This window comes from Bubalus bubalis, chromosome 6 (assembly GCF_019923935.1).
Source record: "Bubalus bubalis isolate 160015118507 breed Murrah chromosome 6, NDDB_SH_1, whole genome shotgun sequence".
NCBI lineage: Eukaryota > Metazoa > Chordata > Mammalia > Artiodactyla > Bovidae > Bubalus > Bubalus bubalis.
Window position 1 is genome coordinate 5,982,635 of NC_059162.1, and position 72,089 is coordinate 6,054,723.

The window sequence follows — 72,089 nt, forward strand, 5'->3', positions numbered from 1 at the left end:
CACATGAAAGTGTGAGGTGCTAAGAAAGCGAAAATAGGTATTACTCGTGGATGAAGTTCAAATGAGAACTGGCAAGAGAAAAGGCATGGGAGTCTAGAGTACAAAAGGTCTTGAAATTCATGCAAATTTCTCCTCTAAGTGACAGGTCCCAAAACTTTCTCAGTTCAAGAAGCTCTTAGTGTATCCGAAATTCTTTTACTATGCCCCTTGGTGAAAACAAACAAACAAAAAAACAAAACCCAAAAGCTGAAAAGTTCCATTATCAAGTAGTTAGGTTCAAATAACTTAATAGGTATTTATGCCCTAGCAATGTTCATTTAAACAAAACAAAACTGAAAGAGTATTTTCTTCTGCTGGATAGCAATTAACAGTGTGCATGCCAATTCGGAACTGTACAAATCAGATTGGATATTGGCACTCTCATTTCTGATTCCATAATGATTTTCATGTGATACTTGATTTGTATTACAGCAAACCAGTGAATGCCAAAACCCAAAACCCAGCTTCATAAAGAGGTATCATTGAAAGGAATTTAGTGTGATCTAACATTGAAACTGTGAACTAACTTGAGCTAGCAGTTTGCATTGGTGTCCAACAGATAGCAACGATCACTCTATTTCCTTTGCAAACTTAAAAAATTGAGTTTACTATGATACCCAAGCACAATTTGAAAATCTAAAAGCTTTTGTAAAAATAATTGACATAATCTAATTAGCGTGTTTGAAGTGAAGTGAAGTCGCTCGGTCATGTCCGACTCTTTGCAACCCCATGGACTGTAGCCTACCAGGCTCCTCCCTCCATGGGATACTCCAGGCAAGAGTATTGGAATGGGTTGCCATTTCCTTCTCCAGAGGATCTTCCCGACCCAGGGAGCGAACCTGGCTCTCCTGCATTCCAGGCAGACGCTTTAACGTCTGAGCCACCAGGGAAGCAATTAGCGTGTTTAGAATAACCAAGTGCCTTTGAAGAGGTGGATTAGAGATTGTAAACCTAGTAAAAAAGATTACTGCAAGTACACCAGCTAAGAAATGAAGATGATATAAATTGCAACGTGGGCAAAGATGTGAGAAGAGGAGACTTGGGTACATCAATCCGTAGTTCTTGCTAACTAAATGGATATAAGGAGTGAGTACTGGCATAAGAGAAAGTTGGCTAAGTTCCTTTTCCATAACATACTTTTGAGTATTTTGATAATCATATTTGAATTTAATTGGTTCCACCTGAAATCCTATATTCTATTTTATGCACAAAAAACATTACATCACTCTGAAAAGGTCCGTTAGGCTTCACCAGAATGCCACAAGGTTAAAAATATCTAGTCACCTCTCAGTATCCACAGGGGACTTGCCCCAGGACTGGGGGTCTCAGATTGTGTCTGCTGATGCTCCAAGGGCCATAGTGGTTCTCCGTATCCACAGTTCTGCATCCATGGATTCAACCAACTGTGGATCATTTATTCAAAAGTTCTACTGAAACAAATCCACGTAAAAGTAGACCCTTGCAGTTCACAGCAGTGTTGTCAGGGTATACTGTATTGGCTATTGAATACCCAAGTCTGAAATTCAGGAAAAATATGACAAATGTTAACAATGTACATAATGCAGTAAAAGTTGCATGGATGTTTAATTCATGATTGAAGTGGTGGGTGTAGATGAAAGTTTTCAAGGAGGGGTACAGAGGCTGAGAAGAGAAGGAGGGTCAAGGGCAGACGCCTAGAGAATACAAACATTCTAGGGAAGAACAGAGAATGAGACCCTCATGGGCAAATATCTAAAAGGAACAGACAATTAAGAGAACTAAGAAAGCAGTGTTACTGAGACACAGGGGAAAAGGTATTGGACAGGTAGAATGTAAGGAAGATAAAGATTAAAATGGTCCAGGGAATTTTGATAACTAGTAAAATTATTTTAGAAAGTTCAGTGAACCAGTATGAATAGAAATAACAACACCATTATGGGCAGGGAAAGAAATAAAGGTACGTATAAATTAGGTTTTCTAGAAATTTGGTTGTGGGGGAAGAAAGAGAATAAGAGCTAAAGGTGGAGACAGGTCTTGGTGAGTTAAACATTTTTAAAACATAAAATGAGAGACATGGTCATGTTTACACCTGGTGCCCAGCCCCATAAATAGACCTTTCCATGGGCTGAACTTTTTTTTTTTAAAGCAAGAAAGGGACAGGGCAATAGCTCAATTTTGTGCCCCACCTATTCCTCCATTGGACACCTAGCCCCTAGCCCTTTCCACTCTTCCTACGGCTTTTCCTCTTACTGAAAGCCTACTCTCTACTTACTGTAGTATTTTATATTTCTGTCAAAGAGAAAAATAACTGGAACTCTGCTGCTGCTGCTAAGTCGCTTCAGTCGTGTCCGACTCTGTGCAACCCCATAGATGGCAGCCCACCAGGCTCTGCCGTCCCTGGGATCTCCAGGCAAGAACACTGGAGTGGGTTGCCATTTCCTTCTCCAATGCATGAAAGTGAAAAGTGAAAGTGAAGTCGCTCAGTCGTGTCCAACTCTTCACAATCCCATGGACTGCAGCCTACCAGGCTCCTCCGTCCATGGGATTTTCCAGGCAAGAGTACTGGAGTGGACTGCCATTGCCTTCTCCGAACTGGAACTCTAAATACCATTAATTAATATGTATTGTCTACCACGGCACTGTTCTAAGCAGTTTGCACATTTTATTTTCCTCATAAAAATGTCATAGCATAAGACCACCACTCTCATATTTCATCTTTCAAATAATTACATTAGAAAGTATGGTATAGTGAAAACATTCCAGATCTCAGTATTATACAAAGCACAGTTCAAGTTTTGGCTCAACTATTTACTCTTTCAGGACCTTCATAGTTACTTCACCCATCAAGTAGTTATAAAAATGTCTACCTAGAGCTGCCTGAGTGAAGATCAAATGAGATCCCACAATGCTTAGTGCAAAGTCAGGGCTCAGTAATACTATACCTCTGTATGTTGACAAACAAAGCGAGAACAGCCATGAAAATAACAGGGGAAAAAAAATTTCAAATGCAATTGTTTATTTCAACCACTACTTACAACAAGGAGCAGAGACATGAATACCTGCACAATTTAAGTTCATGGAAGTCTAGAATAAATGTATTATCTTACAAAATAATAATCTATGAGAGTATATAAAAAATGACCGAGCCAACATTATTTAGTACTTTTGATACTTTCATTAACTTCAACTTAACTATTCCCCTTTCAGAATATAAAATTAAAAGTTGACAAGCTTTTTATAAAAAGATGTGTAATTCTGTTAATCAGGTTGGGTTCTGAACATTTTCTTCTTCAGTTCAGCTGTTTTCGCATCTATTTTAGCTTGGCAGTCCTCTGTTGCCTTTTCAATGCCTTCGTGGTATTTCTCCAAAGCAGCTTTCAAGCTGAGAAATATTTCCTAAGTAGAAAATGAAACACAATAAGGATTATTCCATGCAATGACCAAAACTAAAAGTGAGTTATTAGAATTCCAACAGTCTCATTCGTATTTATTCATAATATTTTAAAGCCTACATTACCTTATGCACACGCACATACAGACATGCATGTGCCTGCTCTTATTAAGCCACCAGATGCACCAAAAAGTCAGCTACTTAGAAAGAACAAAGCGCAGACATTAACAATGGCTTGAATTCTAAGACATTAAGGACATATTTTTAATAACCAAAGAAAAGTTTTTACTTTGGAGCTTTTCATGTTTACCAGGCAAATACCTAGATTTCTGTAAACAGCTATAACCTCTGCATTTGACTCTGATCATCATTTAAATTACATGTAAACAGGTTTAATAAGTAATCTACAGAACTGAAATATATACCAATATCTTTGTTTTAATAAACTGATCGGGCAGTCCTACTATAAGCAATAACGTTTTCATATAAACCTATATGGATACGTTAAGAATTAAGAAAAAACTACAAAACAATTTTTATAGACTGAATAAAATAATAAACCAATTAGTCTGCATGCATTATCTTTTATCTCATGCTTAGCAAATGCAATTTTGATCCATTTATTATTGATTTTTCTTACACAAAACAATTCTCAAATCTTGATACAAGAAAAAGTAGTATTCTGAAAGATTATAAAAGGTGTTCTACCACTGAAATAAAACAGCAGGCCTTTTCCAAAAGCAATAAATGGGTATAATGGTTATAAATATTCTCAATTTTAACTGCTGCTCCCATTAAACTTTTCTTAAACCCATAGTATAGCTAGTACTTATCTTAAATTCTAGTGTAGATACTATCTGATTTTGAGCAAATTATATAGGTCATAATTAAATATAGTAAGAATTCAAAATGTTTCAAAAAAGAACAACACTATTTCCAGAGACTGCTACCTATACAAGAACTATTGCTGGGAATCTGGGAACTATTGCTCTAGATTAAGTGAATATAAATAGAAGGTGAAGGTAAACACTTTCTTAAAATCTAAACATGGATCATTATTAAATCATAATACAAAAACAGAAGAGTGTACTTAGATTCCCAACATCTAATCAAACATAAAATGACTACAACTATGATGGAATAGAAATCATTAGGGAAATAAATAAAAAAATGTTGACATCTTTATTTCTTAAAGCTTATAGGAAAAATAAGGTGAATTAGTTGCTAGCTTATATAAACACCATTTTTTAAAATTGGCACAATCAGCAGGTACCGATCAATTTAATTTCATGGTTCTATATAGGAATATGCATTTATTCATATTAAAAGAAAGCTGAATAAACTTGGTAGAAAGATATTACTCAGGAGAAATTATTAAAATGAAGTATAGCTAAATAAAGATACATAATCTGTAAATATCTGAACCAACCATTTAGATACACTCAGAGGAACAACTTTATCCTGAGGACAACTATATTCTCAAGGAGGAACCAAATCTGGCAGGTAGACCCACATGAATAAATGAATGAAATATTAAAGCCCAGTTCCACTGCACGTCCATAGAAGCAAACGAACATCTGAAGTTCCAAGCCAATCCTCACAGGATGTTAACAGCAATAGATCAGAGCCCTCACAAAAGCTATGTATTTCAATTTCCAATTAACTCTGTATCCAAGTGGAATTTTATATTAACTTGCATAATAAGTAAGTCTTACTGTGATGGCTTGGCTGAAGTCAAATACTTTTAAACTCAAACTCTAGTTCTACAGTGTCTAACGTGACAACTACTAGGAACATGTGATTATTTAAGTTTACATTTAAACAGTTGCATGCTCCTCAGCTGCACTAGCCACCCTTCAAATGCACTGTAGCTACAATACCTAATGGCTACCATACTCAGTAGTACAGAACATTCCCAGCAGTAACTTCTATGGGACAGGGTTGGTCTAGGTAATTACCTCGCTTTCCAAATCAGAGGTAACAGGATTATATAATATCTCTGGAGTTTTACGGCCAGTATAGCCATTTATCCACCGAGTATGTATTAACTCAACAAGCAACATATCGTGGAGTGCCTCCGACAACAGCACTGTAGGTGGTGCAACAGGACAACGGGGCAGCAGCCATGCTTCTCTACCCTATGAAACATACAACCCACGCTCGTTTGGATACTCAGCCCTTGAAATATAGCTAGTATAAACCAGGAACTAAATTTTAAATTTTATTTCATTTAAATTAATTTAAATGTAAGTGTAAACAGCCACATGTTGCTAGTAGCTATGGACAGCACAGATCAGAATAGACTAATAATGCTATAGTATGTGAGGAGAGAAATCAACGATATCTGAAAGGAGCCACAGAAAGTTATACGGAGAATATATTTTTCATTACACCTTAAAACAATGAAAACGATTAGCTTAGATACAAAACTTTAATAATCCGAGAAGGTAGGGATCATGGCTTCTTTGTTCATACTTCTTCTCTGAATCAAATATAAAGGCTACTACCTAGTAGATCCCTTTCATGGATCATAGCTTTGTCACAGCAAAGAAGCTTAAGTAACTCAAAGACGTTATGAGGCATGCTGTGCAGGACCAACCAAGATGGATGGGTCATAGTGAAGAGTTCTGACAAAATGTAGTCCAATGGAGAAGGAAATAGCAGTCCACTCCAGTATTCTTGCCTGGAGAACACCACGCACAATATGAAAAGGTAAAAAGATACTATGCCAGAAGATGAGTGACCCAGGTTGCAAGGCGCCCAACATGCTACCAAGCAGGAGCGGAGAACAATTACTCATAGCACCAGAATTAGGCAGCTGGGCCAAAGCAGAAACAGTGCTCCCTTATGGATGTGTCTGGTAGTGAAAGTAAAGTCCAAGGCTGTATACTGTCATCCTGCTTATTTAACTTACACGCAGACAACATCAGGTGAAACACTGAGCTGGATGAATCATAAGCTGGAATAAAGACTGCCAGAGGAGAGGGTGAGATGAATGGAAAGAGCAACATGGAAACTTAACATTACCATATGTAAAAGTAGCCAAGGGGAATTTGCTGTATGGCTCAGGAAACTCGAACAGGGGCTCTGTACCAACCTAGAGGGGTGGGATGGGGAGGGAGATGGGAGGGAGCTTCAAAAGGGAGGGAATATATGTATACCTATGGCGGATTCATGTTGAGGTTTGACAGAAAACTGCAAACTTCTGTAAAGCAATTATTCTTCAATAAAAAAAAAATACTGTCGGGAGAAATATCAACAACCTCAGACATGCAGATGATACTACTCTATAAAGAACAATGCTGCACAGGAACCTGGAATGTCAGGTTCATGAATCAAAGTAAATTGGATGTGGTCAAGTAGGAGATGGCAAGAGTGAACATCAACATCTTAGGAATCAGTGAACTAAAAGTGGACAGGAATAGGCAAATTTAATTCAGATGATCATTATATCTACTACTTGGGCAAGAATTCCTTAGCAAAATGGAGTAGTAGCCTTCTTAGTTAACAAAAGAGTCCTAAATGGAGTACTTGGGTACAATCTCAAAAATGACAGAACAATCCTGGTTTGTTCCCAAGGCAAATCATTCAATATCACAGTAACCCAAGTCTATGCTCCAACCACTAATGCAGAAAAAGCTAAAGTTGACTGGTTCCATGAGACCTACAACAATTTCTAGAACTAAAAAAGACATCCCTTTTCAATATAGGGGATTATATTGGAAGTAGGCAACAGCACCCCACTCCAGTACTTTTGCGTAGAAAATCCCATGGACGGAGGAGCCTGGTAGGCTGCAGTCCATGGGGTTGCTACAGTCAGACACGACTGAGCGACTTCACTTTCACTTTTCACTTTCATGCACTGGAGAAAGAAATGGCAACCCACTCCAGGGTTCTTGTCTGGAGCATCCCAGGGATGGGGAAGCCTGGTGGGCTACCATCTATGGGGTCGCACAAAGTTGGACACGACTGAAGTGACTTAGCAGCAGTAGTAGCAGGAAGTCAAGAGATATCCAGAATAACAGGCAAGTTTGGCCTTGAGTACAAAATGAAGCAGGGCAAAGGCTAACAGAGTTTTACCAAAAGAAGGCACTGCTCATAGCAAATACCCTCTTCCAACAACACAAGAGACGACGCTACACATAGACATCACCAGATAGATGGTCAATACCAAAATCAGACTGATTATGTTATTTGCAGCCAAAGATGGAGAAGCTCTATACAGTCAGTAAAAAACCAAACAAAGAAACCCGGAGCTGGCTATGGCTCATTACTGCAAAATTCAGGCTTAAATTGGAGAAAAGTAGGTAAAACCACTAGGCCATTCAGGTATGACCTAAATCAAATCCCTACGATACAGTGGAGGTGAGGAAAGATGCAAGGGATTAAGTCTGGTAGACAGAGTGTCTGAAGAACTATGGACAGAAGTTCGTAACAATGTACAGGAGGCAGTGACCAAAGCCAACTCAAAGAAAAAGAAATGCAAGAAGGAAAAACGGTTGTCTGATGAAGCTCTAAAAATAGCTGAGGAAAGAAGAGAAGAGAAGGGAGAAAGGGAAAAATATACCCAACTGAATACAGAGTTCCAGAGAATAGCAAGAAGAGATAAGAAGGCCTTCTTAAAGAAGCAATGCAAAGAAACATAGGAAAATGATAGAATGGGAAAGACTAGGGAGCTCTTCAGGAACATTTCATGGAAAGATGAGCACAATAAAGGACAGAAATGGTAGGACGCAACAGAAAAAATTAAGAACAGTTGGCAAGAATACACAGAAAACAGAAGGATAATACAAGAAAGATCGTAATGACCCAGGTAACCACAATGGTGCGGTCACTCACCTAGAGCTGGACATCCTACAGTGTGAACTCAAGTGGGCCTTAGGAAGCATTCCTACGAACAAAGCTAGTGGAGATGACAAAATTCCAGCTGAGCAATTTAAACATCCTAAAAATGATGCTGTTAAAATGCTGTACTCAGTATGTCAGCAAATTTGGAAAACTTGGCAATGGTCACAAGACTGGAAAAAGTCAGTTTTCATTACAACTCCAAAGAAGGGCAATGCCGAAGAATGTTCAAACTATTGTACAATTGCGCTTATTTCACATGCTGGCAAGGTTATGCTCAAAATCCTTCAAGTGAGGAGTCTGCAGTATGTGAACAGAGAACTTCCAGATGTACAAACTAGGTTTAGAAAAGGCAGAACATCAGAGATCAAATTGTGACATCTGTTGGATCAGGGAGAAAGTAACAGAGTTTTTCAGAAAAAATACCTACTTCGGCTTCATTTGACTTTGTGGATCACAACAAACTGTTGATAAGTCTTAGAAATGGGAATACAAGATCTCCTTACCTGCCTCCTGAGAAATCTTTCTGCAGGTCAAGAAGCAATAGTTAAAACCAGACACGAAACAACTGACTGGTTCAAAATTACTCAAGTTAAGGTTGTATATTGTCATCTTGCTTACTTAACTTATATGCAGATAACATCATGAAAAATGCTGAACTGAATGAATCACAAGCTGGAATAAAGACTGCCGGGAGAATATCAACAACCTCAGACATGCAGATGATACCACTCTAATGGCAGAAAGTGAAGAGGAACTAAAGAGCCTCTTGACAAGGCAGGAGAATAAAAAAGCTGTCTTGAAAATCAACATCAAAAAAACTAAGATCATGGCATCCGGTCCCATCACTTTATGGCAAATAGAAGGGGAAAGATGGAAGCAGCAACAAATTTTATTTTCTTGGGCTTCAAAATCACTACAAATGGTGAATGCAGCCATGAAATTAAGACACTTGCTCCTTGGAAGAAAGCTATGACAAACTAGACAGCATATTACAAAGATCTGCCTAGTCAAAGCTATGGTTTTTCCCGTGGTCATGTACGGATGTGAGAGGTGGAGTATAAGGAAGGCTAAGTGTTGAAGAACTGATGCATTCAAATTGTGGTGATGGAGAAGACTCTTGAGAGTCCACTGGACTGCAAGGAGATCAAACCAGTCAATTCTAAAGAAAATCAACCCCAAAAATTCATTGGAACGACTGAAGCTGCAGCTCCAACACTTTGGCCACGTGATGCAAAGAGCTGACTCATTGGAAAGGACCCTGATCCTGGGAAAGAGTCAAGGCAAAAGAAGAAGCCAGCAGAAGAAGATAAGATAGTTAGATAGCATCTCCAACTCAGTGGATATGAATTTGAGGAAACTCCAGGAGATATAGGGCTTCCCTGGTCGCTCAGATGGTAAAGAATCCGCCTGCAATGCAGGAGACCCAGGTTTGATCCCTGGGTCAGGAAGATCCCCCGGAGAAGGGAATGACTACCTACTCCAGTACTCGTCTAGAGAATTTCATGGACAGAGGAGCCTGGTGAGCTATAGTCCATAGGGCCGCAAAGAGTCAGACACGATTTAGTGACTGAACAAGAACAATCTTGTAGGTATTTAGACCGTTTGCTGGATGGTTGACTAAATGTAGGAATAACTACAGGAAAACAGGGAATTTGGGTTTTAAACAAGAAAGTGTAGCAATAAGAGTCATATTTTAATAGGAAAAATTCACTATACTTAGGATTCAGGGCAGATTTGATGCAGGAGAATCTTAAGGAATAAATTTAGCAAGTTTTTGCTGCAATTCATGAATATTAGAAAATTACATGATAGAAATATGATTAGAAAACAGTTGTTATGAATAGTTATCAATGAGTTTTTACAAGTCATGACATTAACTTGGTGACTGTTTGGATATCAGGATTACCTAAAGAAAATCCAAAACTGCAACTCTTTGTGATATTTTGAAAATGATGATGCCACTGAAGAATATGAGGAAGCTAAATGAAAAAGAGAGGGAGAGGGAAGGGGAAGGAGACAGAGGCAGAGGGGGAAGGAGAAAGTGAGGGTGAGGAAGAAGAAAGACACTGAAAGATGTTAAATTTCATAAATGTTATTTTGTAATGATAAGCTTATCCACTGAAAATATCCATCAGGCAGCTAAAATAAGGAGTAGAGTTGAGGTGGATAGAATAGGAAAAATAAATTTTTAAAAGCTTTATAAATAAAGATGACAATTGAAGTTAGAAGTGATGAAATGTCTATGGAAAGGAATATTTAATGAAAAAGAAGGATCATTAGGATCCAACAAAATTACGAAAAGAGAAATTGGCAATTTTAACACATCCTTCTTTCATTTTCATGAAAGATGACTATAAAGTAAGCTAAATGGGTATTTTTTGACAAAATGTGTCTCAATGTCATCATAGGACTTAGACACTCTCCCAAGCTATTTTGCAACAAATGGATATGACAATGTCATCTGGGTAAAGTAAAGTTGGAACAACTTACCAAGTTGAACAACTAACTGCATCGAAAGTTTTGCTGCTGCTAAAAATCCAACTTGATATTATGCTCCATTTAACAACAGTATAGTGCTCAGCAGCTGGTGACACCATTACTTGGAAGACTACATTCAGTACTGAACTCTACATATTAAGCAGGATAAAAAAGCAGGAAACAGAGTAGAGGACAGCAAACAGAATGGAAATTAAACTATATAAAGAATGGCTGGGAAACGAGCACTAAGTAACCTGATGAGAAGGCTGAAAAAACCCACGATCTTTATCCTCAAATATCTTAAGCACAATTTTATTAAGTAGAAGAGGGTACAGATTTGTTCCAGAGAGATGATCTCGGTCCACTAGAGTACAGAAATATCAATAACCTCAGATATGCAGATGACACCACCCTTATGGCAGAAAGTGAAGAGGAACTCAAAACCCTCTTGATGAAAGTGAAAGAGGAGAGTGAAAAAGTTGGCTTAAAGCTCAACATTCAGAAAACGAAGATCATGGCATCTGGTCCCATCACTTCATGGGAAATAGATGGGGAAACAGTGTCAGACTTAATTTTTTGGGGCTCCAAAATCACTGCAGATGGTGACTGCAGCCATGAAATTAAAAGATGCTTACTCCTTGGAAGAAAAGTTATGATCAACCTAGATAGCATATTCAAAAGCAGAGACATTACTTTGCCAACAAAGGTCCGTCTAGTCAAGGCTATGGCTTTTCCAGTGGTCATGTACAGATGTGAGAGTTGGACTGTGAAGAAAGCTGAGCACCGAAGAATTGATGCTTTTGAACTGTGGTGTTGAAGAAGACTCTTGAGAGTCCCTTGCAAGGAGATCCAACCAGTCCATTCTGAAGGAGATCAGCCCTGGGATTTCTTTGGAAGGAATGATGCTAAAGCTGAAACTCCAGTACTGTGGCCACCTCATGTGAACAGTTGACTCATTGGAAAGGACTCTGTTGCTGGGAGGGATTGGGGGCAGGAGGAGAAGGAGACGACAGAGGATGAGATGGCTGGATGGCATCACTGACTCGTGGACGTGAGTCTGAGTGAACTCGGGGAGTTGGTGATGGACAGGGAGGTCTGGCGAGCTGCGATTCATGGGGTTGCAAAGAGTCGGACACAACTGAGTGACTGAACTGAACTGAACTGAGAGTACAGAAATGAAAAATTTTAAACTCAAAACAAGAAGTAATAGTTTAATAACTAAGCTGTCCTAGTAGAACAGCTTGCCTGGTGAAGAGCTTTATAATACTGAAACAATGAAGCAGAATACATCAATGGTTCTCAAGAGTTATGCTAAAAAAATTTAGGTTCATGGGCCCCACTGCTGATGGTTCTAATTCAATATATTTGGATGAGGGGCTGCTCATCTTTAATTCTTTTGAATTCTTTATTGTATTCTAATACACTGCTAGTTTTAAGAAACAGCATGCTACAAATATTTATGGAAAGCATACTACAATATAAGGCACCATTCTGGCATGGTTTGGCATGACATACTAAGGTAAAAATTTGATCACTATTGTTAAGAAATTTAAAATATTATTGGTGAGACACATATGTACAAAACTAAAAGGAATTTAAAGCAGGCACAGGCACCTGTTATGACTACAGACAAAAGGTACTTACATTAGTAACTGGTTCATTAATTATATCTGACCAGGTGATAATAAATCTGCTCATACGATTTGGTTAAGAAGTAGGATTAAATAGGTTTTTCTAACCCTCATTCCAGAGATAAACTGAGGGCCAAAGGCTTGGCAAATATCCAGTTGAAGGAAAGTAGTTGGAATGTAAAAGAAAAGTAATTGGAGTGTAAAAAGAAAGAAAAAAATCAGGGCAGACGATGGAAGATAGAGGATGAGTTGGCTGGATGGCATCATGGGAGAGGAAACTCAACTATATTCTTTTTCTTTCTTTCTTTCTTTCCTTCCTTTTAAAGCAGCCCTGAGATACTTCTGTATATATACACTTATATGTGCTACTGCTGCTAAGTTGCTTCAGTCATGTCCGACTCTGTGACCCCATAGACAGCAGCCCACCAGGCTCCCCTGTCCCTGGGATTCTCCAGGTAAGAACACTGGAGTGGGTTGCCATTTCCTTCTCCAGTGCATGAAAGTGAAAACTGAAAGTGAAGTTGCTCAGTCGCGTCCGACTCCTAGCGACCCCATGGACTGCAGCCTACCAGGCTTCTCCGTCCATGGGATTTCCCAGGCAAGAGCACTGGAGTGGGGTGCCATTGCCTTCTCCAACTTATATGTGCACATGCTAACAATCTAATGTTTTGGAGGATAAAGATTCCTGAGAACAGGTGAGGGGATTGTTTACTGTGATTCTTTCTTTTAAGAATCCTTGCAAATTAAATGTGAATGGTGAAAGGTAATGACAGCATGTTTAAATATCTTTCAGGTTTCAGAGGTTGTAGGATATCAATGTAGGCAAGATGAAGCAAAATGAAAAAAAAAAAAAAAGAGGCCAAGGGATTTTACATGATAAAGGGCTATTTTTAGTGACTCCTGGTAGAGCAGTTTGGGACCATCTTGAGAATACGAGACAAACTTTAAAGGCTAAAGAGAGAATGATAATGTGATAAACAGTAGGAATAGACAACTTCTTTGGGTCTCTGGTAGTCAAGGAAAAACAGAAGCAGGGAACATGTGTGGCGCTGTACTGATATTCTGGAAAATAAAAATGTAGAAGACGCCTGTCCACATTAAACTTGAGACTGTCTATGAAACAATAAAATAAATATACTTGAAACAGGCAAAGTAACTTGGTAATTGTGATAAAATTATCATTAAAAAATCTCAAAATACAGGAACAGATCTAAGCTACTTTGTTTCAGGTAACAACTCAAATACATCTAAACTGATCCTAAGAAATACTTTTGAGATTCTTTTACCAGAAAAAAGATACAAACATTTTTTGGAAGACTTGACTTTAAATCACCATCTAAGTTAATTTATCAAAAAAATTCAGAAACTTTATGGAGCACCTACTCTTGCTGCAAAGCACGATTCTAGGTGCTGACAGGGAAAAAAGGTGAGTAAGGAAAAAGTGTGAGGAGACATACATGCAAACTATCCCAGGGTAATGGAAAAGATACTACAAATGGAAAGAAAAGCAACAGGCCTGAGGGGTCAATTTTTACTCTGAAGAACTGACAAAATCTTCAAAATGAGGGTGACATAATTTACATTTTAAACTCATGCGATTATCTGAAATTATTTCTTATGAACATATACTCACCTGAGACTTCAGTTTCTCTCTTTCAGCAGCATCTTTTAGTTGTTGAATTCCAAATTTAATTTTTTGGATTTCTTGATTAATTGTGGTTACTCGCTCATAGACAGCACCTCTTTTTTCTTGAACTTTATTACAGTCTCTAAAGGAAAAGAGATGGGTGAAATTATAATTCCACTTAAGCATTTAAACAGTCAAACATTAAATCTAATTTTGATTCCAAAGAGAGTATTTGTATCAATATTTGGCTGACACACCTACATCTCAAGATTTAAAAGCATGCAGATGAGAATCACAAGGTGCTGCTATAATCAGGAAGAGTAAGCTCTTCCACACAAAGCTGTTATTTAAAAATGAGATTTTTAAGTCACCTCTCCCAGCTGCACTCACTCATGACTGTTGGTGGGAGTGTGAATTAATACAACTTTCCTGCAAGGCAGGTGACAAATGAAAACCAGGTTCTGCCCTTTTTCTTCATCTGCATGAGGAAGAGGAAAGGAAATCTTCAGACCATCCTAATATACCTTTTACAAACTGAAATAGTGTCATCTCATAGACATATCTGGGGCATTTATTCTAAAAACACATTTTTAGAACTGATGGGAAGAAGATTCTACCAATGAAACATCCAAACATACTAGCCAACAACCATGGTGACGAAATTCTTGCAAAGTACTTGGTACTTAAATTAAAAAGTAAGACTTTTTCTCAAAATGTGCTATAATGCTCTAGACTAGCTGAACAATAACATGAACTAGTTGATTTATTCTAATACAACTCTGGATCGCTGGCTCTGAAGTGTACTGAAATAAGCAATAGCACTAGAACCCTTCTAACGAATTATGCAAAGGATTTAGAATTGTGATTATCAGGAAAATAAATTAAAAAAACTAATACCTAAACATCTCTATACATTTAGATGTAGTAGCATTATGAGTCATAACTAACTGCTTTAGTCACCCAAACATGGAATACCTTTTTGAAATTAGAGGAGGTTTGGAATCTTAAGGAAAATAAAATGAATTAGGCTTTTCTAATTACTTTCTAATACATTAAATTGAAAATAAGTTCATACTCAATCACTGTGCGTTTGTACTGCTTGACATCCTCATGCTTCTTATTTATTCTGAACTGTGCTGTGGCAAGTTTTTCCTTCTTTGCAATCATCAGTCTTTTAAAGGAATTTTCTTCAGTCTTCAATTTCTTCAATTCTGACTCATCACTCTCAATTTGGTCCTCCAAGTTCAGGCTCTATATTTTATGAGATATATTTAAAGTCAATACAACAAATTAGAATTTACAAATAAAGGACTGTCTTCGAGGATGAAATTGAAAATACAATTTCAAAATGTGATAAAACTAGAGAAGTGTGTTTATCACGTCATTTTATCAGCAAAGGCCAGAACAGAGGAACATATGAAGATCAGCCAACAGGCTAGGTTTCAGGGGGCGAGGGTCTGAATTAAAGGAGCAGGAAGAAAGAGGAAAGGGTAGACCCCAAAAACAATTCAAAGCAGTAGATCTCAATCTCTTTTTTTCTGACTCTTGATGTGAGAAAAGGGAAGTATGCAATTGGGAAAGAATATCCCAGACAATCTCACTTTCTAGCCCCTTCTTCCCTCAAAAGAGAAATCGTTCATCAAAATCTATGTTAGTGATCCTGGGGACAGTTTGGATTGGGATGATGAAGTGAAAAGGATTTTCAAGTTTCTAGCCTGAGAAACTTTAAAAATGTTGGCATTAGTGGTCCATCATCGCTCAGGGCAGGGTCTGTATCATGAACCTTAAAATCTCTTTATATATCCTAGCTACAGTGTTAGGCAGTAAGTTGGGACTTTATGCTTACTGACTAGAAGATCATTTCCAACTGTCAGAATGAGTTTAAAATTCCATGACTTTTCCCCAAAATATACATGGCAATACGCTATGTTAATTAATTTATTATTCACTTCATCTGAAGGTAACAATGGGTCTATTACTGCTATGTTTAAAAAGAATAGTGTTTTATTTCTGAGCATACATTGCCACATCTATTATACTGTAGGATGATCCTGCTTTTCAGTAAGAAAATAGCAACAGAAAGTAAAAGCAAACCCGAGGGACTATAGTAAACTATTATATAATAAAAAGACATAAAAATTCCACACAATACAAACCTCCTTTAAGATAGTGGTTAATTTTTCTCTATTATCTGCAAGGTCCTGTATTTTCTTTTGATATAACTGTACTTCCAGCTGACATGAAGGCAGGCAGTCAACAGAGTCTCGATAGATTTCATATTTTTCCATTACTTCTTGCTTTGAAAGAAAAAAGAAAAAAACACAGAAACCAGTTTGACACTCTCCTTTATGAAACTGCAGTAATGTCAATTTGTTTGCTCTTAATTTCTGTACTTAATACTGAAAGCTTAAGAGCAAAGAACAATTAGGTTTCTAGGTCAGTAACAAAGCACTATTACTGACATGTGTCTAAGCACATATAATTAGGCTTCCTAATCGTTAAATATCCTTGAACAAAGAAAACATACCATAATTTTACTAAACCACTCATTGAAGTACCTTCCAAAGGTTATTCGTAATGATTTTAAAAGAGTTCATTTCTGCTAATACTCAAATTACTCCCAACTACTCCTGGGCAATTATATTACCAATTACAATCTTCCGATTCATTTGTATAACTATTACTACAAGTAATTATTTCAAAAAGATTAATTCTTCTTCCAAAATTAGGAAATGAGCACATGTTTACCACAAGCACTGCAATAATACCAAGGCTTCTTTCCGAGTCTACCGCTTCTTCCCACTTTATTAACCAGTTGGATTTTGTCTTCAGTGAAATGCTTAATCATAGCACTGCTCATTTTTCCATTAAGCTGTCTTTTTCCTACTAATTTGTAAATACTCTTTTGTGTCTTTGCATATCATGGATATAATCCCTTTACCTATCATATGCGTTATATATATGTTTCACAGGTCTACTTTTTTCTGCAGCTTTTGGATTTTCAATCTTAGTTTTAAAATTCTATCCAAGATAATATTAATGTTCACCTAAAACTGTTAAATTTTCAATCCAATTAGAATTTATCTTTGTAAATGGTACAAGGTACAGACCCAACTTGCTTTTCTTCTAGATGAACATCCAATTGAACCAAAATTGCTTATTAAATAAATAGACCTCAAATACTCAGATCTATTTCTGGGCTCTCACTACTGTTCTATTAATCTTTGTCTATTCTCATGTGATAATTCTCAATTATCAGAAATGACTTAAATAACAAATTCAGAAATAAACCAGAAACTTTTTTTCAATTAATAGTTTTAAAACCTTTCCTCATAAAGGATGCTAAATTGTCTACCCACTTCTCTCCCCTCCTAAATCTACCTCCCACTGTAGCTCATAATCTTTTTTAAACATAAATCATACCATGTTCCAACATCCCCGACTCATAAATTAGCCAATGGTGCACTCCTGCTCTTATGAAAATCCAGCATCCTGAAAAACCTGCCAGTGGCCTATTTGTCCATCATCATCTCATACCATTCTCCTTCTTATACATCATACTTTCTTCCTTGAATATAACTTCCTCTCTACTACTACCTCATACAACTGGCACCTGCTGTTCCCTTTGCCTTGAATGCTCTTCAGAGTATAAATTTACTAAGATAACCTCTGTTCATCCTTCAGATGTAAGCATGAATTTCTACTTCCTTCCCATCTTTACCTCTAACTTTCACAATACTAAACTAGAGTACTCTCATTATGCTTCTTTTGAAGCACCCTATGCTATTTTTTATTTATTTGTTTCTCTTTTTGGTGCTTAAAAAAAAACAACAACACTGTTTTTAGAGCAGTTTTAGGTACACTGCAAAATTAAGCAGAAGGTACAGAATTCCCATATACTTCTTTCCTCCATACATGCATATCCTATACTTTTTCATAGTATATATTACAACTTAAAATTATATAACTGATTATAAAATTAACACCATTCTCCCTTAAGATATAGTGACTAAGTCTTATGAGGACAAATCACTTCTGTTTTTGATCACCCAGGGCAAAAAAAATTTGTTGCATAATTAAAAAAAATGTCTTGAAATTATACTTCTTTTCTTATATCCACTTTAGAGAAGAGCTAAAACTTAGAGACAAGGACAAAAAGTCTAAGAGGGAGAGATATATAGATAATTTGGAAATTAGAAAATTAACACATGATTAAATAAGATTTGTTTAAAAATAAAAGAGGGACAGAAAAGCATTAAAATAAAAAGAAAACTCACTCTGGAATTTTTAAGCTTCTGGACTGTATCTTTCATTTTTTCTTTATAATTCTTAACTTTCTCTGGAGAATCCACAATTTTTGTTTTCAAATTCTCTTGTATTTCTTTCAAAGAAACCACTGACAATTTTAGTTCATTCTGTTGAAAAAATGTTTAAATATATTAGATATTATAATAAAACTAGTGATTTGCCACTGTAATAATGGAAAAGAAAAAAGAAAATGGCTCTATTTTTGTTGTAGTCAGAACAACATATTAAATTCTGACCTTATCACATTCCTGCTTGATGGCTCACATCTGTCTACAGGCCAGAGATCAGGCTCCCTTGTACAACATCACGTAGCTCTCACCCTCCGGTCCAGTGTCATCTTCCACCAGCTTCCTACTATACCCTACAATCTGGTAATTCCAGTCTGCCTTATGTCTGGACAATTACAAGCGATCTCTCTCTGATCTCAGAATACTGCCATCCGATTCCTGTACTGCAAATGAATTTCCATTAACCTTTGAAAATCCTATTCCTACCTACTCTGTATTCTTTCTATAAACAGTATCATCATGTATGTGATAATTATAATTATGTATTTAATATGTGTTTCTGAATTAACTGAGCAACCTGGGGTTGTGAACAGTTATTTTTGCTCTTCCACAACCAAGAAAGTAATAGCACTGAGAAGGTACTCAGTATATGGTTACTGAACTAAAACAAATTTCCTTCTGAATTTCAGACTATCTGGGGAACTGAATGAAGGGTCTCTGAGAACTCTCTTACATAACACAAATTCAATCCTATGAAAACAGAGCAAAATAGCAACAAGTAAGTATATGCATCTATACATGTGCATGTAATAGCACAGAAAAAGGACTGGTAAGGCTGGCTGAGAGAACAGGGTCTTTCATGTGTGTGTGTGTCTCTCTCTCTCTATATATATATATATTTACAACAGGAATGTATTACTGTATCACTTGTATAATTTGTCTAAATTATTAACTAAAAAAATTTTTAAAAGTTCTCACTTTTTCATCAACTAACTCAGAAGCCAAAACTGAATGTCTGAAACAATATATTTGTTATTTTATTATTAGAATTTAGCATACCATGTTATCTACTCTTTTAATACCCTATGAAATTAAAGATCATTTTCCTTACATTAGCACTGACTCTTTATCACTTTTAGTCCCTTCACAAAAATTCCAAAATTTGCTATTATATATAACTACAAAGTGATTTTAGTATAGATTTAAATGGGACAGAGAAATGAATAAAATTGAACCATAGTCAATACTACTCTGATAAAAACATCTGGCAATAAAAAGAGTGATAGAAAAGTAAGGAATATATTATACTAAAGTAAGTTTCAGATAGTTATAAAATATAAATATCAAAATAATAGGGAAATCATAAAAGTACAATGAGAAAATATGGGATTAAAAAACTGAGGAATGAGATAGGCCTTTCTATACATAGAATTAAAACCAAATGTAAAAGGCTATGTCTATCAATTTTACTACATAAAAACATGAACCTTCTAATAAGAAAACATGATGAATTTGAAAGACAAATAGAGTTAAAACCCGTAACTCATGGAGGTTTAAAAAAAAGTGAAATTAAAAAGGAACATAAACAGGTAATTCACAAAGTAAGAAATAATAACAAACCTCTGAATAAGGTGGTCTAAATCACTGAAAATCAAAAAATTCAAAATGAAGATGAGACATTTATTCCTCTATAAGAATGACACAGATTAAAAAGAAAAAAAAAAACATAAAAATATCCAATTTTGACAACAATGCAGAGAAAGGAATACTCTCATATTCTATACTGATTATCTTTTTAGAAGTCAGTTTGGCAACATGGGCTAAATTTAAGTGTAATTCTCTTTAGCCCCAAAACCCTGCATTTAGGAATCTACTAAGATAAAAAGCAGCCTGGTGGGCAAATATACATGTACATATATAGGTGTGTAGCACACATATGCCATTGTTCAATAGCAAAAAAGTTAGAAGCAATGTGAATGTCTATCAATAGGACACAGGATCGACATTAAGGTGCAGTTATCAAAATAATGGGGATCTACATAGATATGATAACTATTTATACTATAAAGTGAAAAAAGGCAGGTTTGAGTCACATAGGGTATAATATCATTTATGTAAAATTACACATATATATGTATATTTGCTTAGAGAAATGTAATCTGTGAATGTATCTGATTGTGTGGTGAATTTGCAGGTGATTTTTACTTTTGTCATGCATTTCTGTGTTTCTGTATTTTTTAAAACAATAGTCATCTATTCTATTGGAAAAAGTTAAATTAGCTTCACTTAAAGGGAAGAAAGAGAGAAACATTTAATAATAATGCACAGTTAAAATACTCCTACACACAAGATTCAAACCTTAAATGCTAGTTAAATGAAAAGACGCTTACCAAACGCTTGGTTTTCTCTGAAATATCTGATTTCTTTTGTGAATTTCCCTCTTGCAGCACTATCTAGGGAAAAAAGCAAACAACTATTTTACAATGATTGAAACAGATTTAAATTTAGTCAATGCTTTTTCACAAAATAGAAGTCAGAAAGTAGAGGAATTAAACAGATTAGACCAGATATTCTCAAACTTTCTCTGTTCATTATGACCCTAAGGCCATAATAAACCTGTAACAGATCGTTTATTGGGTCCTTAAATTCAAATAACTGAGTATTTATGTCCTAACAATTTAGTAGCCCCTTGAAAAAGTAATACATGCGAATTGGAAGAAAAATACTATTTTTATTTTATTCTTAAACAGCTACAACTACTTCCAAATTGGATGGGTATGGTATACTGTAAAACTGAGTACTGTACACATCTTAGAACCATGGGTCACAGGCAATTCTCATTTCCTATTGTATGATAATATTCACACAGCACTTGCCTTTTATTATGGCAAAAGCCAAAAACCCAGGTTCAAAAGATATGAAAGGACGGTAACACGAGTTCATGTTGAAACTGTGAACTGCCTTGAGCTAGATATTCAAGCAGTGTATGACAGATGCTGAATGTTGTTTTCCTTTAAAATTTAAAATATCCTGAAGCACCCTTGAGGGCTTGCTGTAGCACCCAGGGTGCCTCGGTGCACAATTTACAAACATCAGGATTAGATACAGAAAAAAATCTTAATTCTAGTCAACAAGATAGCATATACCCTTGACACCATCAATACTTAAAATTCTGTTGACCTGGACAACAGAAATATATATTCATTGTAAGGTGAACAGTATATCCTATTTGTTTAGTAACTGAAAGTAATGTGCTGTTGGCCCCTCCACATCACATATACAAAAAACTTTTGAAAAAGATTTAAGGTGTCTAACAATAGACAGTTTTTATTTAATTATTTTTTATATATGTAATATATATATAATATATATATTATTATTTATTTAATTGGAGGATAATTACTGTACAGTATTGTGATGGTTTCTGCCATACATCAGTCTGAATCGGCCATAGGTATACATGTGCCCCTCCATCCCAAACCTTCCTCTCATTTCCCTCTCCACCCCATCCCTCCAGGCTGGATACCCGGGCACCGGGTTTGGGTACCCTGCTTAGATACCGTTTTTTGACGAAACTCTTGATTCAGCGATTGCTGCAGCTCCTGAATATCATCTGAAAGCTGCTTGAACTCAGCCTGCTCTTCAACTGGAACAGAACTGAACAGAGCAAAATAAGTTAAAATAAGATGTATCAAGTTCTTAACCTAGAAAGTCCAAAAAAGGTCTCTGCTCTTCAACAACTTAAATGAAAAAAACCTATCTGCTTTCATGTTTCTGAATTCTCATCCTTCCACATGACAATAATTTAAAATCCATGACCTGGACTCTACTATCCAGCAAAAATAAAAATCAGATGAGCTCTTTAAATTTCTGCCACCAATCTATATATGGACTCATCTGCATACACATCTACCCTAACTCCACTCCTAATTTTAGTGCTGATTCCATCTTTCTGTGGCTCTCACTTCCTCACATCTCTCTACTGTATCATGCATTTGTTTTGCTCCACAAATCCTTCCTAAGAGCACTGTCACATGTTCTAGTCTCTTCCATATGAATGCTCTCAACTTTAGGTTTTGATATGTGGTATAGAATTGTTACTTTAATTTTCATTTCCTTGACTGCTATTGAGTTTAATGATTTTTACATATTTTTAATTAGTATTTGCACTTAATACTCTGTAAATTCCTTGCCCACTTTTAAAATTATATTTTCCCATCAGTTTGTAGTTCTTTGTATTTTAGGAATACTACATGGGCATTAGAGATTGAAACACTTTGCTGCAAATGTTGCAAATTTCACTTCCAGTTTGCCATTTCTCTTTTGACTTGGTTTATCATAAATTTTGTGGTTGTTCAGTCATTAAGTCATGTCCAACTCTTTGGGAGCCTCTGGACTGTAGAAAGCCAGGCTCCTCTGTTCTCTCCTGTCTCTAGGAGTTTGCTCAAATTCACATCCATTGAGTCTGTGATGCTAACCATCTCATTCCCTACCATCCCCTTCTTTTGCTTCAATCTTTCCGAGCATCAGTCTTCCAATGAATTGACTCTTTGCATCATGTGACCAAAGTGTTGGAACTTCAGCTTCAGTCATTCCAATGAATATTTGGGGTTGATTTCCTTGACTCATTTGATCTCTTTGCAGTCCAAGGAACTCTCAAGAGTCTTCTCTAGAACCATAATTTGAAAGCATCAATTCTTTGGTGCTCAGCCCTCTTTATGGCCCAACTCTCACATTCATACATGACTACTGGAAAAACACAGCTTTGATTTTACAAACATTTCTCGGCAAAGTAATGTCTTTGCTTTTTAATACTCTGTCTAGTTTGTCATAGCTTTCCTTCTAAGGAACAAACATTTTTTAATTTCATGGCTGCAGTCACCATCCACAGTGATTTTGGAGCCCAAGAAAATAAAGTCTGTCATTGCTTCCACTTTTCCTCTTCTATTTGAAATCAAGTGATGGGGTCAGATGCCATAATGTTTTAAATGTTGAGTTTTAAGCCAGCTTTTTCACTCTCCTCTTTCACCCTTGTCAACAGGCTCTTTAGTTCTTTACTTTCTGCCATTATAGTCGTATTATCTGGATATCTGAGGTTGTTGATATTTGAACACTGTACAAATCTGCCGTCTTAAATTGTATTATTGGCCTCCTACTCCCAGTCTTTTCAGTTTACTGTTGTCTCTAACTTCCCTGGTGGCCCGGACGGTAAAGCGTCTGCCTACAATGCGGGAGACCCGGGTTCAATCCCTGGGTCGGGAAGATCCCCTGGAGAAGGAAATGGGCTATCTCTAAAGGCAATTTATGCTAGAGCAGGCTAAAAACAAAGTTTTTAACTGAAACAGAAAAACCCAAAACATCAACATATTAGAAGGGATTAAAAAATCCTTTTGTTCAAAATCAATATATATAAAGCCAAGAAATTATAACCCTTGAATGATTTCTTCTCCTATCTGACCTTTAAGTTAAAACAAAACAAACCAAACAATAAATCTCCGTTGAAGGAATAAAAATTTTAAAGAATTAACTGATCTGAAGGAAGAAAGAGAATCCTGTCAGTTACTGCTTACACATAAGATAAATACCACTAGATATAATTCAGGAGAGTTAGTTAATGGCTCTAAACATGTCTGGCTAATGCGCTAACAACAAGAAAAGAAATAAAAGAATACACTATGTGTATATTAAGAGTTAAAGGAAGCACACACTAGTTTTTCTTCTTCAAAAAAGGTCAACTTAATTAAACACTCTATTTAGTAAGGAAGATAAAAGAGATGAAGTAGACTGTAGATTGTAAAATACTCTTTACCTTCATTTTGCATTTTGAAATTGCATTTTATTTGTAAATTTCCTACTTACTCAAGTCTCTCCAATTTCATTAATGCCTCCTGGTGTGCAGTATTTAACTGCTGCATTTTGTCCACAGAAGATTTCTATTAAAGCAATTTTAACAATTTAATATTAACATTTTTCAACATAATCAGTGTGTTTAAAAAATATCTACCAGTACTTGCACACTCTACAACTTTTACCATGAGAATTAAGAAATTTAAGAAAGAATTAGGCACCTATGACATATGAGTTAGGAATTTCTTTACTTATTCAACATACAAATGTTGAGTTCTTGTTAACACAGGTAATCATGGTGCTAGGAACCAGGAATAACTCCCAAGAAGACTAACTTGTAGTCCCCGGACTTACATAGTTCAGTCTCTTTAACGAGTCAGAAAAATAAATATATACAACTTGTCATAGGACTGAATATAATGACGTTCAACCCAACTTGGGTAATGTCTGGGAAGAAGTATCACAGAGGGTTCCCAGAAATGATAGAACTCGGAGCCATATCTTAAAAAAAATGAGAAATTAGCCAAGCAAAATTGTGTGTTAGTATGTGTTGGCACACACATCTGCATGCTTTGGAGAGTATTTGATGTTTAGGTGGTATAGGCTGATCATGATTTGTATAAGGAAATATTTATCTATGTAGCTCACTTGTTTAAATACTAATTCTCTGGTGTTACCCAAGTGCTTTTCTAAAAGTATGGTATCCCAAACTGAGGGCAGATGGGAACAAATCACACAGATGACCCAAAATCTTTCCAAATTCTCTAAATTGTTGGTGAAAGGAGTTTAAAGTGATTTACTTGATTCTTATAATGCAATGCTGAGCAAACAGATGAACAGAACAAAACACCTAATTAGGCCATTATTTAGAAAGCAAATATAAACTTCAAATTTCTCAATTATTTAAAGAACATTACACTATCTATTAAACTCTAAAGAAAAAGAATTTGATTATCACTATTGTCTTCCCCTCCATTTCCTAATAAAGGAAAAGGAGTCCCTGGTACAAAATTTAAATAAAAAACCCAGCCTCTCCCTAATGTTACCAAATATAAAAGAAAATCTCATTCTGAGATAAGCTTACTAAATTTGAAATTTCATATAAATATAATATGTAAATTTGATTCTAATGGCCATAAAAAATTAGTTATCTGTATCAATCATTTCAAGACATACTATTGGTGTATAAATGATGTTACTGAACTGGTATATGATCCCCAAAATACATTTGAATCTTACATATTGCCAAAGAAATTCCATATATGTCTCACGGCATGCTTCTCGGAAGTGAATAAAGTTGATAATGCCACTTAAAAACCGAGTTGTCCGTTTTGCCTCTAAAAATAGAAAGCAAGCCTCCTTAAATAAATCTTTGAAACAAGAAAAGTGAAAATTTATTTTCTCCCACCATATATTCTGCTTATAGTATACAGAACAAAAATATTTGTATGCTAATTAACCAAAGTAAGAATATCTGCTCTAACTTAATGATCACAATTATCTAAATTAAAAGAAAAAACCCAAAAAACAAAAAGCATTTTTGGCCATGAGAGAACAGAGACCAGATATACTATCCCATCCTAAACAACCAGAAAAGCAGATTAAAAAGTATAAAATAACAAGCTGTAGACGCTGCTGCTAAGTCGCTTCAGTCGTGTCCGACTCTGTGCGACCCCATAGACGGCAGCCCACCAGGCTCCCCCGTCCCTGGGATTCTCCAGGCAAGAACACTGGAGTGGGTTGCCATTTCCTTCTCCAATGCATGAACGTGAAAACTGAAAGTGAAGTCGCTCAGTCGTGTCCAACTCTTCGCAACCCCATGGACTGCAGCCCACCAGGCTCCTCCGTCCATGGGATTTTCCAGGCAAGAGTACTGGAGTGGGGTGTCATTGCCTTCTCAGTGTAGACACTGAACTATAAGTAATATACAATAGCAATTTCCAAGAAAGGTAAATGAGTTGAACCCTACTAATGCACTAGTCTACCACTTGAGTGAATTTTTAGGCTATATCCTGGGGGAGATCACAAACAGAACTCTTGGGTATTGCTGAGACATGAAAACAGAATTAAGAGTTTGGAGAGAACAAAAATTAGGATTTTTAAAGTTTCAAGAGGCCAAGGAAGCTAGAATATATAAAAACTCTATCTTCTTGACTCAGTCTTCATGAATATGGTCTATAAATACATTCTGTTTCTTCAGGAAGGTTCAGAAAAGCAATAGTATTATAAGGACAGAAAGGAGAGACCCAAATCAAACTTTTACAGTTGAAAAATAAAATACCTGAGATGAAAAATACAATAGATAGGATTAAGGGCAGATTATATCTACAGATGAAGGATTAGTGAAACTGAAAACATAGCAATAAAATCTATCTAAAATGAAAGCCAGAGAGAAAAAAATGAATAGAGTATTTAGGAACTTAAGGACAATATCAAGCAGCATAATAAATGTGTAATTAGAGTCCTACAAAAAAGGAACAGTAGAAAAAACTTTTATAGAATAGCTAAATATTTTCCAAATTTGACAGAAACTATAAACATATCCAGGCTTCCCTGGTGGCTCAGATGGCAAAGAATCTGCCTGCAATGCAGGGGATGTGGGTTCAATCCGTGAGTCAGGAAGATTCCCTGCAGGAGGAAATAGCAAGCGACTCCACTATTCTTGCCAGGAGAATTCAATGGACAGAGGAGCCTGGAGGGCTACAGTCCATAACGTCACTAAGAGTTGGACACGACTGAGTGACTAACACACACACATAAACATATCCAAGGAACTATAAACATATCTAAGAAAGGGGGACAAAAATAAAATCTTCAAAGGCACATGATAATCAAATTGCTGCAAACTTGTGATAAAGAGAAAGTCTTATTAAAAACAGCCAGACATGAGGAGAATCAAGAGAGAATAACTCCAGGCTCAGTAAGCAGTTAGTCTGGATTATTAACTTTCATGAAGAAACAGCTGATCATACCTTGGACTCACATGACACAGGGAACTGGAGCTGAGGTCCCTAAAAGATGTGGGACTCTAGAAAGGCTACATCCTTAGTGAAATAGTAGATTAAGGGGCGAAAATGCAGGGAAATGACAAAGTTAGTAGTGTTTCTGCATTGTCTCTGTGAGGAAATAATCTCCTCTGAGAACTCTAAATCTTGGACCCACTGCAATAAGGATTTTTATTTTAAACTATATATTTGATCTAAGAACTATCAAAATTAGGCATTTAGATAAAAATTGGTCTTTGACCAATGATAATCCTGAAATAACTTCCAAAAAGAAGATATCTCAGAAGGGATGTGGCCTCAATTCCCAAAGCCAGAGTGTCACAGGACTACTCTGTTGAAGACAAAATTAAATTTATAATCACAAATGCATGTGTGTGTGTGTGTCAAGTACAAGGAAATGTAGAGGAATTGAAACTATCACACAAACATCTATAATAAGGTCATGGGATGCAGCTAAAGCAAAGCTAGAGGGAAATTTATAGCACTGAACATCTATGTTAGGAAAGAAGAAAGGTCTCAATTGATGGCCTCAGCTTCTATCTTTAAAAGGCTGGAGGAAAAAAGAAAGAAAAGAAAACCCAAAGTAAGCATGAAAAAAGAAGGAATAACAATGAGCACAAGAACCAATAAAACAAAACACAGAAATAAAATACCAAAAAATTAGTGAGACAAAAAAAGCTGGTTCTTTCAAAAGATCAGCAAAATTGATAAACCTCTAGCCAGATTGATCAGGGAAAAGTGAGTGAATGAAGAAACAAATTATTAATGTCAAAATGAGAGAGGGACATCACTGCTGACCCCAAAGACTGTTCAATGATATAGGAAAAATATGAGCAATGTTATGATAATAAATCTGCCCATTTAAAGTAAATACATAAACTCTCAGAAAAAGGTAACCTACAAAAGGTCATTTAGTAGCTCTGGAAATAACCAGCATAATACTTTATTTATTAAAAAATAAATTAATTAATAATTCACAGAGAAAACTCCAATCCCAGTTGGATTCACTGGTGAATTCTATCAAACATTTAAGAAAGAAAGAATACAAGTTTTACATAACTATTTCTGGAAATGAAAGAGGGAATCTCTATAAATTCATCCTGAAAGGCTAGCAAAATCTTGATATCCAAATTTGTCACTGCAGTGGCATTACAAAAAAAAATACAGACCAATAGCTCTCATGAACATGATCACAAAACACAACAAAACATTAGCAAATCAAATTCAGCAATATGTTAAAAAACACTATATCATAACCAAATGGGGTTCATCCTGAATACAGAGTTGACTTAACATTAAAAAATCAAACAATGTAATCCACTAGACTGAAGAAGAGAACTCACATGATTTTCTCATTAGACACAGAGAAGAAATTTAACAAAAGTGAACACCCACTCATGATACAAAATGCAAAGAGAAGTTACTTACCCTGATAAAGGCCATCTAAGAAAATCCTATAACTAACACACTTCCTGATAAAAGCCTAAATGCTTTCCCCTGAAGAATAGGAATAACACAATGATGCATACTCTCAACATTTTATTCAACATTATGCTAGAAGTCCTAGCCACTGCAGAAGGAAAGAATAATAAGTAAAATACATCTAGATTGGCAAGATGTAAAACTTTCTTTGTTCTCAAACAACTGGACTGCCAGTGTAGAAAACCCTAAGGAATCTATTCTAAAAATCTATTAGAAATAAGGTCAACATATAAAAATCAATTGTCTCTCTCCACTAGTAATGACCAATCCAAAATTTAAACTGAAAGAAATATACATCACTTACAGATAAATTTAACAAAATGTATATGACCTGTACTCTGAAAATAATAAAACATAGTCATGAAAAATTAAAGACAACCTAAATAAATGGAGGTAAATACACTTGGATTACAAGACCTAATATTATCAAGTTGTCTCAATTATCCACCAAATGAACTATACATTCAAAGTAATCTCAGTCAAAATTCTAGGAGATTATGGAGGGTAGAGGAGCATAAAAGTGACCGGCTAATTCTAAAATTTATATGAAAATACAAAAGTCCAGAATAACTAAAACAATTATGAAATAGAGAACAACGTTGGAGAACTTAAACACTGCCTGATTTCAATACTTATTATAAAGGCTAAAGTAATCAAGGTAGTATGGTTGGTGCAGAGACAGACATAGAGATCAATGGAGCGAAGAACAAAGCCAGAAATATATATATCAATTGACTTTTTTTTTTATTATTTAACTTTACAATATTGTATTGGTTTTACCATATTGACTTTTTAATGCAGAATCTTTAGCACGCTTTAGGTTCACAGAAAAGTTAAGCAGAAAGTAGAGTTTCCATGTATTCTATGTCCTGATATAGCCTACTCCACTATCAACATCCCCCATCTGAGTGGTACCTTTGTGACAAAAGATGAACCTACACTGACACGTCATTATTAGTCAAAGTTCATAGTTTACATCAGAATTCACTCTTGGAATGTACGTAGAAATCTGTACAGATTTTGACAAAGGTATAGGCCTTTTTATTTATTTATTTATTTTTACTTTACAATATTGTAGTGGTTTTGCCATACATTGACATGAATCCACCATGGGTGTACATGTGTTCCCCATCCTGAACCCTCCTCCCACCTTCCTCCCCATCCCATCCCTCAGGGTCATCCCAGTGTACCAGCCCTGAGCACCCTGTCTCATGCATCGAACCTGGACCGGCGATCTGTTTCACATATGATATTATAAATGTTTCAATGCCATTCTCCCATATCATCCCTCTCCCAGAGTCCAAAAGACTGTTCTATACATCTGTGTCTCTTTTGCTGTCTCGCATACAGGGTTATCGCTACCTTCTTTCTAAATTCCATATATATGACAAAGGTATAATGACACAAATATAACACTGTATAACTACAGTATGATACAGGATAGTTTCACTGCTGTAAAAAATCCTCTCCGCCCTGGCTATCTATTCTCTCTCCCCCTGCAGTCCCTGGCAAACAATGATCTTTTTACTATCTTCATGGTTTTTGCCTTTTTCAGATTGTCATAATTGTAATAGTACTGCAAATAGCATTTGCAGACTGACTTCTTATACTTAGTGATACGCATCTGAGATTCCTGATGTCTTTTTATTGCTTCATAACTCATTTCTTTATAGCACTAAGTAATATTCCCCTGGCTTGATGTACTATTTCACCATTCACCTACTAAAGGATGTCTTGCTTGCTTCTAGGTTTTGACAATTATGAATAAAGCTACAAAAAGATGTTAGCAGGTTTTTGTGTGGATATGAGCTTTCTAGATGTTTGGATAAATACCAAGGCACATGACTATTAGATCATACAGTAAGAATACACTTAGCTTTGTAAGAAACTGACAACTGTGTTCCAAGGCTGCATTCCCACAAGCGATAAATGAAAGTTCCTGTTGCTCCATATCGTTCCTCAGCAGCATTTGGTATTCTCAGTGTTTTAAATTTCTGCCATCCTAATAGATGTGCAGAATCAATTACTTTTGACAAAAGTGTCAGGGTAGTTCAACGGCAAAAAGATAAACTTTTCAATGAGTGATGCTGGAATACTTTGATAATCATATGCATAAAGGGAAAAAAGGAACCTTGCCCTTTGCCTCACATGATATTCAAAAATTTAGGCATTAAATAATAAAGGCTGAAACTATAATATGCTTACAGCAAAATAAAGGAGTAAAATTTAGCCAAATAAATCCTCGAGGCCAAGATTTTCTGATAGAATGCAAAAAATAGTTTTATGAATGACAAAATAAAAAATATCAGAATATTCAAAACTGAAATACATCTTGTTTTTGAAAAGACATGGTTATGAAACTGAAAAAGCAAGTAACAGACCAAGGGAAAAATCTGTATAACACATATCTGATAAACTACTTGTTTCCAAAATATCTGAAGAAACTTTCCAACTCAATCATAAGACAAACAATTCAATTTTTAAAAAGTAGCTAAATGATTCAAATAGATACTTCACCAAAGATATATGGATAGCAAATAAGCATATGAAAGTTTGCTCATTATTATCTAGCCATGAGGGAGATGTGAATTGAAACCATGAAATATAACTAGACAATCTTTGCGTGCATGCGGGCTCAGTCATGTCCCACATTTTATGATTCATGTAGTGTAGCCCACCATGCTTCTTTCTCCATGGAATTTTCCAGGCAAGAATACTACAGTGGGTTGTCATTTCCTACTCCACGTGATCTTCCCTGACCCAGGAATCAAACCCATGTACTTGTGTCTCCTACATTAGCAGGTGGATTCTTTACTACTGTGCCACCTGGGAAACTCAGAGACAGCCTTTAGCATGTCAAATTAAAAACCTACAGTATCGAGTACAAGAAGGATGTAGAGGAACTGAAACTATCACATACTGCCAACGGCAATGCACTAGAGCATAACGATACAGCCACTTAGAAGAACAGTTTGGCAGTTTCCTAAAAGGTTAAGCATGCACTTACTGTGTAAACCAGCATTTCTACTTTTAGTATTTATCCGGTCTGAATACAGAGTTCCAAAGAATAGCAAGGAGATAAGAAAGCCTTCCTCAGTGATCAATGCAAAGAAATAGAGGAAAACAATAGAATGGGAAAGATTAGAGATCTCTTCAAGAAAATTAGAGACACCAAGGGAACATTTCATGCAAAGATGGGCTCGATAAAGGACAGAAATGGTATGGACCTAACAGAAGCAGAAGATATTAAGAAGAGGTGGCAAGAATACATGGAAGAATTATACAAAAAAGATCTTCACAACCCAGATAATCATGATGCTGTGATCACTCACCTAGAATCAGACATTCTGGAATACGAAGTCAAGTGGACTTTAGGAAGCATCACTAGGAACAAAGCTAGTGGAGGTGATGGAATTCCAGTTGACCTATTTCAAGTCCTAAATGATGATGCTGTGAAAGTGATGCACTCAATATGCCAGCAAATTTGGAAAATGAAGCAGTGACCACAGGACTGGAAAATGTCAGTTTTCATTCCAACGCCAAAGAATGCTCAAATTACTGCACAATTGCACTCATCTCACATGCTAGTAAATTATGCTCAAAAATCTCCAAGCCAGGCTTCAGCAATACGTGAATGTGAACGTCCAGATGTTCAAGCTGGTTTTAGAAAAGGCAGAGGAACCAGAGATCAAATTGCCAACATCCGCTGGATCACTGAAAAAGCAAAAGAGTTCCAGAAAAACATCTATTTCTGCTTTAGTAACTATGCCAAAGTATTTAACTGTGTGTATCACCACAAACTGTGGAAAATTCTTAAAGACATGGGAATACCAGACCACCTGAACTGCCTCTTGAGAAATCTGTATGCAGGTCAGGAAGCAACAGTTAGAAATGGACATGGAACAACAGACTGGTTCCAAACAGAGAAAGGAGTATGTCAAGGTTGTATACTGTCACCCTGCTTATTTAACTTATATGCAGAGCACATCATGAGAAACGCTGGGCTGGATGAAGCACAAGCTGGAATCAAGATTGCTGGGAGAAATATCAATAACCTCAGATATGCAGATGACACCACTCTTATGGCAGAAAGTGAAGAAGAACTAAAGAGCCTCTAGACGAAAGTGAAAGAAGAGAGTGAAAAAGTTGGGTTAAAGCTCAGCATTCAGAAAACTAAGATCATGGCATCCAGTCCCATCACTTCATGGCAGATAGATGGGGAAACAGTGGAAACAGTGGCTGACTTTACTTTTCTGGGCACTAGGATCAAGACCATCCCCATGGAAAAGAAATGCAAAAAAGCAACATGGCTGTCTGGGGAGGCCTTACAAATAGCTGTGAAAAGAAGAGAAGAGAAAAGCAAAGGAGAAAAGGAAAGACGTAAGCATCTCAATGCAGAGTTCCAAAGAATGGCAAGAAGAGATAAGAAAGTCTTCCTCAACGATCAATGCAAAGAAATAGAGGAAAACAACAGAATGGGAAAGACTAGAGATCTCTTCAAGAAAATCAGAGATACCAAGGGAACATTGCATGCAAAGATGGACTCGATAAAGGACAGAAATGGTATGGCCCTAACAGAAGCAGAAGATATTAAGAAGAGGTGGCAAGAATACACAGAAGAACTGTACAAAAAAGATCTTCATGATCCAGATAATCACAATGCTGTGATCACTCACCTAGAGCCAGATATCCTGGAATGTGAAGTCAAGTGGGCCTTAGAAAGCATCACTATGAACAAAGCTAGTGGAGGTGATGGAATTCCAGTTGAGCTATTTCAAATCCTGAAAGATGATGCTGTGAAAGTGCTGCACTCAATATGCCAGCAAATTTGGAAAACTCAGCAGTGGCCACAGGACTGGAAAATGGCAGTTTTCATTCCAATCCCAAAGAAAGGCAATGCCAAAGAATGCTCAAACTACCACACAATTGCACTCATCTCACACGCTAATAAAGTAATGCTCAAAATTCTCCAAGCCAGGCTTCAGCAATACGTGAAGTGTGAACTTCCAGATGTTCAAGCTGGTTTTAGAAAAGGCAGAGGAACCAGAGATCAAATTGCTAACATCCGCTGGATCATGGAAAAAGCAAGAGAGTTCTAGAAAAACATCAATTTCTGCTTTATTTACTATGCCAAAGCCTTTGACTGTGTGGATCACAATAAACTGTGGAAAATTCTGAAAGAGATGGGAATACCAGAGCACCTGACCTGCCTCTTGAGAAATTTGTATGCAGGTCAGGAAGCAACAGTTAGAACTAGACATGGAACAACAGACTGGTTCCAAATAGGAAAAGGAGTTCGTCAAGGCTGTATATTGTCACCCTGCTTATTTAACTTCTATGCAGAGTCCATCATGAGAAACGCTGGGCTGGAAGAAGCACAAGCTGGAATCAAGATTGCTGGGAGAAATATCAATAACCTCAGATATTCACATGATACCACTCTTATGGCAGAAAGTGAAGAGGAACAAAAAAGCCTCTTGATGAGAGTGAAAGTGGAGAGTGAAAAAGTTGGCTTAAAGCTCAACATTCAGAAAACAAAGATCATAGCATCCGGTCCCATCACATCATGGGAAATAGATGTGGAAACAGTGTCAGACTTTATTTTTCTGGGCTCCAAAAGCACTGCAGATGGTGACTGCAGCCATGAAATTAAAAGACGCTTACTCCTTGGAAGAAAAGTTATGACCAACCTAGATAGCATACTGAAAAGCATAGACATTACTTTGCCAACTAAGGTCCATCTAGTTGAGGCTATGGTTTTTCCAGTGGTCACATATGGATGTGAGAGTTGGACTGTGAAGAAGGCTGAGAGCCGAAGAATTGATGCTTTTGAACTGTGGTGTTGGAGAAGACTCTTGAGAGTCCCTTGGACTGCAAGGAGATCCAACCAGTCTATTCTGAAGGAGATCAGCCCTAGGATTACTTTGGAAGGAATGATGCAGTAAGGAAACGGCAGTACTTTGGCCACCTCATGCAAAGAGTTGACTCATTGGAAAAGACTCTGATGCTGGGAGGGACTGGGGGCAGGAGGAGAAGGGGACGACAGAGGATGAGATGGCTGGATGGCATCACTGACTCGATGGACATGAGTCTGAGTGAACTCCGGAGTTGGTGATGGACAGGGAGGCCTGGTGTGCTGCGATTAATGGGGTCGCAAAGAGTCGGACACGACTGAGTGACTGAACTGAAATGAAAATCACTGCAGATGGTGACCACACCCATGAAATTAAAAGATGCTTAATCCTTGGAAGAAAAGTTATGACCAACCTTGACAGCATATTAAAAAGCAGAGACATTACTTTGCCAATAAAGGTCCATCTAGCTAAGGCTATGGTTTTTCCAGTAGTCATGTATGGATGTGAGAGTTGGATTATAAAGAAAGCTGAGCGCTGAAAAACTGATGCTTTTGAACTGTGGTGTTGGAGAAGATTCTTGAGAGTCCCTTGGACTGTAAGAAGATCCAACCAGTTCATCCTAAAGGAAATCAGACCTGAAATTCATTGGAAGGACTGATGCTGAAGCTGAAACTCCAATATTTTGGCCACCTGAGACAAAGAACTGACTCATTTGAAAAGACCCTGTCATTTGAAAAGACCCTGATGTTGGGAAAGATTGAAGGCAGGAGGAGAAGGGGACAACAGAGGATGAGATGGTTGGATGGCATCACTGACTCGATGGACATGAGTTTGAGTAAACTCCAGGAGTTGGTGATGGACAGCGAGGCCTGGCGTGCTACAGTCCATGGGGTCGCAAAGAGTCAGAGATGACTAAGTGACTGAAATGAACTGACCTGAAAACCTTTAACTGTGGAAAATTCTTAAAGAGGGAGTACCAGACCTTACCTGCCTCCTGAGAAACCTGTATGCAGGCCAAAAAGCAACAGTTAGAACCGAACATGAAACAACAGACTGGTTCAAAATTGTGAAAGGAGTACGTCAAGGCTGTATATTGTCATCCTGCTTATTTAACTTATATGCAGAGTACATCACGTGAAATGCCGAGCTGGATGAAGCATAAGCTGGAATGAAGATTGCCAGGAGAAATATCAATAACCTCAGATATGCAGGTGACACCACTCTTACGGCAGAAAGTGAAGAGGAACTAAAGAGTCTCTTGATGAAGGTGAAAGAGGAGAGTGAAAAGCTGGCTTAAAACTCAACATTCAAAAACCCAAGATCATTACATCCGGTCCCATAGCTTCATGGCAAATAGATGGGGAAAGAATGGAAAGAGTGACAGGCTTTATTTTCTTGGGCTCCAAAATCACTGGAGATGGTGACTGCAGCCACAAAATTAAAAGACACTTGCTCCTTGGAAGAAAAGTTATGACCAACCTAGACAGCATATTAAAAATTAGAGAAAACACTTTGACAACAAAGATATATATAGTCAAAGCTATGGTCTTCCCAGTAGTCATGTATGAATGTGAGAGTTGGATCATAAAGAAGGCTGAATGCCGAAGAATTGATGCTTCTGATTTGTGGTATTGGAGTAGACTCGTGAGAGTCCCTTGGACTGCAAGGAGATCAAAGCAGTCCATCCTAAAGAAAATCAGTCCTAACTATTCATTGGAAGGACTGCTGCTGAAGCTGAAGCTCCAATACTTTGGCCACCTGATGTGAAAAGTCGATTCATTAGAAAAGACCCCAATGCTAGGAAAGATTGAAAGCAGGAAGAAAAGGGGACGACAGAGGACGAGATGGTTGGATGGCATCACTGACTCCATGGACATGAGTTTGAGCAAGCTCTGGGAGATGGTGAAGGACAGGGAAGCATAGTGTTCTGCAATCCATGAGGTCACAAAGAGTCAGACAAGACTGAGCAACTGAACAACAACAGCAACCTTTATCCATAGAAATGAAAATATGTGCATACACAGATTTGTACACTAATGTTCACAGCAACTTTATACACAATAGCCAAAACTGGAAGCAATTCAAATGTCTTACCAACTGGACAATGGATAAATAAACTGTGTACTTATGATAGACTGCTACTCTAAAATAAAAGGACAAAGTACTAATAAATGCAATCAACGTGGACAAATCTCAAAAGCACTATGCTAAATTAAAGAAGCCAGACACAAAAGAGTATAGTCTATATGATTTCAATTACATGAGGTTCTGAAAAGTCAAAATATTATAGTGATAAAAAGTAGATTAGTGCTTGCAGGTTAAGTGCATGACCAAAGAAACCTAAGTGCAAAGGGGTGCAAGGGAGGTTTGAGGGGTCATGACTGGTGCTGGTCATATAACTATATACATTTGCTAAGATTTATTCAGTTATGCATTTAAAATTAGTGAATTTTTATTTTGTATAATTTATATGCCAATAAACAACAAAAAAAGTAAGAGATCCAAAATGGGATAAAAAATAAATTTTTATATAGTACACCTAATATCTTGAAACATAAAATAACTTGATTTGTAAATGCTAAAGAGTCAAATAAATTAAGAGACACAAAATTAGGAGAACTTTACCTTTTAATACAATACAATGATTATCATGATTATCAGTGTTAAAAGGTGTTTTCTTCATGGTAAAAAGTAATTATGATATTTGATAAAACTGGTATGATTAATTCATTATGCAACACCACAGCTTGCATATTGTTTGTATTCATAATCTCAAATTTACAGAACATTTTCAAATGTAAGGAGTTAAGAAAAATTAATCAAAAAAGCAGCTTTTCTGTGACTTTATAAAGGAAAAATTTCCAATAATGGGATATTAAAAAATTCATCCTTGAGAATCAAGACACACTTTCTAAATCCAAGTTCCTTTAAGTCTTTTCTTTTTTCACATTATTGATAGAAAGGTAAAATGTTAGATTAAGGCCAAACATTAAAAACTGTTTTAATTTTCACTTACTTGGATATAGAATATCAGCAATCTCAAAGTCATTCACCCGACAGATGGGCAGAAATGAGTCCCTTGAAGATAAAGTGGAGCAAGTATATTGAAAAGTATCTTTTGAATTACATACTAAGTCAAAGAGGATAAACATCTTTTTATCAGAAAGATTTCTGGATATATTTCTCAATGTCAAAGGACTGAGTCAGAAGTCTACTACAATACATAATCATATAGCACTGAAATCTACTTTTTCTGTATATTACACAAGTATTCATGTAATACCAAGGTATAGTTATAGATTCTAATAAACAACACACACTCTTAGAAGTACTAGGACTCTCTAAGATGCAAAACTAACGATTTTAGACTCACAGTGTCTTAATCCATCAACTGAAAGAACTGAAGTGGGGGCAGTTAGCTGTATTTGCTGGAAATGTACAATTTTGAATGTTTATGGGAGGGAGTAGAGAGAAAAATGGTAGAAATTCCTTTCCAAAGAAAATCATGTCTTTAAGAAAGCCAAATGTAATGTAAATACAAATGTGGACTAAGAAAATAATGACTCTTTACTTACAAATGGATAAACAAATTGCTGACTGGTAAGAAGCCTTCCATTATATGTGGATACATGACTTCAGAGTTCACTGGCATCTAAATGTAATAAATCACAAAGTCCAAATTGATTAGACAAAATGAGAAAAATTTTCAACCTCAAGAAAGTTTAATCACAGATTAAAATCAAAATATATTAACTTGCTGCTACTGCTTACTATCATTAATTTAAACAAACAATGCAGATCATGGCACAAAACTAGACATCTCACTAATTTTAATAATGCTTAGTTCATAGTGAGTGCTCAATAAAGACTGTTTAAATGAATGAAAAAATAAAGGGGTAATGGTTAGCATTTGCTAAATATCAGGTCCTCTGCTAAATTATAAATATATTCTTAACATATATTCCTTCTTAATTTTTATAACAACAGTAGGACAGAGTACTAACCTTATTTTATAGACAAAGAAACTAAGCCTTAATAAGGTTTCATAGCAAATAAATAACAAACCCTTAGATTTTCAAACAATATATATTGAGATTCTACAGATATTGCTTTTTTGTACATCTTCAGTTGATGCCCTGATGATTTAACAATAATAGTAAAGAAAGATTACGAAAAATAATCTTCCTACTAGAAACACCTAATTTGCTTAAAGCTCAACTGCTTTATTTCAACTGTTTTCAATCTCAGTGCATATCTCTTTTTATAATTTGGAAGTTCTTCCTGAGAAGAGAACAGTATCTGTGAAGACTGTGTTATTTCTTATTGTAGTCTCTGAAGACAAGCCTGTAAATCTGTGAATAACTTCAGGGAATCAATAACTTGTGTCATCTAGGTCTTCAGTAATAGTTTTAATGCTAGTAAAGCTATCAATATAAATCATTACTACACCTAAGATTCCTTTATAAATGACATTAACTTTAAATAAGCCTTTGATTTTGCTAAAAATAAAGTGAAGAACTTCCTATCCTGAAAACCAATATTCAATGTGAGCAGGAGAAATGCAGCAAAAGCACATAATTTTGCTTCATCTTAAACCCACCATGTAAAAATGCTCCAGTCGGATCCCATATACAATCTGTAAAGCTCTCATGTAGATCATATGCAAGACTTCAGGCTATAACAGAAAAATAACTTTTAACACTCTGTTGTACCACTATCACCATTACTGTAGTTAATGGATAAAAAGAGTGACAACATTACTCCGTTTCCCTTGAAAAATTTTTTTTTTTTTTTGCCACTTTATTTTTTAATTGAAGGATAATTGCTTTATAGAATTTTGCTGTTTTCTGTCAAACATCAACAAGAATCAGCCATAGGTATGCCCGTGTGCCCTCCCTCCTGAGCCTCCCTCCCCATCCTACCCCTCTAGATTGTTAGAGCTCCTGTTTGAGTTCCCTGAGTCATACAGCAAATTCCCGTTGGCTATCTATTTTACATATGGTATTGTAAGTTTCCATGTTACTCTCTCCATACATCTCATCCTTAATTTTTCCATATTTTAAAACACCTTATATACTCATCAGTTTGCTCATATGTGCTAAGTCATATGTGCTGGTCAATAAGATCAGTTGTTTAGGCTTATACACAGAATGATAACAAGAATATTCAAATCCAATCCAGGCAATCTATCCACATTAGGGAATGGAAGAATAAGTTAGTCTTTCAAAACATGTCATCAAACATATGACAAAAATAATGAGGGTGTTTTTTGTCTTGTTTTGTTTTTAAAAAGAACATGGGAAACCTTGGTTGATGCCTCAGATGTTAATTAAGATGTTTAGCTGTTTAAGGGACTACTATGATTCAGGAGGTATACATTTAATAGGATAGCATGGGATTTTTAACTTTCATCTTCTAAATCAGCAATTCCCAAACACTGGCCTATAGAACCTTTTCTCATCCATATACAAACAAGTTTGTTTATTCTGAGATTATTCCTTCCATTTTAAAGGATTAAAGAGTCATCAAGATCAAAAAGTTTAAGTTCTACATCATTAAACCAGGTTTTATTATGTTATCACTTCAAGATGAACACAGGAAAATGGAAGGAGACTTTGGGATTTTCTGTGACACATGAATAGTTCATTTTTGCATTTAACAACTAAAGACATTAAAAAAAACACTATCTGTCAAAACAAGTCAATTCCCCGTTGGAGCATAATGCAAGAAAATTAATATGTAAGCTTCCCAAGAAGGTTGCTTCTAAGCACTTTTTGTGATTGGAAACCACCTGGAGTAAGTTCCTTCAAGCTTTACCAATAAATGATACCTTCAGACCACTACTCCAATAATAAAAAGTTTCAGTTCAGTTCAGTTCAGTCGCTCAGTCATGTCCGACTCTTTGCGACCCCATGAATCGCAGCACGCCAGGCCTCCCTGTCCATAATAAAAAGTTTAATATACTGTAATACATCTATGGTTTAGAAGCTTTTTTTGGAAGAAAACAACTGCATTAAAGACTTGAATTCCTAATAGGAATGCAGAAGTTGCCCCACATAAAAACAATGTTATTTTAAAATAACTCTAGTTGAGAGATTTTCTCTGGATTAAAGTTACTAGCCTATATCAAACAGTGATATACATGCCTTTCCCCACACATTACAGACCTAGTGTGGCCTGTATACTAACCACTTGCAAAAAGAACCACATTTTACCTTGGGATTTGGAGAAAGATCATTCTTGGAGAGGTTTTTACCATCGGCTCCTGTTAAGATTTTGTTTCGAATATGAACCACAACTTCAGCTGCATTATATCTGGGAAAAGACAAAGTTTCCATCTTGGGAGTCTCCTGTTGGCTTGAAGGAATTAAAAACAAAGGTCAGAAACATGGCACAACCAGCAGTTCTCACCAACTGGAAGCTGACAAATATAAGGACAAAATTCACAAGCCAGGGTTGAGCTGTATTTATGGTGGTGCTATCATCAAACCGTCACACACCTAGTAAGGTGACATTAAAAACAAATATACACACAGGCACACACACACCACACACACACACACATTTCTAATTTAACTATACTGTTTTCTTTTTCATGGGAAAGAGGACTTAGGTTGAACAGACAGATGAGAAACTATGTTTTTTGTTTTTTAAAGTTTGGGAGGCAGAGTTCAATAAGATCCTGAGAATTAATCTTCAAAGTAAAATATACAGGTAACACTATCAGCAGAATCTATACAAACAACAGCAACATAGGGTAAATAATTAATAAGCTGTACTGTACTCTGATTTGACATTCTATTTAATGACACACAGTGAGATGATTAATAAGGTTTAAGATGTAAGCAGGACCAGAGAGAAAAAAACAGAGTACGAATAGAAGAGCTGTAAGGGAGGAAAAGTCATCAGTCATGTCATCATCACTCTGCAACACCATGGATTGTAGCCCACCAGGCTCCTCTGACCGTGGGATTCTCCAGGCAAGAATACTGAAGTGGCTTGCCATCCCTTCTCCCGGGGATCTTCCTGACCCAGGGATTGAACACAGGTCACCTGCACTGCAGGTGGATTCTTTACCCTTGGAGCCACCAGGGAAGCCCATGAATAGCTGTAACTGGCAGGAATTCCAATCACCAGAGTGAGAACTTGAAAAACAAAATAACAAAAAAACCACTCCCTACCATGTACTTCAATAGTGAAATATTCACACCTGTGTCCTCCTAGAGCAGTTGTTCTCACAATTTTGGAGACACTTTTGGTTGTCTGCACTAGACTGAGGATCCTACTGGAATCTAGTGGGTAGCAACCCCAGCATGCTGCTAAACACCCTGAAAGGTGATTGACAAATAACTTCCCAGTTCTGCTTAAACATCTAAAACATCACAGAATTCACTCTCAAGGCAACTTTTTGTCCACCTTAGTATGGCTCTAATAATCAGATAACTCTTTCTAATACTATACAGAAATCTGTTTGTTATAACTCATCTTCTGGTCCTACCTCTTGTCACTACAACTAACTAGAATTTATTAATCCTTGGTCACATGACTTCACTTTCAAAATGTGAAGAAAGCTATCATATCTCTCTACTTACTCCTCTCTGATCTAAAGTAAGTATAGTTTAAGAATACCCACTCCATGTATGACTGTTTTAGAAACTATGATTCTGCTCACTTTCCTCTAAAACTATTTCATGAGTGTCTTCTTAAAATGTAACGCTCAAACTGAACATAATACTCTAGATATGGTCTGATTACGGTGGAATATCAATACAGTCAGCAACAGTCACTGCTGATCTAATGCTACTATAACACTTACTGACAAACATATGTGTGTGTGTGTGTGTGTGTGTGTGTGCGCGTGCGCGTCTGACTCTAAGTCCCAGAACTTTTTCAACGTAGCCCACTTCTCCATGACTTCTTACATGACTTTGTAGTCCACAAGCCAGGACTTCTCCATGCTCTTTTTACATAACTGATTATTTGAACCTTAAGGATATGTATTTCCTATGATTGAATTTCCCATTATTCCTATTTCATACTATTGAATTTCATAATTTGCATTTCCTATTATTGAATTTCATAATTCCAGACTTTCCTTCTATCAGTTCAGTTCAGTCAGTTGCTCAGTCATGTCCGACTCTTTGCAACCCCATGAATTGCAGCATGCCAGGCCTCCCTGTCCATCACCAACTCCGGGAGATCACCCAAACTCATGTGCATCGAGTCAGTGATGCCATCCAACCATCTCATCCTCTGTCGTCCCCTTCTCCTCCTGCCCCCAATCCCTCCTAGCATCAGGGTCTTTTCCAATGAGTCAACCCTTTGCATGAGGTGGCCAAAGTATTGGAGTTTCAGCCTCACCATCAGTCCTTCCAATGAACACCCAGGACTGATCTCCTTTAGGATGGACTGGTTGGATCTCCTTGCAGTCCAAGGGACTCTCAAGAGTCTTCTCCAACACCACAGTTCAAAAGCATCAATTCTTCGGCGCTTAGCTTTCTTCACAGTCCAACTCTTACTGTCAGAATCTTTTTGTATCCAGATTCTGACACCTCACATGTTATATGTCCCTTTTACCATTAATATGCATTCTGTATTTTCATCTAAGTCATAGATTTAAAAATCATTGCCCAAAGACTGCAGAAAAAGTCATTTTTCCAAAACAAACTATTAATATATCTGGATTAGAGATTATTCCAATAGAGAAAGAGGTGCAAAATACAATATCTTCATAATTATTATCACACATCTCTCCCTTCTAAAGTCTTGAGCACTTTGCTATCAGGTTAATCTGCATAGAACAACAAATGCATCAGGTAACATCTTTACAAAAATAGTTACTTGCCCTACCCATCACATCAAATTCAAATGTTTCTGCTTGGCTTTTAAAAACTTCCACAATTTAATAACCTAATCAATTTTCTGTTACAAGTTAGTCTCCTCCAGGACATTTCCCAAACTTCCAATGTTTCCCTTTGAAACCACCTCTCCTATCTAACTTCTATCTTTCTTTGATAGTACAATTTCAGTTCCAATTTATTCACGAGTGTGTGGAGAGAAGGAGGGAGAATGGAACAGGGAGGAGAGGGAGAGAAAAAGACAGGTGGAGAGGCCTTCCAATCCAGTTTGAGCTCTCTGGTGAGATAAAGTATGCTAAGTCACTTCAGTCGTGTCCGACTCGGTGCGACCCCATAGACGGCAGCCCACCAGGCTTCCCTGTCCCTGGGATTCTCCAGGCAAGAACACTGGAGTGGGTTGCCATTTCCTTCTCCAATGCATGAAAGTGAAAAGTGAAGTCGCTCAGTCAGTCCGACCCTCAGCAACCCCATGGACTGCAGCCTTCCAGGCTCCTCCATCCATGGGATTTTCCAGGCAAGAGTACTGGAGTGGGGTGCCATTACCTCTCCGAGATAAAATATATAAATGACCTATTATGTAAAGTAGCAGGCCATTTACTGCTAATCACCTCTCGGTGTCCCATTATCCGCAACACCATAAACCAGCGCACAGTAGGTTCATTTTTCTAAAATAAACTAGATCGTGGAAACCAAAACCCGTGGGAACCGCTGCTAAACAAAAAGAAAAGAGTCCCAACCTCAAAAAATTAAGTTTCCTGAAGTTATTCAGGGAAAAATGATCGTGCCATGCACGCAAAGCGCTATATATACAGGGCCCTCTTCCTCTGACTTTTGGATTAAGCATGATATTTCTAATATCACACCACAGCTTGGTCCAGTGGATCGCAAAGAACACGACCTGGCGACTGAACAACAAAAACAACATGATATTTTAGCCTTTCGATTTTTGGTTTTGACTTTGGTTAAGCGATGTTTGAGTAACGGAGATTTATGACAGCATCTTGAACCCCATTATCTTCTAAATAAATCGGTTAAAAACATAGAAATACAACCTTCAACTGACCAGCTGGACCTCAAGTTTCTTTTCGAGTAATCTTTGCTGTACCAGACGGCAGACAGTCGTTTCGTAGGAAATGAGTTCAGATTGTTTTGGGGACTAAAATCTAACCAAAACGACCTATGCGCTCACCCGCACCACCCAAAGGCGGGCTTCTGCAGCCTCCTCCCCAGCGACGCGTGTAACGAAAACACTGTCAGGCCCGTGGCTCCAGAGCGAGAGAGCACACACTGTCTCCCGGACTCCGTCCACGCGTGTCTCTTTGCTCTCACCTACCGCAGCAGCCGCCCACAGGACGGCGGCGAGTCCGTGGAGCAGCTACACGCGAAGTCAAAAGAGAGCAAACATCGACCGTTGTCAATTTTCAAACCAGCCGCCTCCTCCTGGAAGTCCCTCCCCGTTCCGCCCCGCCCACTTCCTGCGCTCCGATCGCGCCGGGTACCGGTTGGGCTCAATATGCTTAGAGCGGTTGGCGCTGGAGTTGCGAGAGAGAACGCTGGGCTCTAGGCGGAACTATTTTTTCGCGGAGTTGACGTCCAGTCGGAATTGGATTCTGCAGGAAGTGGCTGAACGGCGGTTTGGGGAAGTAATCCGGCTTTGCCGCGGAATTCCCGAGGTCAGTGGACGTGTTTGGCTTTAGAGATGAAGAGCGAAAGTGAATAGAGGGTTTCTGGAGACTTAAGCTAAGCTCCGGGTAACAAAGAAAGGAGCACGTGGGGCTGTCAATGGGGCAAGGTAAGTCATAGAGACTCAGAGTGGTAATAATGCTGATGTTTTTTGAACAGAGCCCCCGGGTTCTGTGTTGGATGCTTACAGGTATTATCTCTTTTCAGTTCAGTCACTCAGTCATGTCTCTTTGAGACCCCATGGACTGCAGCACGCCAGGCTTCCCTGTCCATCACTAACTCCCCGAGCTTGCTGAAACTCATGTCCATTGAGTCGGTGATGCCATCCAACCATCCCACCCTCTGTCGTCCTCTTCGGCCTTCAGTCTTTCCCAGCATCAGGGTCTTTTGCAACGAGTCCGTCTCTTCGCCTCAGGTGGCCAAAGTATTGGAGTTTCAGCTTCAGCATCAGTCCTTCCAATGAACACCCAGGACTAATCTCCTTTAGGATGGACTGGTTGGATCTCCTTGCAGTCCAAGGGACTCTCAAGAGTCTTCTCCAACCCCACAGTTTGAAAGCATCAATTCTTCGGCGCTCAGCTTTCTTTATAGTCCAACTCTCATATCCACATGACTACTGGAAAAACCTTAGCTTTGATTAGACAGACCTTTGTCAGAAAAATAATGTCTGTGCTTTTTAATATGTTGTCTAGGTTGGTCATAGCTTTTCTTCCAAGGAGCAAGTTTCTTTTAATTTCATGGCTGCAGTCACCATCTCCAGTGATTTTGGAGCCTCCAAAAGTAAAGTCTGTCACTGTTTCCATTGTTTCCCCATCTATTTGCCATGAAGTGATGGGGCCGAATGCCATGATCTTCGTTTTTTGAATGTTGAGTTTTAAGCCAGCTTTTCACTCTCTCCTCTTTCACTTTCATCAAGAGGCTTTTTAGTTCCTCTTCACTTTCTGCCATAAGGGTGGTGGTGTCTGCATATCTAAGATTAATGATATTTCTCCCGGCAATCCTGATTCCAGCTTGTGCTTCATCCAGCTCTGCATTTCACATGATGTACTCTGCATATAAGTTGAATAAGCAGGGTGACAGTATACAGCCTTAACGTATTTCTTTCCCAATTTGGAACCAGTCTGTTCCATGTCCCGTTCTAACTGTTGCTTCCTGACTTGCATACAGATTTCTCAGGAGGCAGATAAGGTGGTCTGGTATTCCCATCTCTTAAAGAATTTTCCAGTTTTTTGTGATCCACAATATCTCTTTTAGGATTCATTAAAAAGGGAAAAGGGGCTAATAGATACCATCATCAACTTAGGGATTAATTCAGGGAAATTATGCCACCGAAAGCTATGTGCAGAAGTTCGTGCGTGCATGCTAAGTCACTTCAGTTGTGTCCAACTCTTTGTGACCCTATGGACTATAGCCCACCAGGATCCTCTGTCCATGGGATTTTCCAGGCAAGAATAATGGAGTGGGTTGCTAGTTCCTACTCCCATGTGGGTAGAATCCTGGTCTTCTGCCTCCCTTCTTTCATGCTGCCACAAGAGCCAGACACTGCCGATGCCTTCCAACTGTTCCCTGAACACACATGTACCTGAGTGAGTTGGATTCTTTAGTTGATGCCTGAACGAGGGGCAGGCACCTCGTACCTAGTCACAAATCAAGGCCTTGCAGCAGAAGATGGGACGATAGTACGGCCTAGTTGTCCAGGAGAGTGGGGGACAACCATTTAGTTTCATTATGTATTGGGACACTGGAAGATATAATAGAACTTGCATCTGACTGCAGGCTACAGTATTAATTAGTGACGGTGATGTACTGGTTGGGAAGTCTGCACTGAATCAAGTGAAAAATAATGCTGGAAAGATTGTATTGACAATAGACAAATTCTGGTACTTTGTTGTATGGGGGAGTAGAGGCTCTTCCTATTAATACAGAAATTTATGCTGATTTGAAGTAAAAGTCCATTTCATATTCAGCAGTTTAGGGCTTTCTTTTCCCCTTTCTATGTCCATTTACAGATGTAATTCTCAAAAGTCTGAATCTAATAAAACTCAAAAGTTAGTTAGGAAATAGATTTTTTAAAAACATTGAGAGTCTGGAAAAAAGAGACCTTTCTCATTGGCACTTACCAAATCAAGCTGATTACTTGTGAATGCATGTAACTCCACTAGACCATATCTTCTTAGAAACAGAGAAAAGGAATATAGATAGCAGTAATATAGATAGCAGAATATAGATAGCTCAGCTCTTGAGTCAGAAGAAGCTGGCTTTAAATCCCTCATTACACTGCTTACCAGCTATGTGGACTCAGGCAGCTTGTTTAACCTAACTAAACTGGTTTTTGCATCTTTAAAATAGCTATAATATCTGTTTTATAGGGTGTCATGAAGATTAGATAGATTTATTCATGTATAAAGTATTTGGCAGAATAAGTATTAATATTACCAGTTATTTTGACTATTATTATTTATACACTGTCTTAGTAAAATATCCTGCAAATGTTAAGTGTTCAACCATTGTTAAGAGTCCAGACAAGGAAAAGTGACCTATTTGTAAACCAAAAATAGAATGAACGATATGGAGAGAGAAATATGAGGTGAAAGAAGAGCAGAATGATGGTATTTATAGGATAATAGTTGTGTATTTGAATGATAATTTTACTCTAGATATGGCAGATTGATAGTTTATTAGAATTAAAGTTAAGAAAAAACTAATAGGTATTTATTCAGGTTGTCTTGATTATAAGGGTAGATCTAACTCTTCAACATTTAGTTGTCTGTTACTGGTCATTGTGGAGTAGAAGGCAGAACATCAGAAATACAGAAATCCCAACCTAGACTGTCTAGAGTTTTGTCATCATTCATAAAGACATTAACTACAGCAGAAAATTAGATTCCATTACTCTTTATGGCTGCAACATCTTTTTCCCCTGCACCTATGTACCCTCACATGGTCCATATCTGCTCTTATATTTCATTTTCCCTCTCAGCCCTCCTGCCATTACTGCCCTTCCCAGCCTAGACCACTTGATTTGTCAATATCCAGAGGCCCTGTGTTTCCTTGCCTCAGACCCCAGTGCCTGTCAAGACCTTAATGCTGAGTCTGCCCCATAAATCACCAGCTGAGCACCTTGGAGGAAATAACACAAAGTGACATACAGCAGATTCTTGGTCTGCAGCTTCAGCTTACTCCAGGTCTTGACACTCCTTTATCATTTGTCAGCTCCCAGTCTTATAACTTTCAGTGATAGCTACTCCTCCTTCCTCAGCTTCAACTACTTTTTTTATTGGAAGGTGACTAGAGTTGTCTAAAAGGTATTTTTCAAGCACTTAACACACATTCACATGTGCCTGCAATTTTTATGCCAGTTCCTTTTTTAATTCGTGTTCTTTTTCTATTATAGATTGTGCTTGAGATCCCAGATGACAGACCTGTAAAGACTGAGCAGACCTTTAACTGACAAGACGGGATGCTCAGTGAGACCATCACAGCCTGCAGCTAGGACTTCATCTTTAACTCAGGTGGTGTTCCTGCGGTAGCTAGTGCTTTTGGTTAAATTTTTTTAAATCTCTTTTTAAGTGACAAGATTTCCAAATTGTTTCTGCTTTTTTTTAGTGTGTTAGTAAGGATGAAAAATTGATTCACTTGGTCTAGTGTGGTCAGAATAGGTGAAATACTAAGACTGGGTCTTATGCCCTCCTTGCCATCAAAGACCCACTCGTTTGAGGATGGAGATTTCCTAGGGGCTGCAAACATTTCCAGCAACCTTGTACCTAGTTAACTGAGAAAATTCAAGAAAATTCAAGTAACATATCTTAACTTCCTGTCCACCCCACATTTATCTGCCTCTCTTATTGATCTTGGAAAATGAATAGCCCCCACTCCAACTGTGCTATTGATCAGTGCCGCTTTCTAGACCCTATGTTACCTTTGACACCTTTGATCAGACCCTTCTTGAAACCTAAATCCCTTTGCTTCTCTCCTGTTTGTTCTCCTTATCTCATGCTTCTTAAGGGCTCTTTCTCTGCCTGTCCTTTAAATAATATAAGTTTAAACCTTGATTTTTTTTTTCTCTTTTTTTGCATGAATATTCCCCTTCAGAGTACCATACTTGCTCATTGTTTTAAGCTATTTGCTTAAGGATCCTAAAACTACTACTATACCTGACTTCTTCCTTGAGACTCAGACTTTTATTTGCCTACTAGATAGATCCATTTGGGAGGGCTCATGAGCCATTTAGATTCTAATTTATCCCTTCCTTTTATTTCAACTACCAATCTATCTCACTGTTGCCTCCAACCCTCACCTACATCCCCCAATTTGTCTTTTCAGTAGCAGCCAGAATGATCAGTCTTAAATGTAAATCTGACCATTTTACTGGTCTGTTTCAATGTCTACAACCCTCCCCCGCCCCCTGCCACCACCACCATCACCTACAAGATAAAGTCTACCTCCATAGCCTGTATCCTAGGACCTCCGTAATCTCACCACTGTTTATGTCTCCACTGTCATCTTCCATCACACCCACTTCCCATTCATAACACTGTTTTATACTTACAGAACTCTCATATTATCATTGACACTGTCTGGACTGTCTTGATTTTCTTTGTCTAACTCTTACTTTCTTTACTTATTTTTCAGATGTCTTCTAAAAAGCCTTTCCCTAATCCACAGACTGAGCTAGTTGACTTTCCTTCTGACTTTCTGAGTGTTGATTGATTTATCCAGAAAATACTTAGCCTCTTATTTTGTGCCAAACACTGAGCTAGATATGGAAATATAATAATGAACACGTACATGTAAAAATCAATCTAATAATTGACGTGACAAAGCTTATATTCTCATAGGGAAGGGAAACTCGAATTTTAAAAATGTAGTTCAGTCTGAATGGTTCCATGCTTGTGAATAGATAGGAATTAGCCAGATTAAAGGCTGGAGGGCAAGATAGAGATAACTGTAAAGGCCCAGACATGAGAGGAGAGCATAGTCCAGGAACAGAGATTCTAGATGCAGGGGAAGTAAACAGGCCCAGATCATGAGAAGTATTGCTGATAATATTAAGGCATTTGACCTTCTTCCTAAAGATAATAGTAAGTTTGAAGGGTTTCAACATGATTAGGTTTGTATTTTAGGTGATAACTCTGGTACTGTGAGAAAATGGAATTGAGGAGTGGCAAGACTAATGGAAGGAAAACCAGTTAGGCCATCATTGTAGTGATTCAAGGAAAAGAAGATGGCAGCCTGTACTAGGGCATTGCCAGTATGGATGGAAATATAAACCCAGAGGAATTCAGGAAGTAGAACTGGCAAGATTTGACAACTGAATTGGAAGGGCAGAGGTGAGAGAAATAAAGGGTAGAGTTCCACAAACAAGTTTTAGTGAAGACCCTATTTGCTATCATATGTTCACAGCCTGGAAGCCCTTAGACATTGTAGATGCTTGATAAATATCTGCTGAGTGAGAGTTTTCTGGCTTGAGCCTAGATAAATGAAATGCCATTTTTTGATTTAGGAAATGTAGAGGTGAACTCATTGGGGGAGGTGGCTGATGATTGAGTTTTGGATGTGTCTAGCTCAAGATGCGGAGAAGGCAATGGCACCCCACTCCAGTACTCTTGCCTGGAAAATCCCATGGATGGAGGAGCCTGGTAGGCTGCAGTCCATGGGATCACGAAGAATCGGACACGACTGAGCGACTTCACTTTTCACTTTCATGCGTTGAACCCACTCCAGTGTTCTTGCCTGGAGAATCCCAGGGACGGGGGAGCCTGGTGGGCTGCCGTGTATGGGGTCACACAGAGTTGGACATGACTAAAGTGACTTAGCAGCAGCAGCAGCAGCAGCAGCTCAAGATGCCTGTGGGAGATACACCTGGAAATGACAGATACAATGCAATTGGGAGAAATCTCAGACATATTCTTTTATACTTTAAAAAAATAAAGTTTTATATTTTGTTGAAACGATCTGTTTTGTGTCTGTCTCCATTACTACAAAGGATTGATTCTTTTTTTTTTTTTTAACTTTTTCAATTGGAGGAAGATTGCTTTACAATGTTGTTAGTTTCTACTGTACAACAACTTGAATCAGCCATAATTATATATATATATATATATATATCACCTCCTTGGGCCTCCCTCCACCCCACGCCACCGCCACCCCCATCCTGCCCCTTCAGGTTGTCACAAAGCAGCGAGGGCTGATTCTAAATGACTTGATTCCCTAGCACCTTACACCATGTCTGGCACAAACAGGGCACCCAGGCATTGTTGAACTGAACTACTCCTTTTTAAACATGGTACGTCTAACAGGAGAAATTAATAGTAGTAGTCTCTGAGGACGGAGACTGGGGCTCAAAAGATTTTATTGTATGTATTTTGGTTCTTCATGCTTTTTCCCTCATTTGCTTATATTTCCTATGAAAAATAAAAATGATGAAAAAGAAGTGCTCAATTTGTATGAACTTTAAGCTGAAAACAATACTCCACCTATGATCTGATACAGAGTAGAATATTAATGCTATATGAAGTCATACTGTTAATAGCATTTTTTGACCACATCACATTATCAACTTGTTTACAAATTTGATGATCGTATCATTGTTGCTGTTGTTCAGTTCACTTACATAAATAATATTTATTTATGTCTTTAAAAAAGTGAAATTATCAGCACATACTTTATATTAAGGGCATCAGGAAATCTTTGAAACTATGTATTGTGAGGTATAGTTAAAACTTACCAAGCCAAAGGAGTATGGTACTTTTATATCTGCCTAACAGTTCATATGCGAGAAAGCAGTGTGCCTCTTTGACCTGTCAGCTAACATTTATTGTTTGCTAACATTACAAGTAGTATCCAACATGCAAAACCCTTTCTTTACAAGTGTTGGAATGTTCCTTTTACATCTTAACTGTAGTTAATTATGCATGAATATGTAATAATGCTTTTATATATTGTGAATTGGCATTTTAGTGTATAGTTTTATTTAAGGTTGGGGTTCTAGGTGTACTACAGATGGACTGATATTTAGAGGTAAATCTAGTAGCACTTTTGTTTCCACAGCACATTCACTGGGTGGCGCTGTTGTATTAATGCTGACCTTACACAATTTAGACGTTTTCATTTGCTTTTACATAAGCAAGTAGAGTGGAGTGATGAACATTGAACACAGTGTTCTAGGTGGAAAAGTTAGATTCTGACTTTGTTGGCTTTAAGATACATATTTAGAGTTCAGGCTTAAGACAAACAGCGAATTCAAAGTAGGTGTCTGTTTTTGTATTGCCTTTTAGTCATTCCAAATCTGTTAATCTACTTCATTCCTCATCTGTGTCCATCTTTATTAGTAGATTTGGGAACTGGGCTATACATTTGAGTTACTTTAAACAGTATCTTTGTTTTTGATTCAAATGAAATTTTTAGTCTGAAACCATAAAATATATGTCCTTTCTTTGTTAATTTGTGATGAACTCTAAACCGGATGTAATGAAGCAAAAATTTGGTATATTCTACTTTAACCTCCTAGTATCCTATCCTCAACTTTCACATCAACCTGTATTATTGTAACATAGCATAGAGAACCTTGGGCTTCCCAGGTGGTGCTGGTGGTAAAGAACTGGCCTGCCAATGCACGAGACATAAGAGTTGCTGGTTCGATCCATGGGTTGGGAAGATCCCCTGGAGGAGGGCATGGCAACCCACTCCAGTATTCTTGCCTGGAGAATCCCATGGACAGAGGAGCCTGGCAGGCTACAGTCCACAGGGTTGCAAAGAGTTAGACTCGACTGAAACAACTTAGTAGCAGCAGCAGAGAGCCTAAGAAATCAGTAGCCCATACAAATGGAGTATTGATAAAAATATTTGTCTAATGTGACTTTAAAATACGATTTTTATACTTTGGGTATTTCTTATTTTGGTATTGTGATATCCTATAGTGCTAACAGTTATTTCAAGGAAGTTTAAGAGATTCTTGGGGGAGGAGGGGTAGGAAATGTGAACACTTACGTTAAAATTAATCATTTATAACAAATTTTGGAAAAGGAAGTTAAAAAATAGCACCAATGACGACAGTATCAGAAAAGTCTGGAGATAACTAGGTTGTTTGTCAGAGTTTTAGTGTCACGTCATTCCAATAGATTCTTTTATGCTAGTGACTTCTGTTATCTAGAGTAAATCTTCTAGTATGGACTTTATTTAATAAACTCTTAGAAGGAAATCACTTCTAAGTTCTCAACATCTTCTTTCCATAGCCCCTAATCTTATTTCTCTCAAAAAGAAGGCTGTATCTGTGTTTTATCAAAGCATTTCTACATTAAGTACCAGGTAAGAGTATCTAATTTCATCATTAGTATTTGAAAAAATTACCCTTCAGTTTTCACTGACTGTTAAGCAGGCAACAGATAAACAAATTGACCATGTAAATTTAAAATTGATACCTGAATGTAGTCCCTAGGATAACCCATTAAGACAATTTCCACTTATATACCTTTTGCATACAGCATTTAAGTAATACTAGTTCATGTTCATAGAAGGTATTCTAGGTGCTAGGTCCATGTATTTTCTCATTAATTCTCACAACTGCATGAAGTACTTTCCATTCCCATTTTTCAGATGTAAAACCAAAAACTTCAGTCACTTAAGAAAACTTAAACAGTTTGTTTATAGTCATACATCTAGAAAAAGAGCCAAACTTTGAACCCATGCGGTCTAACAGTGGAAGCTGTCTTTAGCTACTCTACTGTACTGCCTAATCTCAAACCCTTATAACTGGTAGGGGCAGTGTTAATTTTTATAACAGACCCCTTCTTGTGTTCCTCATACTTTCATCCTGCAGACATGATTGATGGCCCCTCCAAAGAATGGGGATTGCAGCTGAAGTTTCCAAGCTTCTAATCATGGCTTGGTCTTTCTGGCAATCAGCCTTCATCCTGAAGTTATCCAGGAGCTCACCATAAATTGCCTCAGAGCAAAAGATGCTTGGATTATCCAAGGTGTTTAGGTGCTCTGTGTTAGGAACTAGGGTCAAAGACCAATTATTAGAACAAAAGATATTCCTAGCACCTTTATCAGTTGGCAAATTACAAAAGTTTTAGCAGCGCTGGCCAGGAGCCAGGGCCTAAAGTCAAATTTTCTATTATATCACAATAGCACAGTAAGAAACTACAGTGTCCTCTTATCTGCTCAAGTTTAGACTCATTATTTCAGTACTAGTGTGTTTCTCACATCATCCAGTCCACTTTTCTTATTTAACTTAATCTTCCACTACATGTGTTTTATTTAAGTGTTCAGTTCAGTTCAGTTCATTCGCTCAGTCGTATCTGATTCTGCGACCCCATGAATCGCAGCACGCCAGGCCTCCCTGTCCATCACCAACTCCCGGAGTTCACTCAGACTCACGTCTATGGAGTCAGTGATGGCATCCAGCCATCTCATCCTCTGTCATCCCCTTCTCCTCCTGCCCCCAATCCCTCCCAGAATCAGAGTCTTTTCCAATGAGTCAACTCTTCACATGAGGTGGCCAAAGTACTGGAGTTTCAGCTTCAGCATCATTCCTTCCAAAGAAAGAACACCCAGGGCTGATCTCCTTCAGAATGGACTGGTTGGATCTCCTTGCAGTCCAAGGGACTCTCAAGAGTTTTCTTCAACACCACAGTTCAAAAGCATCAATTCTTCAGCACTCAGCCTTCTTCACAGTCCAACTCTCATATCCATACATGACCACAGGAAAAACCGTAGCCTTGACTAGATGAACCTTTGTTGGCAAAGTAATGTCTCTGCTTTTGAATATGCTATCTAGGTTGGTCATAACTTTCCTTCCAAGGAATAAGCATCTTTTAATTTCATGGCTGCAGTCACCATCTGCAGTGATTTTGGAGCCCAGAAAAATAAAGTCTGACACTGTTTCTACTGTTTCCCCATCTATTTCCCATGAAGTGATGGGACCGGATGCCATGATCTTCGTTTTCTGAATGTTGAGCTTTAAGCCAACTTTTTCACTCTCCACTTTCACTTTCATCAAGAGGCTTTTGAGTTCCCCTTCACTTTCTGCCATAAGAGTGGTGTCATCTGCATATCTGAGGTTATTGATATTTCTCCTGGCAATCTTGATTCCAGCTTGTGTTTCTTCCAGCCCAGCATTTCTCATGATGTACTCTGCATATAAGTTAAATAAGCAGGGTGACAATATACAGCCTTGATGTACTCCTTTTCCTATTTGGACCAGTCTGTTGTTCCATGTCCAGTTCTAACTGTTGCTTCCTGACCTGCATACAGATTTCTCAAGAGGCATGTCAGGTGGTCTGGTATTCCCTGTTGTTAATTTATAATATGTTAATTTCTACTGTACAGCAAAATGACTCAGACTCAGTTATGCATATATGTGTGTTTGTGTGTGTATATATATATACATTCATATATACACTTTCATTTTTATATTCTTTTCCTTTACAGGTTATCCCAAGATGTTGCTCTCTATGTTATGCAGTAGGACCTTGTTGTCCATCCATTCATATGTAATCTACTGACTCCAAACTTCCATTCCATTGCTTCCCCACTTCTTGGACCTGGCCTCCCCCTTGGCAACCACAAGTCTGTTCTCTATGTCTGTGAGTCTTTTCTGTCTTTAACTGTCTTTTAAAGCATACCCTCTGTTCTCATCAGACTGTCTCCTCACCATAATCCCAGCTCCCATCACCGTCAGCCCTCAGTAGCTTATTTCCACCCTAGTGTATTTTGTTCCTTTTCCATTTAGGGTTCTCTTTCCTGTTTCGTATCTAGCCAAATTGAATTCAGCTATCACTTCTTTCACCCATCCTTCACTTCCTGCTCTAGTCCACACAGATCTCTCTTTTATTTGTTCTCCTAGTATGTACCACATAGTAACATACCATGCTATAAGTTCTTGGATAAGTTCTTCCATACAGGTAAATTTGATTATCTTAATTGCAAATACTCTTAAAGTCCTAAAATTACTCTCAAGTCCTAAAATTTCTTTATACATCCTATAACAGTGAACTCCAGTTGGTCTATAAATATAGTCTGACCCATGAACCTATTTAGATCCCTGATAAAGTTTTATCAATTTAAATGAGAAAAATAATACAATGTAGTGAGTTTCTCATAAAGCTGGATTTATTTGGTTTCAAAATCAGCTTAATATTACATCGTCTTTTCTATACTTTTTGCATTGAATTATCATTTCTTCCTGAGGTGACTGTAATAGATGGCTGTTTTCTAAATGTTCCTGTTTGTCAAAGTACGTAATTGTCAGTGCTGTGTCAGCGCCTCACTTTTGCTTGTACTGCTTCAGATGATCCAAAAGTCAGAGCGTCACTGCCGTCACATAAGAATTTAATGATTAGTTACTTTAATTCATGTTGCACGGCTCATTTATTCAAGAAGTTTCAGTTGAGTACCAACTCAATTTAAAATGCATTAAATATTAAACACATTGAGAACATGCTGGTAAACACTGAAATGAGGAGAGATTCTTTTTATTCAGTTGTTGCCTGGCAGACCATGTTCTCTGGTAAAGTGATCTGAACTAAATGTTAAGAATCACTCTCACAGAGAAATTTTTGTGTTTTTTTTTTGTTTGTTTGTTTGTTTTTGTTTTTGTTGTTGTTTTTTAATGTAGTTCAGTAGTCAGAATCATTTGTGATGGTGAACTTGTTTGAAATTCAAATTTTTGGACCCCCACCCCCAGACCCACAGAATCAGGATCTCTGGGTTTAAGAATTTTAGCATTTTAGAGTCCTTTCCCCAAGTCATTCTGATGCAGTTCATTAGAGTTGAGAACAACTGCTAACCTGGCAGACTAATTATAGATCTAGATTCAGGACCCAGTTCTGCCAGTTACTAGTCATCATTTTTTGGGGAAAGTTTCTTAACATCTACAAATCTCAGCTGTTCTAGAAAATATGGTTAATAAGTCTGCTGAGATGAGGACCTAGTGAGATAGTAACTATAAGGTAGTGGTCCAATGAGTATGGTCAATAAATACTAGTTAACTTCCTTTCCTTCCTTTGAAATTCCTTTACACTTTGATGAGTAGAATAGTTTCTGATAATTTATTTGACATTACTCTGACTGCAACCAGTTGTGTGTTACTAAATTTTTTTTTTTTCTTTCATCTTTTTTTCTTATTGCTGTTGAAGCCAAGGTCATCCTACTTGTCATTAAGGAGCAGGAATATAGTACTTTCTTAATCCCCAGTTTCCTGCTGCTCCTTTTCTTACCAGCAAGTAACCAAATAGACTAGAAAACATTTGGGTGTTGGTTTCTATTTGGGGAATTCTCCTTAACTCACATTCACAATACGTCTGACACTGGATGGGGGGTGGGGGGGTGGGCGGGAAAGAGGGTACTCAGAGGGGGAGTGCAGTTTCCATCAAGCAATTATTCAACAACCAGCTGGGTGTCCCACAGTTCGGTTCAGTTCTGATACTGTCCACCTGGAGTTCGCATCAGATCCCACAAGTTAAGAAATTGAGTCCACAAGACTGTCCCCATTTCAGATGTCAATCACAAAGTCTAGGTTGTTATTGCCTGGAAAATCCCATGGAGGAGGAGTCTCCATGGGGCCGCTAAGAGTCGGACAGGACTGAGCGACTTCACTTTTGCTTTTCACCTTCATGTATTGGAGAAGGAAATGGCAACCCACTCCAGTGTGGAGAATCCCAGGGACGAGGGAGCCTGGTGGGCTGCGGTCTATGGGGTCGCACAGAGTCGGACACGACTGAGGCGACTTAGCAGCAGCAGCAGGTTGTTGCCTGTACTTCTGACCAATCACCTATAAACCAGGGTTTCCGTGACCCCTCCTTGGGTTTGATAATTTTCTAGAATGGCACACCAAACTCAGGGAAATTCTTACTTGTGTTTACCAGTTTATTATAAAAGATATAATAAAGGATACGGATGAACAGTCAGCTGAAGAGATACATAAGATGAGATCCAGAAGAGTCCTGAGCATAGGGGTTTCTGTCCTTGTGGAGCGTAAGTGTCCTAGCCTCCTAGATGGACTTTCCTGGTGGCTCAGATGGTAAAGCATCTGCCTACAATGCTGGAGATTCAGGTTCAATCCCTGGGTCGGGAAAATACCCTGGAACAGGAAATGGCAACCCTCTCCAGTACTCTTGCCTGGAAAATCCCGTGGACGGAGGAGCCTGGTGGTCTCCAAAAAGTCCACGGGGTCGCGAAGAGTCGGACATGACTGAACGACTTCACTTTCACTTTTTCACCCTTCCAGATGTGCTCACCAACCCAGAAGCTCTCTGAACACCATACTATTGGGATTTTTATCACGGCTTCATCATGTAGGCATGATTAATCATTAACTCGGTCTCTAACCTTTCTTCCCTTGCCAGAGAATGGGGTTTGGAACTAAAAGGCCCAAGCTTGTAGTCATAGCTTGCTCTTACTGGGGACCAGCCCTCTTGGACGCTATCCAGGAGCCCACCAAGACGGCCTTATTAGAACAAAAGACACACTCCTATAATCCAGGAAATTCCAAGGAATTTAGGAGCTCTGTGTCAGAACTAGGGTCAAAGACCAAACATGAGAACAGAAGATGCTCCTAGTGCTTTTATCACTTAAGAAATCCTTAAATTATAAAGGTTTTAAGAACACTGTTCCAGGAAGCAAGGGCATTGTTTCTATTATTTCAGTTTCCTACTCAATAAAACAGGAACTTATTCTAGATAATTTAATAGATCCTACCTGCTTAAAAAAAAAAAGACAAAATTTTCTAATTTTCATTTCATAAATAAAAACTAAGAAGTCTTTATTAAGTTCTCCAACTATTACCACTTTGCTAATGTAAAATGCTAGACTTAGATTGGAAAAAACTATTTTATTTCAGGGAAAATAACTAGAGTCAATTTTTATATAAATGATGACATCTCTGGCTCAGAAAGAAGATGCATTAGGGAGAGATAGCAGGGGCTAGAGAGTGGGAAAACCACACTTTGAGTAGCCTAGTCATATCAGAATCCCATAGCTCTTTCCTCTGTTTTAGTGTTACCTCTTATAGGAGTTGCTCCTAAATATGAGATGAGTTCTTTTGTATATGAATTCGGAAATTGAAAGATTAGAAAAAAGGCATTTTGTATTATTAAATAATTTGCTAGGGCTGCTATAACAAGTACCTCAAACTTGGTATCTTTAGCAACCAGAAATTCATCATCTCATAGTTCTGAAGACTACAAGTGCAAGATTTGTAAGCAAACAAGGCCATCACTGAACTCAAGCTTGGCTGCTTCCCAACTGAAAGTCCAGCATTCAAGAGACAAGTGTTGGTGGAAAAGGCGAAGTCATTTTATTCAGAAGACCAAAAATCTAGAAGGTTGGTGGACTAATGTCCTAAGACCACCTCCAAGTTTCAGGTTGGAAGACAAAGATTTTGAAGACAAGTGTGAGGGAAGGGGCTGCAGAGGCCATGAAGGGCTTGTGCACAATTCTCAGGCTGGTTGATATCAAAGTGAAGTTTTGAGCATTGTCAACATTTTGGTTTCAACCAATCTGGGGTCTACATGGTTGAAGTCAACAGTTTTCATCTGATGGAAGTCTGCTTCCTGTAAAAACAACTAGTACTTTATCTATCTATATCTTTCAGGGAACTGGGAGTTGAGTGACTCTGCCGCTGTGGCTGGTTTATAGTCTAAATTGTTACCAGTTTCCTAGCCCAACAGCTATTCTTCATTTTTACATCTTCAGATTTCCTGCTCATTAACTCTTGAGCCAACATTTGCAGAATCAGGGGAGGCCTGGAACACTAAAGCAAAGCCTTTCACTTCAAAGGACAGGGATATAGGAGCTTGTATGCAGTTTCAGTCCCCCTTTTACTTGATACTCCTCAGTCTTGAGGGGAACAGGATTAGGACAAGGAAGGGAATGCAATTTTGCATGGAGGGGTTGACCATAAACTCTGCAGAGGAAACAAAGTTTGGGGTTTTGGTCTCGGGGGCATTTGGTCTCAGATTAAGGTGTCAACAGAGTTGGTCCCTTCTGAGGGTTCTGAGGAAAAATCTGTTCCATGCCTCTCCCCTAGCTTATGATGGGTTGCTGGCAATTTTTGGTGTTCCTTGGTTTGCAGATATACCACATGACATCCTCACTATTTTGTATCTGTGTCCAAATTTCTCATAAGGACACCAGTCATATTGCATCACCCGAATGACCTCATTTTAACTTGATGACTTCTATAAAGACCCTACTTCCAAATAAGGTCAAATTCTGAGATTTGGGGGCTTAGGACTTCAGCATATTTCTAATGGAGGGTGTAATTCAATCCGTAAAACATGATTCACAACACCCTTCCTGAACAAGATCTATAAATAGCCTGAGGGTTCAAACCAGGACAAATGTGCATGCTTTCCTCAGAGCAAAATGCAATCCCTTTTTGTACCTCCTTTTTAAATTGAGTACTAATTTATTATTGTTGTTTTGACTAATGTCCTTTGAGTGCAACATGCTCAGTTTATGTGTTTCATTTTATTTTTCTTAGAAACAGAACTCTTAAAAAGCACTGTCTGAATATCTTCAAAGGGAACAAGCAAAGGTAATTGAATTGGTGGCACTTTGGGTCTTGTCATAGAGAAAAGTAGGTTTCATTCAAAAGACCATAGACGGCTATCCTAATTTACTGAGAACTGACAGTGTCCCTGAATGCTAAAACTGTGCACTTAGTGAATTGTTGTTTTTATCATTGGTAAGTTGTGTCTGACTCTTTTGCAACCCCATGGACTGTAGCCCACTAGGGTACTCTGTCCATGGGATTTCCCAGGCAAGAATACTGGAGTGGGTTGCCATTTCCTTCCCCAGGGAATCTTCCTAAGCCGGGGATGGAACCTGCATCTCCTGCATTAGCAGGCAGGTTCTTTCCCAGTAAGCCACCAGGGAAGCCTACTTATTGAATTCACAGAAATAAAGTTGAAAGGAACATAATAGAGTGAGGATGTATCAGTTTAGAAACAACTTTAAAAATATGCCCAAACTCCAGCCTGCTGATAGCATAGTAGCTTGCTAACATTGAAAAACTTTGTTTTAATGTGTGTAGTCAGTGTTCAGTGATCCATGTTACATCCATATCATTCTGAAGGTAGTCATATACCAGCATTGGGCACCACAGTTTTCTAATGTCAGTCACAACTGATCAGCTGAGGACCTGCAACCCTACTTAAAATCTGGCTGAGAGGATAAAGTAAGGGGAGTGTTGTGCAAGAGAATCACAAATAGAAATGCCAACAAAAGGGAGAGCTTGTCCTCTTATTCCTTGCTCATCTGTAGAACCTACAGGCCTGCTTTAGAGTTCCCTTTGGAACACAGTGGGGTAGGAGAGATTAGGAAAGCTTGACAAGGAATTCAAAAGAGCATGTTTTAAACATGAAAGAAAGTGCCTATTTCTTATTTAGATATTCTGAAAGCCAAAGGCTTACTAGTGTAGCCTGCACCTGTAAGGCTTAAAGGCACCAAAGTAAGGAATATTTGGGAAGAGAACCCATGGGTTATGAGGCTGCATGAGAAAGGATATACTGGTGGGGGAAGGGTAGGGGCAGGATCCCTGAAGTACCTCAGACAGCCATAGGACCAAGAGACTGAGCCCCCATCCAGAAAAAAATATTGCAGCTGGGCTGGAGACACACTAGGCTTAGGACAACTGAACACCTCTTCAAGAACTAAGCACTCCACCAGCAAAGGACAGAGCCATTCCAAGGCAGGGAAATTCTAGAAATGCCTTACACCTTGGTGTATGGATGGTTTTGTAAGATGACCTCTGGTTCTCCTGTCCCTCTCCCTGCCCCGCCCCTAATTTCAGTGAAAATAGACCCAAGAAGGGAGGGAAGAAGTGGAGGAGATGCCACGCTTCACCTACTCCCCTCCCATTTTAAACTAACAAGTCTGTGTTTAGTAATTAAAAGTGAACAGAAAATTACGGAATCTGTCTAAGATACTCTTAAATGAGAGATTTAAGATGGCCTAGTTGGAGGTAATAATTAGAAGAAATGAAACAGTTTAAGGTTTATAATGTTTACACTGTAAACACTCTTGAATCAAGTCATAGTTCCATTCTCAGAAGGGATCTTCAGGTCTGACAAGCTAGAGATAACTGAAGATGATTATTAGACCACAGGGCTTTTATAAAAGGGGCTTCCTGGATGGCGCTAGTGGTAAAGAAGGAAGGAATTTCCTGCCTACCAATGAAGGAAATGTAAGAGGTGTGGGTTTGATCTCTGGGTCTGGAAAATCCCCTGGAGAAGGAAATGGCAACTCATTCCAGTATTCTTGCCTGGAGAATCCCTTGGACAGAGGAGCCTGGTGGGCTACAGTCCATAGGGTTGCAAAGAGTTGGACATGACTGAAGCAATTGAACATGCATGCATGCACTCAACTGAGCTAAAATAACTAGAAAGGAAGGCTTAAAAAAAAAAAAGTCTTTTTAGCTATTCTCAGTGTGTGACCTTCTAATCATTAAAGAGTCAGTGTCTGATTGTTGTATATTTAGGAATCCCCATTTGAATAAATTCAACAAAACATTTATTTAACAAATATATGTCGATGGCCTCTTATTAGGCAGAAAGCATGTTAGGTGTTGGCAGGATAAATACAAAGAAGGGGGCCTTTCCTGATGGTCCAGTAATTAAGAATCCACCTTGCAATGCAGGGGATGAAGGCTCAATCCCTGACTGGGGAACTGAGATCCCATGTGCCATGGAGCAGCTAAGTCCACGTGCCACAACTGCTGAGCCTGTGAGGCACAACTAGAGAGCTGCCGTGCTGCAAAATCTTTAAATAAATATTAAATAAATAGATATCAAAGACAGTATTGCCTGTCCTTGAAAAGGTCATTGTGTGTGTATTTATAAGTTCAGTTCAGTTCAGTTGCTTAGTCGTGTCCGACTCTTTGCGACCCCATGGACTGCAGCACGCCAGGCCTCCCTGTCCATTGCCAACTCACAGAGTTTACTCAAACTCATGTCCATTGAGTCAGTGATGCCATCCAACCATCTCATCCTCTGTTGTGCCCTTCTCCTGCCTTCAATCCTTCCCAGCATCAGGGTCTTTTCAAAGGAGTCAGTTCTTTGCCTCAGGTGGCCAAAGTATTGGAGTTTCAGCTTCACTATCAGTCCTTCCAATGAATATCCAGGGCTGATTTCCTTTAGGATGGACTGGTTGGATCTCCTTGCAGTCCAAGGAACTCTCAAGAGTGTTCTCCAACATCACAGTTCAAAAGCATCAATTCTTTGGTGCTCAGCTTTCTTTATAGTCCAAGTCTCACATCCATACATGACTACTGGAAAAACCATAGCTTTGACTAGACAGGCCTTTCCTTCTCTGTCTCTGCTCTTTAACATGCTGTCTAGGTTGGTGATAACTTTTCTTCCAAGGAGCAAGTGTCTTTTAATTTCATGGCTTCAGTCACCATCTGCAGTGATTTTGGAGCCCCAAAAAATAAAGTCTGTCACTGTTTCTATTGTTTCCCCTTCTATTTGCCATGAAGTGATGGGACTGGATGCCATGATCTTAGTTTTCTGAATGTTGAGTTTTAAGCCAGCTTTTTCACTCGCCTCTTTCACTTTCATCATGAGGCTCTTAGTTCTTCACTTTCTGCCATAAGGGTGGTGTCATCTGCATATCTGAGATTATTGATGTACCTCTACCAGAGGACTACTAGACATACCAGAGAGTGGATAGAAGTGTAGAGTAACACCCAGGAGGAAGCAATTGACTTCTTAGGGAAATCATAGAGGCGTCACAGAAAGCATGACATTTAAGCTGGTTCTTGGAGTAGGTCTTGTGGCTCAGCTGGTAAAGAATCCACCAGCAAGTGCGGGAGACCTGGGTTCAATCCCTGAGTTGGGAAGATCCCCTGGAGAAGGGAAAGGCTACCCACTCCAGTATTCTGACCTGGAGAATGCCATGGAATGTGGGTCACAAAGAGTCAGACACAACTGAGTAACTTACACTTTGGAGTAGGTGCACATTAAGCCTATGAAATCATGGTAGCCTTTAATGCCTTGCTCAGATTAGTTTATCAGGTTGTTTTTCCACCTGGCAGTTTGATGAGAGCAGAGCAGGGAAGCTCTGATGGAAGGAAGGGGTGCCAGAGAGAGAGGGCCTTACAAGGAGTGAAGTCTGGAAGTCAGGGCTCCTTGAGTCTCCCCAGGGATACAGCAGGGCTACTAGGAAGAAAAGCTCTGCCAGAAGTGGAGGGAGACAAAGCTGTAGCCTACATCACTTTGCTTGGGTCTGGCCTGGTTCTACTGATCTATTTCAGGGGCTCTTTTTGAAATTATATTTCATATACAGGATTCTGTCCACCAGACAGGACAGTCACTGACTCTTAAGACTTTGCTATTTGAAACAATGTATGCAGATGGATATTCATATAGGACAATAAAACAAGGCCTGAACTAGGTGCAAATGCTCGCAGCAGAATGAGTAAGTGTTGGGGGCCAGAGTGAGCCATTCGGCCCGTGGCAAAGGTCATGAGGAAGGAGGCTCGACATACGCAAAGGCAGGATCAAGCCTCAGGAGTCCCCCTGGAAATCCTCGAGCATCTACCCCCATAACCAGAGCCTGCCTACTTTACTACTTTGTGCTCATCTACACCTCTGACTTTATGGGGGGCTGTCCCCCACCACCTCTTTCGGAGAAGGAGTTAACTTAGAGCTCCAGTTAATAAAAACTCCTGGGCGTGACGAGTGTTTTAACCTACAAACTCCTCTGAAGGTTCTCTAGCCTGCCTGACAGGCTTGTCTGGCCACATGTGATTGCTCACAGCCTCCCAACCGTGAGAGGCACGAGATGCTTTAAACCTTCTAAAAACAGGTTCCTTAGAAAAGTTAGAAAACTATTAGTATAAGTATAATGGGCTGATTAGAAACTGTATTGGTGAAGGGTTTTTCATTTGTTGAGCCAATGTTTGTTGCTAAGTCTCCATATCCCCTGCCCTTACACACATTAATGAATATATAGAAGAAATAAGTATTAACCTTTGATATTAATCACATTAGACCTTAGGCTAAGTAAATTCTTTCCTTAACTAAAACCCACTACACCCTCACCCTATAGGAATGTAACTTTATTTGGGTGGCATCTGTTTTAAGAATAATCACCCCTGGAGAAATAAGTGTCCTGTTTGACTGACCACTGTCACAAGGAGAGGGTCATAAATTGTCAGCAGGCCCCCTGGCCAGAAGATGATGCAACACCCCTAAGACCTCTGTATACATTTGTATGAAGTACCTGACTTTGATAAAAGTCAGGACTGCTGACCCCGCGTGACTTATGCATAACATCTCAGTGTATAAAAGTAGAGCACACACAGAAGTGCAGTTCAAGTTATCTTCATCCTTACAGCCCTCTGAAGCTTTGATGATCTACCTTATGTTTTTAAAATTTCCAGTTTCAGGGAGGTATATACTAAGACATTGGCTAATTGTATGATTTGGAGCAATCAGAAAGATACCATTTTTAAAAGTAATCCTAAAACTAGAAGGTTGGACTAAATTACCACTACGAGCCTTTCCAAGGCTACCTGTAATTTATGAGTAATAGACGCTAGTTCCAATACTTTGGCCACCTGATGCAAAGAAGCTCCAATTCTTTGGCCACTTGATGCGAAGAACTGACTCATTGGAAGAGACCCTGATGCTGGGAAAGATTGAAGACAGGAGGAGAAGGGGATGACAGATGATGAGAATGGTTGGATGGCATCCCCAACTTGATGAACATGAGTTTGAGCAAGCTCTGATAGTTGGTGATGGACAGGGAAACCTGGCATGCTGCAGTCCATGGGGTCACAAACAGTTGGACACTGAGCGACTGAAATGAGAGGCTAGTTCATTCAGTGCTAATGATCTTATAGTCAGATTTGGTGCACTTAGATCAAATTCATTTATTTAAGAACTATTTGGTCAGTCATCTGTTAGTGAGGCTGCCAGATAAAAATACAGGTCACCTGTAAATCTGAATTTCAATTAAGGAGAAATGACTTTTTCTAAGTATGTTTCATGTAATATTTAAATATGCAAAATACTCAAAATATTAGACTTAAAATTAATTTTTAACTGAAGCTCAAGTTTAACTAAGTATCATAATTTTTTTCCCCTAAATCTGGCATTCTTATTATTAAAAGCTAGGCTCTGGGAAAGATGAAAAAGTGAGTCAATTATAGATTCTGCCCTTGAGTCAAAAGAGATTCAAATGTAAAACCACATTACAAAATGAAAAGTGATAAATTTACCAGAAATATAGAGTGAGAAGATTATAAAAGTTGGCAAGAGGGAGAAATTACTTCTAGGCTTAAAAAACAAGGGAAATCTCTGATCTGGGCTGAGAAAGATGACAGGATGAAGGCATGTGAATGTGGTAGGGAGAGGAAGAAGGCATTCCTGGTAGACTTCATGGCTTCAGTAAAGTCTTGGAGGGACAGCGTGGAGTGAGAGAGGTCCACTAGTCACTCAGTTTGACCATGGCCTGATTATATGAAGGGAAATAATGTCAGAGAAGATTGGAAATGTGAGTTTGGGTCATACCAGGAGAGCCTAGACAGATAGGAAGGGAAGGGAAGTCGCTCAGTCGTGTCCAACTCTTCGCAATCCCATGGACTGCAGCCTACCAGGCTCCTCTGTCCATGGGATTCTCCAGGCAAGAGTACTGGAGTGAGTGGCCATGGATGTAGACTGGAAGTCTGAATAGGCCAAGGAGTTTGGCTTGGTGCCCAAAGGTTTTTGATCCAGGGTCACACTGCGTACCAAAGAGACAAGGAGAGTATGAAAGATCATCCCAAACCAACCACCTCTAAGAAAACATGGCTCATTAGTTTTGTCTTTGTTCACAAAAGAAAACACATCTTAAAATATGTACTAAGTGGAGAGGAAATGTGGTAAAGTGGAAAAACTGTAAGCTTTGCTATAGAAGTATTCTGAGTTTAAACCTCCATTTTCCCTCTGACTTTATTTCCTGTCTCTGAAGCATGGTTTCCTTATCTGTAAAGCAGGACTAACTGTGTTCTTGTTATGCTTGGATGTTGTGAGTAGGTACCACCGTGTACCTGGAACACAGTGGGAGCTGACCAGATACTAATTGCTGAGTTATTATTTTGCTTACTACTTATTCCTTATTCCTCTCTAGCTTCCAGAGTTTCTTATTTTATTGTAAAAGGTGAAGATGCTGCTAGTAATTAGAAAACTTCCTTTCAAAAATATTTACTTTTTCTCTCTTTGTAAAGAATTAGTATTTTTAAATGAATTAAAGCATGCTCATCTGAACTGAAAAATACAGAAACAACCAAGAAACCAATATTTGGAATGTGGGGGCCAAATATTTGCTTTAAACTGGTTCCTCAATGTCAAAAAAAAAAAAAAACAAAAAAACAAACAAAAAAAAAACCCTTGGTTTTCTCCCTAACTTAAATATCACATGGTTAGAATGGGAATCCTGGGAAGAGCTTGAGTGTTTCTGGGTGATTATTAAGTGAAAGCAGCCATTTCTACTTATTTATCTGTGGCCTGACCAGATGATGTGAAAGTTGTACCTCAGCTAGTGAGCCAGGGAATCTCAGGCATGCTCCGTGCTTGTTGGAATAACAGCATGTGCGGTCTGAGAACCAGAGGGAAGGAGAGACTTGAGAAATACTAGGACAGTCTATCTGTGTAGAGATCCATTCTAGATTATTATTCTTCTGGTTTCTGGTTTTCTCCCCTAGAATTCTATCTCAGTTGTTTATGTAAAATGAGCCACAAAGACTCATGATAAATGTGTTCTCTGAGAGTAGCAACCAGAGGAACGGTTACCCAAAGAGCCCTGTCATTGTCTGAAATAGCCACCGTTGCTGAGCTTGTGTGTTTACAGATAATGCCTCCCCATTTGGGCATTTTTCTTTCAAAAATGAATTCTCATCAGCAGTTACCCTTGTTCTTATATTTTCTCCTTTACTTCATTCCTGTCCCCATTGCCTAGTATCCAAAATAGATTTACAGCTGAAGAGAAACCACCCTTGTCTCTCCCCATTAGACCTGCAGTTTGCTCTCAAGTCTATTTCTTCGCATAGCCCAAAGTAAGCTGTGTCTTAGGTTCATCCTCATGCTTTGTATTTGGGGTCAGTAATCTCCCTAAGTACATAGCTGTGACACAGTAGGATTCCTTCAGATTTTAAACACATGGACATGGTGTTTTCAGTCCCAGAAGACCAGTCCTTGAGTGATTTGCCCTGGGTAACATTTTTGGCAGTGCCTCTTCATTTGTTTTTAATAGCATTCTGGGTTCATGTTTGTGAGACTCTCAAATTTATTTCCAATTAGATAAAGGTGACCTTCCTCTTCTCCAAGCTGAATCTCCCATGAGACTCATGAATTCTGTTGAGACCTATCACAGCTGTCCTTAGTTAACTGCTAGAGCACCTTCAGTCCTAAAATAGCTGACGTAAAAATAAGACCATAACACAAAGGAAGAACAGAATGGTCAGGCACATCACACCACATTTTTATCAAATTATTTGGGTTAGGACTTGAAAACCTGGTTAGTGCTTGACATTTTGAGTTTAAAGATAGATGGAGAAACTGAAGGAAGCTTAATCACAGAGCATAGAATTAGGACCAATCATATTCAAAGTCTGGGAACAGTGAGATCGGGTTCCTTTAGAACACTGCTGTCATTTGTCTGAGTGGCCCCCGTACAAGAAAACACTCTGTCATGTGGGTGAGGCTGACTGCAAGACCATTGGCCTCCATCCCATCTATGCTCCAAGGCTTGATCCCCCCGGGGCTCACGAAAGTCAGTCGCTTACTTTGGGAGTGAGATAGCTGAGTCACTTCCTCCTTTCTACTTGTTTTTCTGCCTCTCTAGGAAAGGGACAAGTTTACTGCTTGCCTTGGGAAACACGAAAGTTAAACATGATGAATATAAATGGTGATTGAAACCAGCATAAGATTCTATAAAGTTGAAAGTGGGGCTTGATACTCTGGGATAGTGTGTGTTCTTTTGTATAGTCATTTTAGAAAAGTTAAGTTCTACCACCTCTCCAAATATAGGCATAACTTCAAGATACTGTCTGTAGGTTTGGTTCCAGACCACCGCAGTAAAGTGAATATTGCAATAAAACAAGTCACACAATTTTTGTTGTTGTTGTTTCCCAGTGCATATAAAAGTTATACTATACTGCATGGAAAAGGCGATGGCACCCCACTCCAGTACTCTTGCCTGGCAAATCCCATGGACGGAGAAGCCTGGTAGGCTGCAATCCATGGGGTCGCTAGTAGTTGGACATGACTGAGTGACTTCACTTTCACTTTTCACTTTCATGCATTGGAGAAGGAAATGGCAACCCACTCCAGTGTTCTTGCCTGGAGAATCCCAGGGACGGGGGAGCCTGGTGGGCTGCCGTCTATGGGGTCACACAGAGTCAGACACGACTAAAGTGACTTAGCAGCAGCAGCAGCAGCATGCTATTAAGTATGCAATAGAATTATGTCTAAAAAACAATGTACATACCTTTACAAAAAAAATACTTTATTGCTGATGATCCAGTGAATAAGACTCTGCTTTTCAATGCAGGGGTTACTAATTAAATAAAGACTTAAAAAAATACTTTATTGCTAAAACTTGCTAACCATCTTTTGACAATGTGAGACAGTGAGAGTGAAAGTAGCTCAGTCATGTTCAACTCTTTGCAACCCCATAGGCTATATAGTCCATGGAATTCTCCAGGCCAGAATATTGGAGTGGGTAGCCTTTCCCTTCTCCAAGGAATCTTCCCAACCCAGGGATCGAACCCAAATGTCCCACATTGCCGGCGGATTCTTTACCAGCTGAGCCACAAGGGAAGCCCAAGAATACTGGAGTGGGTACCCTATCCCTTCTCCAGCAGATCTTCCTGACCCAGGAATCAAACTGGGGTCTTCTGCATTGCAGGTGGATTCTTTACCAGCTAAGCTATCAGGGAAGATATTTGTGAAAAACACAGTATCGGTGAAGCACAATAAAATGAGGTAGACCTGTGTTCCCAGAGCAATGAAATAAAATTTAAAACACTGGAACACTGTTGGTTAGAAGGCTCTTTCCCTGTCTCTAAGTTAGGAAAGAATAACACCTACTACGTAAAACTCATAGAGCAATGCTGTTTACTCAGAAGCCGTAACACTGGCCTCTAGGAAACAGAATCCAAATCATTATTTCTCAAAATTTTTCATCTCAGTGATGCATAGATAGTTTCCTTCCAATGGAAAACATCCCAGTATTTATTTTAGATTCACTATCAACAAAGAATGATAACGTGTATATAATGCACTTCTATTAATAGCTTTTTGAGGCATTTCACATGTGCTCCTTAATTGTTCATTATAGTGATAACCTTCTCCTGGTATTGTTATTTCAGAAGCCCTCCAAGTTTGGGAACAACATGCAAAAAGAAGGGAGAAACATTAGTTGCTATTCTCCAACTGGCTTCTCTACAAACCTTTCCTCCCAATATTTAAAAGCTGTAAAGGAAGGAAGACTTGAGGCAGGAGACAGATGGGCTCCAGGCTGAACAGTTTCTCCCCTGTGGACAGAAACTCCGCAATAGCAGAAACTTCACAAAAGCAGGATGATGGAGGAGGCTAGGCTATGCCCAGATAAGAGGTTAAAGACCACATATTCTTCATTGTCCTGGAGTAGGAAATGGCAAGTCACTCCAATATCCTTGCCTGGAAAATTCTATGGACGTAGGAGCCTGGTGGGTGGCAGTCCATAGGGTCTCAAAGAGTTGGACATGACTGTGTAACTAACACTTTCACTTTTCACTTTTGTTTCACTACTTTCCATCTTTGTGGAAATTCTTTTCTGCAAAGCCAAAGAGCCTGGGCCTTGTCACTGACAACCGGTCTACTGGTTAGGATTTAGTGCTTTCACCACTGTGACCCGACCTCCGTCTCTGGTTGGCAACCGAAGCCACTGCAGGCCCAAGGCTTCTCAAGATCAGACTTGCATTTTAAACACTGAGATATTGCTCAGAGAACTCACTTCTCTGATAAAAGAGGATAATTTGTTCTTGTAAGGTTGTAGGACTTCAATATCCAATTAAATCATGTGGTTTCAAGAGTTGATACATTCAGCTCTTTTCTGCATTCCTCCAGTGCCTACCTCCACGGGGGAGGGAGGGGGGGAGAGAACATACTATTGGTTTAATAATTCTTGTGAAAACACAGTGTTTAGATTTCAGAATAGGGACAAGGGAAACCCACAACTGGCTGTCCTCTAGATTGTGTGTGTCTATCACAGAAATTTGAGTATTCTTTTCAAAGGAAGTGTGGATTGTGTTTCTTGCCAGCAGCCGCAAGGTGAGTAGTGATCTACTTAACCTACATAACAGCAGTCATTAGAGTAGTTTAAAATTTACCCAATTGTTATATATATATATAATATATATATATATTATATATATATATAATATATATATATATATATATTTTATATATATATATATAGGCTTCTCTGGTGGCTCAGATGGTAAAGAATCTGCCTGCAGTGCAGGAGACCCTGGGTGTGATCCCTGTGTTGGGAAGATCCCCTGGAGAAGGGACTGGCAACCACTCTGGTATTCTTGCCTGGAGAATTCCATGGACAGAGGAGCCTGGTGGGCTATACTCTATGAGGTTGCAAAGAGTTGGACACAATGGAGTGAGTAACACTTTCACTCTATGCATACATGCTTATACATGTCTTGCCACTCCAGGTGAAATAATATACACATATAATAGATATTTCCTATCTCTATGCCCTGTTGCCTGTTCATTCCTAGAATTGGAGCTTGTGTATTTTTAGTGTTCAACAAATATTTGTCAAATCAGTCAGAAATGAAATGAAATAAAGACAAACTTCAGTCTAAAAACTTAACCATAGTAGATAGTAGTGGCAGTATTTTTTTCTCCAAAAAACCAAATGAACAGTTTCCAAGCAAAATCAATCTTGCTGATGTTCCTTAATGACTTAGCAATCAGAAATTTCCAGCTCATAAAATAAGATAAAGCAAAACATTAGCTTTGCTGTTATAGATTCTTCAGAAAAATTTGTTCATCATAAATTCA

At 38.3% G+C, this 72,089-nt stretch overlaps 1 protein-coding gene and 1 long non-coding RNA gene across 11 annotated transcripts; one reads left to right on the forward strand and one right to left on the reverse strand.

Annotated features, from left to right (window-relative positions):
• Positions 1-3,017: 3,017 nt before the first annotated feature.
• Positions 3,018-44,824, reverse strand: NUF2 (NUF2 component of NDC80 kinetochore complex). 7 transcript variants are annotated; one of them, XM_006052837.4, is made up of 14 exons: positions 44,690-44,824; positions 40,714-40,848; positions 39,099-39,173; positions 38,074-38,150; positions 37,515-37,576; positions 25,396-25,493; positions 24,169-24,242; positions 21,870-21,966; positions 20,700-20,762; positions 18,271-18,408; positions 16,150-16,290; positions 15,069-15,244; positions 14,000-14,135; positions 3,018-3,414 (listed from the first exon to the last, which is right to left on the reverse strand). In XM_006052837.4, exons 2-14 carry the CDS (start codon positions 40,834-40,836, stop codon positions 3,277-3,279), a joined length of 1,398 nt encoding a protein of 465 aa, XP_006052899.1. In that variant the 5' UTR covers positions 40,837-40,848; positions 44,690-44,824; the 3' UTR covers positions 3,018-3,276. The 7 variants fall into 7 exon arrangements, with proteins under 7 accessions (XP_006052899.1, XP_006052898.1, XP_006052900.1 ...); XM_006052836.4 differs by having other exon boundaries at positions 40,714-40,855; positions 44,690-44,822; XM_006052838.4 differs by having other exon boundaries at positions 40,714-40,855; positions 44,686-44,820.
• Positions 44,825-44,985: 161 nt separating this feature from the next.
• LOC123465868 lies at positions 44,986-50,990 on the forward strand. 4 transcript variants are annotated; one of them, XR_006641160.1, is made up of 3 exons: positions 44,986-45,148; positions 48,434-48,551; positions 50,764-50,990. It is a non-coding gene; the product is annotated as an uncharacterized LOC123465868 (long non-coding RNA). The 4 variants fall into 4 exon arrangements; XR_006641161.1 differs by lacking the exon at positions 50,764-50,990 and adding an exon at positions 50,604-50,663; XR_006641159.1 differs by lacking the exon at positions 50,764-50,990 and adding an exon at positions 49,672-49,840 and having other exon boundaries at positions 48,434-48,565.
• Positions 50,991-72,089: the final 21,099 nt, after the last annotated feature.

Excerpts from the sequence above, each read along its gene's own strand:
- NUF2 (XM_006052837.4), bottom strand. The coding sequence starts at position 40,836 with ATGGAAACTTTGTCTTTTCCCAGATATAATGCAGCTGAAGTTGTGGTT. Across the intron at positions 24,243-25,395 it reads TGGAATTTCTTTGGCAATAT|AAATCTTCTGTGGACAAAAT; the intron begins GTAAGATTCAAA and ends TTGCTTTAATAG. Across the intron at positions 3,415-13,999 it reads GAGAGAAACTGAAGTCTCAG|GAAATATTTCTCAGCTTGAA; the intron begins GTGAGTATATGT and ends TTTTCTACTTAG.